This window comes from Arachis hypogaea, chromosome 11 (assembly GCF_003086295.3).
Source record: "Arachis hypogaea cultivar Tifrunner chromosome 11, arahy.Tifrunner.gnm2.J5K5, whole genome shotgun sequence".
In the NCBI taxonomy this organism is placed as follows: domain Eukaryota; kingdom Viridiplantae; phylum Streptophyta; class Magnoliopsida; order Fabales; family Fabaceae; genus Arachis; species Arachis hypogaea.
The window spans coordinates 32,317,865-32,389,953 of record NC_092046.1 but is presented as its reverse complement, the minus strand read 5'-3'; the positions used below and the strand labels follow the sequence as shown (position 1 = coordinate 32,389,953).

Genomic DNA, 72,089 nt, shown 5'->3' with positions numbered 1-72,089 from the left:
TGTGGGGAGGTCGTCTGACCAGTCGGCGCTTTTGGGTGACAAATTTTACTTGCATTTTCTTATTTTTTCATATATATACATAATAAGCTTAGTCAAAATAATGAAATTTTTGGAGAAAATTATCTATAGGGTATTGACAACCCAATTGATTTGTCAATTGATTTGAGTGAAAATCTTTCATAGAACATGCTTGAATTATATATATATATTGTGGAACATGTTTTGAGCTAAGAACACACAACCTATTGAGTTTTGAGCCTTAATGGTGTGGTTACATCTTATAACCACTTATTCTCCTTCTTGTGTGCATTATTCTCTTTCTATGATTGTAATATTTGATTTTTTTGATTCTCTATGTCTATTATTTTGTGTATTCATGCATTTATATGATTGAGGCCATCATTTCATTTAGCTCACTTACCCAAATAGTCTTACCTTTTATCTTCCTTTGTTAGCCAATTTGAGCCTACGACTAATCCACTTGTTCTTAATTTAGCACATTACAAGCCTAAAAGTGAAAAAAATACATGTCCTTAATTTGGATCTTTGATTAGCTTAGGCTAGCGTGTGTGTATCATTCAAGTGTGGAAAATCTTGGGACATTGAGTGAATAAAAGGATAGTTTTGTATTTTTGTTGAAAATATTGAGAATTAGGTGCATACTCATGTATTAATCAAATGTTAAATCTTGTGCATTGATGTTCTTGTATATAGTTTGAAAGAACGAAAAATGAGAAAAACAAAAGAAAAACAAAAGAAAAAGAAAAAAAATAGAAAAAGAAAAAAAATAGAAAAAGAAAGAAAAAGAAAAAGAAAGAAATAAAAAAAGGGACAAAATGCCCCAAAGTGAAGCTTAATAAAAATCAATGCATATGAGTTGTGACCAAGAAAAGAATGCATGAGTATGTGGAAAAGTGAGAAGAATGGGTACTTAGGTTAGCTTTGGAATTGTATAGGTTGTCATAGGTTAGGTGGGAAGTTTAAGTTGATCAAAGATTCAAATCTCAAGTCCACTTGGCCAAATATGCATCCTACCTTGACCCTAGCCCCATTACAACCGAAGAATAAGACCTCATGATACTTGTATGCATGCATAAAATATTTGTTGATTGTTAGATAAAAAATAAATCTTAGAAAGCATGATTAGGGGAGAATTGAGTGAATCGACCATAAACACTTTAGCGAATAGAGTGCAAACACTTTCGGTAAGGATTCGATTGCTCAATTACATGTTTCCACCTATGATCATCACTTTTCTTGCAAGTTTGTAAACTCTTTATTAACTCAATTCAATTGTGGTTTGGCATGGTTGTTACTACCTTTAGCCCTTGTGCATATATGCTTCTTGGGAATTGATTTGTTTTGACCAAGCAATTGCATTCATTTAGATAGTTGCATATAGGTAGATTGCATTTAGTTAGTTTACATTGAATAAATGTTGATACCCTTTATTTCCTTCTTGATTCTAGGATGAAGACATACTAGGTTTAAGTGTGGGGAGGTTGATAAACCCCATTTTGAGGGTTTATCTTGTAGTAATTTTAGGGGATTTTATCACCTTTTACCCACATTTATCCAAGGAAATAGCATGGTTTCATGATTGTCTCCTAATTTGTGCTTAAGTGTGAAAATATACTTTTTAGGCCCTTAATTGGTTTATTTTAACTCACCTTTGATTACACTAGATGTCTTGATACGTTTGTTAGTGATTCCAGGTTGAAAAGGCTAGGAATGGATCAAAGGAATGAAGAGAAAAGCATGCAAAGTGGAGAAATCATGGAAAATCAAGGATTGGGAGAAATTCAGTCCACACGCACGCGCAATAGATGCGCACGCGTGAAACGATGAGGTCACATGGTGACGCGTGCACGCACATGACGCGTACGCATGGATAGCAATTTGTCAAGCGACGCGTACGTGTGCTGTACACGTACGCGTTGATGTTCGCACGTGACCCACTTAAAGTGAATCCACTGGGGGCGAATTCTGGGCTTCCCAGGCCCAAATCCAACTCACCTCTGATGCTATTTAACCCAAGAAATGAAGAGGAATCAATCATCTAGTCTTATTTTAGTTTAGTTTTAAGTTTTGGAGGGAAAGTTAGTTTCTAGAGAGAGAAGCTCTCACTTCTCTCTAGAATTAGGATTAGGATTAGGTTTTAGTTTTCTTCTTCTATATCTAGATCTTCTTCTTCTCTTGCTTCAATTTTCCTTTAGTTTTATGAATTCTTATGTAGATCTCTATTTCTCTTTCAATGCAATTTATGATTTCCATACTTTTTTCATGTTTGCTTTGATTTTTATTATGGATCTATTACCTTTGTAGTTAGATCTCTCTTTAATTCTTGCAATTCATGTTGTTTACTTATATTGCCTTTTATGTGTTTGGTGAAATGCTTCTTTTAGCTATGAATTAGATTTTGTTCCTCTTGGCCTAGGTAGAGTAATTGGTGACTCTTGAGTTATCTAATTCCTTTGATTGATTGATAATTAGAAGTTGCTAGTTGACTTGAATGCCACTAAAGCTAGTCTTTCCTCTAGGATTTGGCTAGGACTTGTGGAATCAAGTTAATCCATCCACTTGACTTTCCTCCATGGTAAGAGGTTAACTAAGTGGGAGCAATGGATAATTATGGTCACAATTGAGGAGGATAACTAGGATAGGACTTCTAGTTCTCATACCTTGCCAAGAACTTTGTTAGTTGTTAGTTTATTTTCTTTTCCATTTACATTTCTTGTCTATTACCTCAAAAAAACCCCAAACATACTTCATAACCAATAACAAGAACACTTTATTGCAATTCCTAGGGAAAATGACCCGAGGTTTGAATACTTCAGTTATTATTTTTAGGGGTTTGTTACTTGTGCCAACCAAATTTTTGCATGAAAGGATTATTGTTTGGTTTAGAAACTATACTTGCAATGAGAATTCATTTGTGAATTCTAGACCATCAAAAATCCACTCATCAGTGCTTTTAAAAGCCATGGAAGGAGTCCTCGAAAAGCCCAAAGATCCTCCGGCCTTGCACGGCTCGGAAGGACATATACCCTTTGTTTGTTCTACCCTCCAAGGAAGGGTTTGTTAATAAGAAGAGATAGAGAAATACGTTCATGGAGACCGGGAGCTCCAGATATTTGCACACCAACTCAAAGCAGCAGATTGTGGCCCAGCTGTTAGGGTGGAGTTGCGAAGGAGCAACATCGCAGCGATTTAACAAAGACATCACGAAGGAAGAAAAGGGAAGTCAGATGCCCAGGGTAGTAAATTTTGGTTTATAAACCCACAACCAATCAACTACCCGGGGGGGTCACCATGTTCTTATGACAAACACACTTCCGATCGTTAGGAATGTAGACCTGGTAGTTCGCCTCCTTCGAACTTCCCCCACACAAGGAACTGGAATCCCGAAGTGCTTGGAGCTCCTCTTTGGTTATCCTAGACGGCGTATCCTTCACATCCGAGGTTATCCAAGCGTAAAAATCAATGACGTTCGACGCCGGTGGTTGAGCCATACCTACAGCAGGGTCACCACTCAAGTCAACCCGGGAGATCGTAAACTCGAAGGATAAACAAAAATGGAACTACAACTAACCACGCTGCTAATCCATGATACTTATGCTAATCTAAATCCTAGATTTAAGAAACAGACACCTAAATGGTACCCCCTAGAAACTATCTAACATAGGCTATGATGATTTAAGCAAACATAAACCAAAATGGAAAATGGCATGCGTTGATTGACAAAAATAACAAAAGCAACGATCACAGAACAGTAAAGTAGCAAAAGGAGCATGAAGCACCTACCAGAAAAGTGTGCAGGAAATAGGAAAGAAGCAAATGAAGAAGAGCGCGCAGAAGTCCCGCAAGGAGTAAAATCAGATAACAAAGCAGTAAACAAAAGCAAATGTGGTAATGAATGAAAATTAGGAATAAAAGGAGTTTTGTAGAGAGGCAGAATGGTAACTGTCAGAGAGGGAGCACAAAAAGACATGTAAGACCTAGAACTTTTGAAAAGTCTTATTATGATCAAGTCTCAAATCATATAGTTATTTACAGCCTTAATTTCAGAAATTATTTTAGTAATGATAATTAAAGCAAGTTTTGATTTATTAGATTTGAGATAAGTTATGATTATTATCCAATTTTACAATTATTGGATTATTTTCTATATTCAGAGTATAAAGTTGATAGTTATGAAATAATAAGGATTTTATATGATTTGGATTAGATAATTAATATTTTAAATATTAATATTGCTATTTTGGAAAATGAAGAAATTAAGTATATTATTTCTAATTATTTGGTTGGGGCATTTTATCGAAAATAATTTGTAAAAATGATGAGCAAATAGTATTTTCTATATACAATTAGTGTTGGATTTAATTTGGGTTTCAATTACTATATTATCCTTACTTTTGAGTGAAATTACAAAAATTCCCCTAACCCTAATGGAGTCCACATTTTCCCTTCCAAAAGCCAACCCTAGCTGCACATTATTGATGATAGTAGCAGCAGCAGCCACCCCCCATTTTCATGAACACACACGGTCCCCTGTGAAAGAAAAGAAGGAGATCTGGAGGGAGGGAGGCCGTAGCCACCACGCCCACCGCCGCACCACCGTGCCCTCGCCATCGAGCTAATGACGTCGCCGCCCAGTCGCGTCCAGTCCAACGCCGGTTGTTGTTGCCATCGTCAACAATGGAAGAGAGGGAAGGAGTCAGACGCGCGGAGGAGGGAGAGCAAGATCTGAGGGCGAGCTGAGGTCTAACCACTGCGTCGGAAACCTCTCGCGTCGCCGTGACCTCCAGCCGGTGTGCTCTGTCGCTGGAAAACTCGTTGCTGTTGGGGTCTCGCCGCCGCCGTCCCTGTTGTGATTGGTGTCGCGCCGGAGGACCACCATTGCAGGAGAAAGGGAGGGAACTCGCAGTGAAGAGAGAGGGGCACTGTCTTGCGCGCCACCGTCGCACCTGGATACCGCCGCTGCAACCACGAGCTCGCCGTCGCTAGAGCTGGGTAGTTGTCCTTGCCAGTAGCAAAGAAGCGAGATGAAACCCCTCCATGTTTGCTGTTTCGGTTCGCCGAGAAAGAGTTATCGCCGCCGTTCCTGCCGCCGGCAAGCCTCGGTTAGCACCGCCGAAGCTCCGACCATCACCGTTGTTGAGGAAGCTCACCGGAGTTGCTGAAGGCTGCCGCCGCTCTGCCTGCTTTTGTGTTGAGTCGCGCCACCGTGCCTGGCTGCCGGAAAACCCGCTGCCGTCGCCGGAAAACTCTGCCGGTAAGGATTTTTGAATTCGGTCTTCATTCGTTTAAGATTCTGAAAGCTTTAACGTCTCTGTATGTGGGTTCCAGGCGCCATTGCCGGAGTCCAGTCGGCATTGCCGGAGTCCAGTCGCCGCTGCTACTTGAGGTGGCTGCCGGGCTGCTGTCGAACCGGTTCAGAGATCGCCGCTGTTTCGGTTCAGCTGCTTCTTCTTCGTTCGGTAAGCATTTTCGATTTGAAAGCCCCTTAGTTACTGTTCTGTTAGCATACGCTGAGGTTTGTGGCATTAATTGCTATACGATTGAGTTTCGGTTGTTGTATGTTGCGATTAGTGTTGCTATGGTTATTGTGAGCGTGGCTGGGAGCTGAGGTTTTGGTTGCCGTCAGTTCGGGTTGAGGCGGAAATGGACTTGATGAGGCGTTTGGATTATGGAATTGCGTTTTGAGGTAGGAGCGCTTTCCGAAAACTATAGTTTATTATTGAAATTATTACATATGGGTACAGATGTGAGATATTGTGTATTTGCTGATTGGATCTGCCTTATGTATCAATTGATTGACTCAAATGACTATGGATGTTGGCTTGGCTGAATTGTTGTGTGGCTTGTGAAATGTAATGTTTGAAGTTGATTCTTTAAATATTTGAAATGAGTTTAATCCGTTGAGGATTGGTTTGAATTGAGTCAATTAATTTGATGATGTGAAAGATAGAATGCTCTTGAAATTCAGCCTGGGTTGCTTTAATTGCTCTGGTTTTGATAAATGATTTATTGCTGAACCGATTCTTTAAAGCTTTATAAATGAGTTAAATCGGTTGATATTGAGTTGATTTTTGAAATGGTTTCCTTGAGGTATGCCATTGAGGCGACTGTTGGATTTAGCTTGCTTTTGAATTGATTTCTGGTTTTGAGCTGTTGAAAAGGATTGAGAAACGGTTTAGTTGGGACCCGAACCGGGTGGCAAAAGTCCAAGTTTTAAGGGAGGTGCTGTCGAAATTTCTATAAAATCCGAGTCTTTATTGAAATGTTGTCTGGAAAATGATGAGTTAAAGACTTCTACTATTTTATTTGAATTATCGAGAAAAGGATGATTCATGCTTTCGAAATGAATTAATAAAGAGGAAATTGTGATTTAGTCTTACTTCTTAAGAAAGGCATTGTATCTCTTTCAGGAGAATGTTATTTAGATGAAACTTGTGTTTTAAAGCTGTTTGGATGTAAAAAGGGTTTATGCCTTTGAATTTGACTTGGGGGTTTCAATTAAAGAAGTTTCAATGACTTTGAAAGAACCTGAAGGTCTATTGACAAGTTTCATTTTGAAATGTTTTGAGAAAGGTTTTAAGTACTCTTTGAATTCTGAATTCTTGCAAGACTAAAACAATTTTGAACAGTTGAAACGTTCTAGAATTTATCATGGGGGTTGAAGTTGGTTTTGCCTAAGTAAAAGAAGCGGCTTTGAAAGAAGTAAATGACTACATGACTCGGTTTGGCTTAGATCCTATTTGCTTACTCAAATCAGAAAGCCAATGTTTTAGTGATTTTAAATGAATTTGGCGAAATGAGTTATGTTATTCTCCGCTAAAGACTTGGGACTCTGCCGAGAAACTTTTGTTATGAAATCCCATTGTTGTATGGGTGATTTTCAATACTTTGAAATAAATCCTTAACTTGCCATGGTTTTGGAAGTTTTGGAAAGAGAATGCCGAGAGTGGCTTTGTTTTAAAAAGGGAACTCACTTTGAGTAAATTTGGCTTATGAGCCTGAGATGATTTGAGAAACGAGATTTCTAAAGCCAAGGCTGAAAAGAGTTGAAACTTGATTTCAAAGTGAAGCGATTTGAGAAAAAGTGATTTATGGCTTAAATGCCGGTTTTATGAATTTGATGATGTTGGATGGTGGAAGTGTTGTTTTGTTATGGGCCGGAATGGCTGTGTATGATTATGAATATTGGCTGGTTTTGGATTGAACCGTGAGCCGGAATGGCTGTGTATGATATTGATTTATGGCTGATTGCCGAATGAGTTATGGGCCGTATGGCTGACTATGAATTATGAATTTAAGCCGGATGGCTAAGATGGATGTTGATCCATGGCTGGGACTGAATGAATATATGCTTGAAATACCTGGGTAGTAGCAAGGGTTGTGGTTCGTCCCACTTGCTCCAGGTTAGAGACTGTGACGCCTGGGTAGTAGCGGTAGTAGTGGTGATTCCACTCGCTCCAGGTTGAGCTTTTAAACACCCGCCTGGGTAGTAGCCGCAGTAGTGGTTATTCCACTGGCTCTGGGTTGAGCGGGTAATAGCAATGGGGTTGTAGCTCAAACCTACTTGCTCCGCGATGGGTGTTTCTGTCCATGGTTAGCTACCAGGACGTGTCGGGTTGGCTATATAACCGACAGATGATATCATCAGCCACTAGGGACAGGCATGCATCATATGCATTTATGTGACATTGTTTGGGTGTGCATATTATACTTGGTTTGCCTATGTGATTAATTGCTAACTGTTCTACTTGCAATAACTGTTTGTTTGTGCTTGCATCTTCCTATTTGTGTTTGCTATTGGGACTTTGTTGAACTGTGGTGATTGGTTGTTGTTGGATTGTTTGGGCCTAGGGCCGTAGTTGGGAATGAGATGAACTGATGGTTGATTTCGGTTTTGTGTTTCTGGTTTGGAATAAAATATGAAATGTTGTTTTGGTTCAGCATAGATAAACTGTTTTGAAAGGCTTTTGAGTTTTTGAGAATTGAACGGTTCTTCCTTCAGAAAAGATTTTTAGACTTTACTTTTATTGTAAACCGTTGTTTTTGAAAGAGGCATAAGATGGTTATTAATCACTGGTACAGTTTATCCTCACGTATCCTATTACAGTAATTCCCAAAAACCCTCTACTGAGAACCCTTTCGAGGATGATGTTCTCACCCCCCTACATTTTTCCCCTTTCAGGATATGAGCGCAGAAGTTACGAAGAGTTTATTTAGTTGTTGTTGAGAACTCTGTATTGCTTTAGTATATTTTGTACCCTTGCCTTTATCTTGATATGTTCTGTAAGAGGGATAGGAATTGTATTGGATAATGCTTGTAATATTATTTATATATGTGTATATATATACGGATGTACGCTTTATGAGTTTTTGTAAGTTGTATGGTATTTATAGATGTACGTTACCGAACGAAAGAATTCTTGGGAGCGGTATTGCGGTTTAAAGTTTTAAACGGGCTCATATTTTAGTATTAAATAGTATAAGTGTCGTCGTAATGTCCGAGTTATCAGAGTCGCGCAGCCGGAAGTGTGAGCTTTGGTAGTTATGGTGTTACATTATGGTATCAGAGCAGTTCTTCCTGTAGAGCCTGAGGAATGGACTGACTATGCTTCAATTGCATACTCTGAGTGTTTGTCATGTATTAGGTCTTGTCGAACGACGAGAATTAGAGCTTTATGCACATGACGATCTATTGATTTAACGCTGTTAGTCTTGCATTGCATAATTCTTGGTATTAAGTTTGGCCGGCTTAATACTAGTGAATTATGTATATGAAAGCACTGATGGGTTATCATAGATGATATATGAGTTTCGAGTAAAGCGAATTGCGAGTTTTGGGAACGTTGGAAACTATTTCTCGAGGCTATTCAGTTGTGTGTCTTGAATTCTGTTCGAGTCGACCTGTTCCTTCATGTCCTAATTTGAAGTTCTTGTTTGTTAATCCTCTTGAAAAGTAGCTTGCGTTTTCAACTCTATTTCTCTATTCATATGCATTCTTGTTTGATCTTAAGTGCCTATGCTTGGTTGAAATCCTTGTTGTATCTACCTTTCTCTGTTTGAGTTCTTCTTGGTTCATGTATCCTTTGATATGACTTTGAACTTGTCTTAATGTGCTGTGACTTTTAACTCCGGGTTCCGAGTTCATTCTTAGAGAACTTGTTGATTCAGTTTTCCTCTTATTTGACAGTGATTACAGCTAAGTTTGAGATTTTTATAAAGTTGCTGTTGATTAGATATGTACTTATCTATATATGAATCTTTGAAGATTTCTTATACAGTTTAATAACTATTTATCTCTAATACCTCGCATGTACTTTTACTGGTTTACAGAACTGCACTTATTTTAAAGGTAAATTGACTTTCTAGTAATTCTACTATAGCTCCAGTGCACATCTTCATTTGATTATGTATTTGGATATTTTTCAAAATTTTGAAAAGAAAGGATTTACCACTTCTGTCTCGGTTGAGTTTCGTTTGATAAACTTTACTCAATTCATTTTGATTTGAGTTTGATTTAGCATACTACATGGCTTATGCCATTGTTGTTCTTTTGAAAATGTTGGACTCATAGCTTTCTTCCTATGAACGGACTAAATTCTCTATTAAATCTTCCATCTCCATGAATGTCATGTTTGATCTTGTTTTTGACTGATCTTTTACATCTTGTGACTATTGCCATTGATCTTGGTTTTTTCTTTTTGTGAAACTCATTCGTATATGAGTCAGTTTGATTTGTTTCAAGTTAGTGCATTGTTTATTCTCCCATTATCTCTACAAGAGTTTTTAGTCAAAGAGTTATCATTGAGAAATTACAAATGATTGAGTTGTCTTTTTCTATGACTTTTGTATTCTTTTAGATCAATTTAAAACTTGTTTGATGTTTCATGTCTAGTGGCTCTTGTTTGAACTACTTTAATTTAAGATCCTTTCTAGTATGGCTTGATTCCTTTTTTAAGTACCTCCTAATTTTTTTGAATATCTTTCTGAGAAGGTGATTTCAAGAACACTTTTGGAGTCTTGCTTTGAATCTTTTAAAGAAGTATTGAATTCTCTTGTAAGAAGTTTTTAACGGAATTTATTTTCTGTTGCTTGATTGAGATTGAAACCATTGTTCAATTTTGGCGAAGTTAATTCAAAGTTGGCAAGCGCTATTTTAAATGAGGTTTTGAAAAGTTTCCTTGTTTAATGGAAACCTGTTCGTTTGTAACGCACCACTTGTCTCCTTACCAGATTGTAAGCAAAAATTTTACCTCGGAATTTCTTTTCTAAAGAGAGTTTAACTTCCTCTTTTGTCCCCGCTATAAATGTTATACACGCTTGTTTGAATATGGGCTTTGGGAATTTTTGAACAAGCATTTGATTTCTCTTCCGAGTTTTATGAATTACTTTTGGTTAAGTTGTGCACCTAATTATCTTTCTAAAATATTTGAGGAAATATTTTAGCTCTTAGCGAAACTTGTGTGCATTTTGTTTTTAAAACTCTACATGATTTACTTCAACATGAAATTGTATTGGAGTAAAGCCACGATTATGCTTTTGTTACTCTCTTGGAGGATGTTATTACTTAACCTTTCTTTTAGACTGCGAAGTGGTTTTCCGCAAGTTTTGGTTCCTTTATGAACAATGTATTCGGAAGTACCTTTAATCGTGCTCTTGAGTTCTGTGAGCTTTGTCTTGGGTCTGAAATATTCTCTTCTGTAAACCTCATACTTCTTCGACCCAATTTGAATTTGGTTCAAATTAATGTGCTGATTCTTCTTATTGGACCTATTGAATTTCTTTTATCCAAGGGTTATCTTTGAAGTTGTCAATTGATTTATTTCTAGCAAACTTCATTGCTTGAGCGTCTTTGTTTATCTGGAAATTGGATACACTCTCTCAAATCTATGAGTATTATTGTTGACATTTATCTCTCATTCCTAAATCTTGTATCCTTTTGAGTAGACTCGAGAATTGTTTTGATATCACATGCGACTTGTAGACGTAGTAACGCGATACGTTAGTTCTTTAAGACGTGATGTGTATACGGAAGTTGAAGCGGTAGGTGTGCAACGTATGAGTTGTGGGCGTTTTGTTCCTTGCGAACGGGTTGGTGGTTGTCAGGCTTGTGAACAAATTTGGGGTTTGTAAAGTGCTTGATGGAGTTGGAAAGTTGAAACTTTGAGGTTGATATGAGATTAGTATGCGGAGGTTGAGCACGTTGTTTTAACTCCATTCTGTTTGATAGCCTTTGATGCCTTGCCCTTCTATCACATGATTGACCCATGTTATCTTTTGCATTGAGCCTACCTAGTAACGTTTGCCTTGCAATCACACTCCTATCTTTGCACCCTTATGCATATGACAATCAAAGTATTTGAAAATCGTATATATGATTATATTTTGAGATATTTTTGTTTCTTCCTTAAATGTGTTCAAGGGTGAACTGTTATGGAACTTCTTTCGTTTTGTATCAATTTTCGAGGGCGAAAATTTTTATAAGGTGGGTAGGATGTAAGACCCAGAACTTTTGAAAAGTCTTATTATGATCAAGTCTCAAATCATATAGTTATTTACAGCCTTAATTTCAGAAATTATTTTAGTAATGATAATTAAGGCAAGTTTTGATTTATTGGATTTGAGATAAGTTATGATTATTATCCAATTTTATAATTATTGGATTATTTTCTATATTCAGAGTATAAATTTGATAGTTATGAAATAATAAGGATTTTATATGATTTGGATTAGATAATTAATATTTTAAATATTAATATTGCTATTTTGGAAAATGAAGAAATTAAGTATATTATTTCTAATTATTTGGTTGGGGCATTTTATCGAAAATAATTTGTAAAAATGAGGAGCAAATAGTATTTTCTATATACAATTAGTGTTGGATTTAATTTGGGTTTCAATTACTATATTATCCTTACTTTTGAGTGAAACTACAAAAATGCCCCTAACCCTAATGGAGTCCATATTTTCCCTTCCAAAAGCCAACCCTAGCTGCACATTATTGATGATAGTAGCAGCAGCAGCCACCCCCCCTTTTTCATAAACACACACGGTCCCCTGTGAAAGAAAAGAAGGAGATCCGGAGGGAGGGAGGCCGTAGCCACCATGCCCGCCGCCGCACCACCGTTCCCTCGCCATCGAGCTCATGACGTCGCCGCCCAGTCGCGTCCAGTCCATCACCGGTTGTTGTTGCCATCGTCTACAATGGAAGAGAGGGAAGGAGTCAGACGCGCGGAGGAGGGAGAGCAAGATCTGAGGGCGAGCTGAGGTCTAACCACCGCGTCGGAAACCTCTCGCGTCGCTGTGACCTCCAGCCGGTGTGCTCTGTCGCTGGGAAACTCGTTGCTGTTGGGTCTCGCCGCCGCCGTCCCTGTTGTCATTGGTGTCGTGCCGGAGGACCACCATTGCAGGAGAAAGAGAGGGAACTCGTGGTGAAGAGAGAGGGGCGCTGTCTTGCGCGCCGCCGTCGCACCTGGATACCGCCGCTGCTACCGCGAGCTCGCCGTCGCCGGAGCTAGGTAGTTGTCCTTGCCAGCAGCAAAGAAGCGAGATGAAACCCCACCATGTTTGCTGTTTCGGTTCGCCGAGAAAGAGCTATCGCCGCCGTTCCTGCCGTCGGCAAGCCTCGGTTAGCACCGCCGAAGCTCCGACCATCACCGTTGTTGAGGAAGCTCACCGGAGTTGCTGAAGGCTGCCGCCGCTCTGCCTGGTTTTGTGTTGAGTCACGCCGCCGTGCCTGGCTGCCGGAAAACCCCGCTGCTGTCGCCGAAAAACTCTGTCGGTAAGGGTTTTTGAATTCGGTCTTCATTCGTTTAAGATTTTGAAAGCTTTAACGTCTCTGTATGTGGGTTCCAGGCGCCATTGCCGGAGTCCAGTCGCCGCTGCTACTTGAGGTGGCTGCCAGGCTGCTGTCGAACCGGTTCAGAGATCGTCGCTGTTTCGGTTCAGCTGCTCCTTCTTCGTTCGGTAAGCATTTTCGATTTGAAAGCCCCTTAGTTACTGTTCTGTTAGCATACGCTGAGGTTTGTGGCATTAATTGCTATACGATTGAGTTTCGGTTATTGTATGTTGCGATTAGTGTTGCTATGGTTATTGTGAACGTGGCTGGGAGCTGAGGTTTTGGTTGCCGTCAGTTCGGGTTGAGGCGGAAATGGACTTGATGAGGCGTTTGGATTATGGAATTGCGTTTTGAGGTAGGGGCGCTTTCCGAAAACTATAGTTTATTATTGGAATTATTACATATGGGTACTGATGTGAGATATTGTGTATTTGGTGATTGGATCTGCCTTATGTATCAATTGATTGACTCAAATGACTATGGATGTTGGCTTGGCTGAATTGTTGTGTGGCTTGTGAAATGTAATGTTTGAAGTTGATTCTTTAAATATTTGAAATGAGTTTAATCCGTTGAGGATTAGTTTGAATTGAGTCAATTAATTTGATGATGTGAAAGATAGAATGCTCTTGAAATTCAGCCTGGGTTGCTTTAATTGCTCTGGTTTTGATAAATGATTTATTGCTGAACCGATTCTTTAAAGCTTTATAAATGAGTTAAATCGGTTGATATTGAGTTGATTTTTGAAATGGTTTCCTTGAGGTATGCCATTGAGGCGACTGTTGGATTTAGCTTGCTTTTGAATTGATTTCTGGTTTTGAGCTGTTGAAAAGGAATGAGAAACGGTTTAGTTGGGACTCGAACCGGGTGGCAAAAGTCCAAGTTTTAGGGGAGGTGCTGTCGAAATTTCTATAAAATCTGAGTCTTTATTGAAATGTTGTCTGGAAAATGATGAGTTAAAGACTTCTACTATTTTATTTGAATTATCGAGAAAAGGATGATTCATGCTTTCGAAATGAATTAATAAAGAGGAAATTGTGATTTAGTCTTGCTTCTTAAGAAAGGCATTGTATCTCTTTCAGGAGAAGGTTATTTACATGAAACTTGTGTTTTAAAGCTATTTGGATATAAAAAGGGTTTATGCCTTTGAATTTGACTTGGGGGTTTCAATTAAAGAAGTTTCAATGACTTTGAAAGTACCTGAATGTCTATTGACAAGTTTCATTTTGAAATGTTTTGAGAAAGGTTTTAAGTACTCTTTGAATTCTGAATTCTTGCAAGACTAAAACAATTTTGAACAGTTGAAACGTTCTAGAATTTATCATGGGGGTTGAAGTTGGTTTTGCCTAAGTAAAGGAAGAGGCTTTGAAAGAAGTAAATGATTACATGACTCAGTTTGGCTTAGATCCTATTTGCTTACTCAAATCAGAAAGCCAATGTTTTAGTGATTTTAAATGAATTTGGCGAAATGAGTTATGTTATTCTCCCCTAAAGACTTGGGACTCTGCCGAGAAACTTTTGTTATGAAATCCCATTGTTGTATGGGTGATTTTGAATACTTTGAAATAAATCCTTAACTTGCCATGGTTTTGGAAGTTTTGGAAAGAGAATGCCGAGAGTGGCTTTGTTTTAAAAAGGGAACTCACTTTGAGTAAATTTGGCTTATGAGCCTGAGATGATTTAAGAAACGAGATTTCTAAAGCCAAGGCTGAAAAGAGTTGAAACTTGATTTCAAAGTAAAGCGATTTGAGAAAAAGTGATTTATGGCTTAAATGCCGGTTTTATGAATTTGATGATGTTGGATGGTGGAAGTGTTGTTTTGTTATGGGCCGGAATGGCTGTGTATGATTATGAATATTGGCTGGTTTTGGATTGAACCGTGAGCCGGAATGGCTGTGTATGATATTGATTTATGGCTGATTGCCGAATGAGTTATGGGCCGTATGGCTGACTATGAATTATGAATTTAAGCCGGATGGCTAAGATGGATGTTGATCCATGGCTGGGACTGAATGAATATATGCTTGAAATACCTGGGTAGTAGCAAGGGTTGTGGTTCGTCCCACTTGCTCCAGGTTAGAGACTGTGACGCCTGGGTAGTAGCGGTAGTAGTGGTGATTTCACTCGCTCCAGGTTGAGCTTTTAAACACCCGCCTGGGTAGTAGCCGCAGTAGTGGTTATTCCACTGGCTCTGGGTTGAGCGGGTAGTAGCAATGGGGTTGTAGCTCAAACCTACTTGCTCCGCGATGGGTGTTTCTGTCCATGGTTAGCTACCAGGACGTGTCGGGTTGGCTATATAACCGACAGATGATATCATCAGCCACTAGGGACAGGCATGCATCATATGCATTTATGTGACATTGTTTGGGTGTGCATATTATACTTGGTTTGCCTATGTGATTAATTGCTAACTGTTCTACTTGCAATAACTGTTTGTTTGTGCTTGCATCTTCCTATTTGTGTTTGCTATTGGGACTTTGTTGAACTGTGGTGATTGGTTGTTGTTGGATTGTTTGGGCCTAGGGCCGTGGTTGGGAATGATATGAACTGATGGTTGATTTCGGTTTTGTGTTTCTGGTTTAGAATAAAATATGAAATGCTGTTTTGGTTCAGCATAGATAAACTATTTTGAAAGGCTTTTGAGTTTTTGAGAATTGAACGGTTCTTCCTTCAGAAAAGATTTTTAGACTTTACTTTTACTGTAAACCGTTGTTTTTGAAAGAGGCATAAGATGATTATTAATCACTGGTACAGTTTATCCTCACGTATCCTATTACAGTAATTCCCAAAAACCCTCTACTGAGAACCCTTTCGAGGATGATGTTTTCACCCCCCCTACATTTTTCCCCTTTCAGGATTTGGGCGCAGAAGTTACGAAGAGTTTATTTAGTTGTTGTTGAGAACTCTGTATTGCTTTAGTATATTTTGTACCCTCGCCTTTATCTTGATATGTTCTGTAAGAGGGATAGGAATTGTATTGGATAATGCTTGTAATATTATTTATATATGTGTATATATATACAGATGTACGCTTTATGAGTTTTTGTAAGTTGTATGGTATTTATGGATGTACGTTACCGAACGAAAGAATTCTTGGGAGCGGTATTGCGGCTTAAAGTTTTAAACGGACTCATATTTTAGTATTAAATAGTATAAGTGTCGTCGTAATGTCCAAGCTATCAGAGTCGCGCAGCCGGAAGTGTGAGCTTTGGTAGTTAGGGTGTTACAAGACAGGGGCACAATAGTCTTTTCCCTTGGATTTTTAAATCAATCATAATGAGCATTAAATGCTCAGCACGAAGTTCGAAGCGATGCACCAAGCTACGAATAGAGGCAATGCACGCGCAGGGGGTTGCGGTCTCCATCGACATATTCCCGACTTAAAGAGAGCTCGACCATGGAAGAAGCGAGTAGCATGAACGCGCCAACCACCGTCTTGCTTCATGATTGGCACGTTGGGCGCATTGTTCCAGCCAGACCCATTAGTGATTCGGGTTCGAACACCGAGGCACCGACCCAACGGGTCCTCCAACCCGCAAATTCCCTTTTTTCCTCTTCTGTGATCACAGCACCTGGACAGCTGAAAGGAAGCTTCTAGGAAAGAGTGTCTGCTCATGTGGGACCCACTCGAGCACAGACTATATAAAGGGAGGGCCCTACCCCTCCCCAGAGGTACATCACCTACCCTAACCCTAATGGCCACTTTTGTACGGACACTAACTTGAGCATTGGAGTCCTTGCAGGTGGCCTCCCTCCGTCTCTCACCACATCAGCCCGAAGGAATCTCATTCTTGGAATCCATCCAGGTCCAGCTACCAACAACCCACCAACCTCTGATACCCACCATATCCGACCCATTCAGGACATGAGCAACCGAACAATCACCCTCATAAAATCGTTGTTTGAGGTCCTTCCATAGTGTATTATTGCACCACAGTACACTCTATAAAATTTCTGAGCTCAATGATCCATGTAGCCATGACAGCACAAAGGTATTGTAACGGTCCCAAGCATCATACAAATCATCTGTTGGAGCTGGTTTGAGGAACGTGCCATCGATGAATCTAATTTTATTCTTCGATTTTAGACAGATCCAGATCTAGACCGGGTGTGGTAGTTCAATGTGGTCAGTGAAGTGGTTGTGGGAGCGATTCCAAATGTCTTACTTGGGTGAAAGTAGTAACAACTTGAAGGATCTTGAAGAAGGTTGGTGTTAGATCTAGAAGTGACTTGAAAAGTTTGAAACTGAGCCATCATCTTTGCAAAGTTCTATAAATCTGCTGCAGTTGGATTCATCACCTCTTCTACCTCATTCATTGCCATTGATGAATAAATCGGTTAGATCTATCTCTCACAAGCTACTCTCTCTATAAGTTCTCATATGTGGTGAAAGATTCACACTTTGTTGCAGACTCTAGACTCACCGCACCATCACAAAACTCTGTTCAAACCTGCAGAGTTGAGTGGTGAAACAGTAGAGCAAGCACCATATGAAAGGGATGCTCTGAAAAGAGAGAAAAAAATAGTTGAGGGATGAAAATTTTCATTATTTTTGTCATTACTATTATTCATATATATACAAGAGTATTAGACACCTTACCCTAATAAATATACTCTATCTAACAATCTATATATACTAGAATACTTTAGGAACACGGAATACCTAATTAACAAGATAAAATTGCTGTCCACGCGTGCGCGTCCTCTGCGCATGCGCGTGGGTAGCAAAATATCAATTCCATGCTTCAGCGCCACTCATGCATTCGCGTGCTTTCTTCCAGATTCTTCACTATATTAAAAACTTGCTTCCTAAGCCTTTAAATTGTATGTTTTTAATTTCCTTTTAAGAGTTAAATTTTTTGGTCAATATTAACTATTTCTTAAAATATTTTTTATTTTAAAATTTAAACATTTGGTTCAAATTTCTTGAAATAGCTCTGGTAGCTTTTGATGTTTGTTTCTACCAATTGGTGAAGCTTAATATTGGTCAAATTCTGCTTTGAGTGGTTGAACTGTATTAGTCTTTGGCATTTGATAATTTGTTGAGGATAAAAATGAAGTTTGGACTCTAGTGCCTTATCCGAATGGTAAGAAGGTAGCAGGTACCAAGTGGATCTTTAGAAATAAGTTAGGTGAAAATGGTATTGTTGTTAGAAATAAAGCTAGATTAGTAGCTCAAGAGTATGACCAAGAGGAGGAAATTGACTTTGATTCCGTGTCCAAAAGTCTTGCTCCGTTCGCGAGTTTTGCGTCGTGTTTGAATTTGGAGCGTTTTTTGCTTTTTGCCTCCTTTATTGTCGCGCTTTATTCCTTGTGCCATTTGTGATGATATTTTTTTTTTTGTGGGAAAATAAAAGAATTGTAATATTTTAATTACGACCCGACTTCTTGTTGTGAAGTTTTCTTTGTTTGTTGTATTGTAGGTTATTTAACATATAACCTTAATTACCGATTATCCCGTAAAAAAAATATAAAATATTATTGGAAAAGTCTAGGGGGCCAGCAATTTTATTGCATTTTGGCCAGCATGTAACCAGCAGAGAAAGGTGAGCCATTGGATGAAATCTCACACCAATCTCACACCATCAAATCATCATTAATGACTAGTTGATGGCTACCAATCACAAATGTTGCTGGCCCCTAGCATTTATTTATGTGCATTTTAAACAAGGAGATGGCCATTTTATGAGGGCTACAAAATATTCAATCAATCGGAAAAATCAACACGACTATAAAATGTTCACACGCGAATTTAGACCTTTTTCTTCATGCTTCATTCTTTATCCATTGAAGATACATAGATGTTACATGTCAGTAATTAAGTAAAAGCTCTAACTCCTAACGCTACATGAGTTGAGTGAGATCATTATACAACAATTCAAGAATGTTAGAGCTTCCAATAATCCTGCTCTAAGATTAAGACACTGAGTGCCTCCTACTTCTAGAAGGTGTAGATTTTGTTTCTTCAGCAACTGTAGAAGCAGGGCTTTCTGATGTATCATCACTAGTTATCTCACCACTTCTATCTTTGCTTGACCAAATCTTAGACAATATTTTCTTTGACATTAGACCCTTCATTTTATTAGCACCAACTCTCTCATTATTATTATTATTATTATTGGTTTTGTTACTATCATTGCTGCTCCTTCTGCTACCTTCACCTGAGAATTTCAGAGCTTCCTCCCACTCCTCTTCTGTATTGGTTGTAATAGACCTCGAGCTCTCGTGCGATCCACTTGGAAGCGAAGACCTCATAGATCCTGCACGATCCGGTGTGCTATTGCCTTCTGAGCACGATGTAGCTCTTAGCTGTTCGAAGAAGAGAACCTGCACGACAATGCGCATCGGAAGCCTCTCGTTCTGTATGGCATGCATGCAGGCTTCTGCCGATAACTTCCTGCAGTCCATTAGCCTACAGATCCTTTTCTTGTCGCTCTTGCTGATTTCAGGATGTTCCTGCATCAATTCGGTTTTAACCGTTAAATATTAGATAATGACTCTACCAAATAAGTGTAATGCTACATCTAAATTTTTAGAGTTGATTAAAACAATGCTGCGCATAATGCTGATTAAGAGCTCATTATCAATGTGTTAGGGAATAACTTAAAGAGTATATACCCAAATTAGTCCCTAAATTTTGGATAAGAGATTTTAGTCCTCGACACATTTTTATTACTTTGGAAGTCTTGAGATACACCAGTGAGACATATATTGATCCTTTTATCACTATCAATAAAATTTTTAATATGCTTATTGTACAATAAATTCCTAACAAATTTTATTATAAGACAATTAGATCTCAAGAAATACCTTTATAAAAGAAATTAATCCTCTTTACAAAAGGATCAGTCCGTCTCGAAGACCTCTAAAGTAATAAAAACTTATTGAGAATTAAAGTGTCCGACTTAAAATATGTTGGAAACCAATTTGGGTGTTTACTCTAACTCAAATGTACCCACTTTTAACATATGCATGATACCCTAGTTAATCTCTGTATAATAGAAGTTATTAATAATATAAAGTTATACTACATATATACGATTGGATCGCCTTAGTTAGCTTAGTGCATAAACCATTGAGATGTCCAATTTAGGAAAGATGTTGAAAATCTTAGTGGCAGAAAAAACAATATGAAAATTTCATAAATAGAAATCTTACTGCACTTGACATAATTCAAGAGATGACAAATCAGGAAGTTACCTTCAAATACATATCGATGGCGCGATAAATTCCGTCGTGAGTTGCTCTTGGGAAGCTTGAAACTAACTCAGCAAGATGAATGAATTTAGCGAGAGGCAAATTCAGATCGCGAGCAATCTCAGCAAGATATCCATCCACCAGTTTTGCAACCTTAATCTTTGCAGTATCTGATATAATCCGAGTGCTTTTCATATCCTGCAATTCATCTTCCAACAGAGAATCAGCCTCACCATCATGCTCGCATGCAATGATGAACTCTTCAACTAGCCTTTGCACGGTATCAACATTGAAAATTGCTTCGCCAACAGGGGTACGAATCAAAAGATCAGCCACCTTTGCCTCCTCAAGACAATGACCTACTCTCTTCATTAATTTTGATCGCTCCGACTCTTGGCATTCCAACAGAATGCCTGCTCTTAACAGCTTAAGCAAGAAACCGAATGGGATACTTCTTGTATCCGGTGGCAATAGTCCAATGATAGTTTCCAACAACAATTTATTCTTTGCCGTATCGCCATGGATCAGACCTTTGTTGAAACCAGGAAGCTTTCTTGAGGCATAAGCATTAAGCGCTTCTCCAATTACATAGCCTGAGACATTGCCTTTACTTATAATCGTCTTCACGACGCGTTCATAGAGATCGAGTTTGAGCTCACAAAGGTCTTCCACCCACCAGTCCTTTGGAACCATCTGTTGTTTCCTCACGCCATTCCAAGGCGAATCGTTACCATTGCCATTTTCGGATGGTAGCTTCTTCCTGTTATAAGTATATGACCACTCCACCTTAGATGTGTCAATCAAAGCCTTGGAAGCTATCGAGTTGAGGCAGTGACTCACTATCTTAAGTTCTTCAGACCACGGAAGAAGAGACTTGGTGGTCTGAAGAACAATGATTGAGTCTTTCCAACTCCGGAAAATGCTCGAGTTGAGAAAGACATCGACCTTATAGATAAGATTTCCCTTCTCAACAGTTTCGTACATCTCAAGATACTCTGCAGCGCAGCGAGCCGCGACGACATTGTAGGCATTCAGAGTGACTGTCATACCGTAGCAGAACTTAGCACAGATTTCGAATGCAGCAGGTCCTCCAGGAATGTCATGGATATGGACTTCATCATTGTTCTCTTCTGGGTTTGTAATAAGCTTCTGAATGCGTGCACTTTTCGATAGAAGAGGAAACTACAGATATTGAGTAACAAACATGCATTTAAGTGTATTTTCAAACTACTTTAAGAAAAATAATGACATTGCATGATCTGAAATTATCTAATAGATGAAAAACTGGTAAATGGTAATCTTCATAATACATTAACTGTGAGTAAGAATAGAATAGAAATTTTCATGTAATTTACTATTTTTTTTTTATACATAAATTCAATCCATAAATTAGAAGTTTACTTTTGCAATGTGAGCTATATATCATCATATTACTATTACTCTTACTAGTTACTATACTAGCTCAATGTCAGATTGAATCATACCTTATGGAGATAAAAATTTACATCTCCAACTTTAACCGTTAAGTCTGTTGCTAACTCGGTCGCTACATACCTGTAAAATACATGCTGGTTCATGTTAGTTTCAAATACAAGAAGAAAGATAAAATTCACAAGAAAATAATAATAACAATAATTAACTTTATGCAGTTTAAGATACTCCAGCATGCACATATTGACTATAGAAGGAAAGAACAGCGCTGCATGAAGTCTGTTTTTCTCATTGCTTAAACCTTAAAGCACCTGCTGTTATTACTTAACAAAGATAACACAGATCTACTATCCTGTTTTTAAGATCCTCACTTGGACTCTTAACTCTTTACATTACCTAACATTAATATTTTTAGATATAAAAATTGAGAAGCATAGATCAAATTACATAAAAAAAATTCTGGAGTCGGAGCCTTTTCATTCAGGGATTGATATCATTTCCATCAAAATTCATTGTTCAGAGCAAAACGAAACAAAAAGAAAAATGGACTATGAGCAGGAACCAAATACAAAACAAGAATCACAGAGAAATAAAATTAATTAGCACACAAGTAATTAATAATCTTCATACCTTATATTATCACCATCATTCTGAAAAGAATCTGGCTTAGAACCAAGCTTCATAAACTTCATCTTACTAAGCTTTTCTCTCCCTACTAAGGCTGTGAAAGCCAAAAACCACTCAACTCGATTAAAAGAAAAGATTTCCTATTGAGATCGAATCTCTTTTCCCACAAATCGAGGCACCAAAGATAGTTTATTTTAGACTCAACGAAACAAGTTAACAAAAACTAAGACATTTGCCAACCGAAACTAACCATCTCCAAAAAAAAAAAGAAAGAACAAAACTGTATCTATATATATTTATACATAAATACATGAAATGCGAGACACCCCCACTTGCCTAAAACTGACAGCACCGCCCAACCCCATGTTAAATATTTATATCTATGAATCTAGACATTTGCCTTTTTCTTCTTTTCTTGCCTTGTTGTTGTTCCCAACAAATGAGAACGGATTTGAACAACACGAGGAAAGCAGTTTTCTTTTTTCTTTGGCTTCGAATGAAATGGTAGAGAAGCAAGTAACCAATTATATGCGTGACACGTTTCAGTTGTGTTCCCCCATTGAAGCCATGCACCTGAAGCAACACAGAGACAGAGACAGTGTTATGTGAATCTGAGAGATGAAGCACCATAGAAGCAGACCAAAGGCATCAATTTTAACACCTTGGTTTCTCATCTAAGCATCATTGCGCTCACTACACTTCAAACCATTTTTCCTTATAATAATAATATATTTTTCTTCTTAAATTAATTATCATTCTTACTTTTTTATTTATTCAAAATTTAATATCAATACTATAAATAAATATAAAAATTAAATTTTATTTCATTAACATTAATTTTTTTATTATAAAATTATTCTTTTAACTTTTACATTTTAAAAAAGTTTAAGATTTTGAATTAGGATTTAAAGAATTTAAAATTTAAAATTTAAGATTTATGGTATAAGATTTAGAAGAAAAGAATAATTTTTATAAAATGCATTGATATTGACTAAAAATAATTAATTTTTAATTAAATTTTAATATTATATTTGACATAAATATATTAATGTTCTAATAAATTCTAAAAAAATAGTAATTAATTTGACAAAGAGAAATATAATATAGATCAATTGTGTTAGATATATAAAAAAATTAATTATTAATATAAAATATACGTTAAAATATAAAATATATATTAAAAATAAACTAAATATTAAATACAATTTTTTTTAGTATCTAATATAACACACAATATATATATATATATATATATATATATATATATATATATATATATTTATTATGACTGATTTAATAATTAATTTTTAATGTGTATATAATTTTTTTGATAAAAATATTTAATAATAAAAAAATTTAACTGAAAACTATTAAAATTTGTCTTATAATAATTAATAAATATTAAATAAAACAATATTAATGCTCAGCTTAATTAATAAACAAACATTAGAAAATAAACCTTACTTTAGTCCAAAAGGAATTAAACAAACTTTCTTTATTGGCAATACTAGGAAAAAAAAAATAATTCGATTTTATCTTATTTAATATTTATTATAATTAATAAATATTAAATAAAATAAAATTTAATTATTTTTTATTAATTTTTTTTATTGTCAGGCATTCTTTTTTTATATTTTTTTTCTTTTGTAGTAACAATTAAGAGACATTCTACTGTACAGATTGAAGTGATATAAAAAAAAATAAATTTTTTTATAATTATTTTTTATTATTTTATTACTATTCAAAGTGTAGAACCTACTTTTTTTTATTTTTCTTTCATCTCATATAAAAAAAAATCTTTAAACTTACGTCTTTACCGTATAATTATTCAACAACAATTAAACAAAGTTCACAAAACTTAGAAGATATGCTCAGTTTACATATTTCGAAGTGACATCTTATTTAGATGTTGTCTGAAAAACATGTCAAATAAAAGTATAAGAAAATCACTGGAACACCGACGTTCCTAGAATACTTGAAACTTTTTCAATTTCCAAAAGTATATCGTTTAGTTTAGTTTTTCTGAAACTAAATTATTAATGTTTAAATATTGAGACTAGCAGAGTTACAGTAGCACCCAATTACAACACAAATACAAAAAATCTATACCAAAAAATGGAGTCTAATTAGAGTAATGATCAAAGAAAAAAAAAAACAAAGAAAGATGAAGGGATTAAATAGACGAACCTGAAGGGGAAAAGCATTAATATCTCTATGAAGCTGGTAACGTTTCTTCTCTTTATGAGGGAACAAATATTGTTGAGGAATTAATTAATTAAGAGACCCAAAGAAGAAATTTAAGGACAAAGAGTGGAAAACAATGACAAGTAGAAGAAGATAAAGAAGATAAGGGGAGAAAAAAAAAGTTGAAAGTGGAAGGAAGCTAATCAAATCAAAGAGATCACAAAATCTGAATGCATGTCAATTTAGAAAGAAGAGACCAAACATGGAGAAACAAAATTAAAGCTAAGCACCAAAAAAACAAAAGCAAAGAGGTTCAAAGCATAAACATAAATATGAGTAGAAACTAGAAACACTCAGTATTATGAATGAAGAGAAGAGAAAGAGAAAGAAAAGAAGAAACAGAAACAAGACAAACAAAACTGAAAGGACCACCCATTTGAGAAAGAAAAAAGATGAGCTGTTAAGTCTTGTTTGACAGCCACAGAAGCAACACAAACAGAAAAAGCCAACCAACTTCAGAATGTTCTTTCTCTTTCTATGTCTCTCATCTCTCTCTTTCTCTCTCTCTCTGTTCAGAGCTTTTGAATCAGCACCCTATTAGGTATTGCCCCCCACCATTATTATTACCTCCGCAATCATATAACTTTTTCTCTTTCTCATTCTCCTCATCCCTTCTTAAAACTACAAAAACAATTGAAAGCATTGAAAATGAACAACATAATAGTCCAACTTGGCCAACTTACTTTTTAGTTTAAATAATTAAAAGAAAAAAAGTAATATCTTTCTTCTATAAAGAAATACTACTTTCTTTTGGAGTAATTATTTAATTTAGCAAAAATATTATATACATACTAAAAATTAGTTATTATATATTTATAAGTATTTATATATAAATATATATATTATTTAATTTATTATTAATGTATATTTTGTATTCTTATATATATTTTATACGGATAATTAATTTAGTGACTGATTTTTTCGTATATACCTAACATATATAATTGTTCATTTTATCCTTTCGCATGTTATATTTTGTAACTCAAGTTAATCTTTTTATAATTTTAGAATAATAGGGTAAATTGATATTATAATGTGTAACTTCATGGTTTTAAGAGAAACTCAAGATTTACCCAAATTTTTATTAGCCAATTAGTATTTTTACTCGCAATTATATTACGGGAATATAAATTTTTTTAAAATTATATTAGTTTTGTTTTGACATTATAAATTATAGCACAAAAAATTTATAAAATCAAACTACTTTTATAAAAAAGATCGTAGGGGACAAAATTTTCTGTCGGCTAAGAAGACCAGGGTCTCCGTTGAAAAAAAAATCAAATAATAAGATTTTTAGTTATTATTTTCATGTAAAAGAGTTTGATTTATTACTAATAATTAATTTTAATATTCGTTATCTAAAATTTGAAACGATTTAATTTGTATACTTTTGATTAGGTGTTAAGTCTGTTACACAAATAAAAATAATTAATTTTTATGCTTGCTATTTAAAAATAATATTTTTTCTGTCTATGTATATAAACATATAATTAGATATTAGCATAAAAAAATTATATTCATAGTTATAAAATTAACTCAAAATTAATATTTTTAAACAATTGAATCTTGATTTTAACTTTTAATTATAATATTAGTATTCTCTCCAAATTATATTTAATAAATATTTGAAAGAAAAAAATAAAAATATATATTAAAAAAATAAACAGAAAAAATTTAAAACTAAATAAAAAAAACTAAAAAAATATGTATATAATAGTAATAATATTTTTTACTTGAATTATATTATTTTGTTAATTTTATTTTTTGTAGAACAAAAAATAGAAAAAATAGAGAATGAGAGAAAAGAGAGAGAAAGATAAAGATGAAGACTGAGAGAGGGAGTTTGTTAATTTTAAAAGAAAAAATTTCATTTTAATTATAATAAAAAATATCTGATGACACATCTTGATTTGTCAAATTACTAATATAAAATATAAATTACAATTATATATAGAGTGAAAGAGTAGAGAAATAAAAAAAAGGGAGAGATAGACGAGAGAATTTAAGAATGGAGTTTATTACTTTTAGAAGAAAATATTTTTTCTCAATTTGAATAAGAGAATGTCATATGACACATTTGGTTATTAAATTAGATAATAATATAAAAATATATCAGAATTATATATAAAGTGAGAATGGTAAAGAGAAATAGAAAAAAGGGAGAGAGGTAGATGAGAAAATTTAAGAAGAGAGGTTATTAATTTTAAAGAAAAATATTTTTTCTCAAATTTAATAAGAGTGTCATGTGATACATTTTTTTATTAAATTAGATAATAATATAATATATATATATAGTTATATTTTAATTTCAATTTTAATATTTCAATTTTAATTTTAATATAATTAAAGAATGTCATGTTGTACATTTTGATTGTTAAATTTGTAATTAGTCATTGATAATGATATATAAAAGAGATAAAGTAGTTGAAAAAATGAGAAGGATAGATAAAGGGAGAGGGAAAAGGGGATAACTTTTTAATTTTGGAGGGAAAGATTTGATTTCAATTACAACGAGGGATATGTGGCACATTTTAGTTGTAGAATTAGTAGGGATGAGAAAAGAACTCTTTATTTTTGAAGGGAATGATTTGATTTTAATTGTAATGAGTGAGTGACATGTGACATATTTTAGTTGTAAAATTAGTAGGAATGAGGATAAAATTCTTTAATTTTAAAGGAAAAATTTGATTTCAATTATAATGAGAAAGTGACATGTGACACATTTTGATTGTAAAATTAGATATATATAATAAGGGTCCTTATACTGTACAGATGAAAATTTGTACAGATTTACAGAGATTCTATTTTAACCATAATTTTTTTGACATGTGTCCATCTTTTGTCTTGTAAATGAAAAGTTGGCTCATGGCTTGGCTTTGAAGCCTGAAAATAAAACAAGCCTATTTATTTCAAAATTTGTGTAGGATTCACCTACAAATACATTGATTTTTATACAAGTGTCTCAATAATTGATAGCATTGTTTATTTTATTTTGTTAATCCAAATAACCCAATAATTTTTTTCTTAGTATTTTATAATAATTTTGATCTCACATTTAAATATATATTTGACATTTTTTTACAGACATATTAGTAAATTTAAAATTTATAATGTTAGAATAAATAAAATTATGATATAACATAATATTTATTATTATAAATACTGATTTAATTACAATTTATATTATACAAAGTATTGGAATAACTTAAACTATAGATTTTATATTTATAAATCTAAACGAATATAATAAAAAAATTAAAAAATATTAGATGAATAAATTATTTTTATAATCAAATTTAAAAAGGTTTTTTTTTTTCTTACGTGCCTACTCCTTATTGTTAACTTAAGGTGGTTTATATTGTGTCACAAAATTATTAAACTAATTTGATTAAACTTAAGTATCAAACCAACTTGGTGTAATTATGTAACATCACCATATAATTATTTTTCAAAAAAATGTGATACTCATATTACTATCCACTACAAATATTTTTATTGCAGATGACCAATGCGATTTTTTTAAGGTTCTTTAAGAACAATTAAAATTAAATAAATGGTCAAATTAATCTCTATAAAAAATTACTTATTCTTTAAATTGGTCCTTGAAATTTTTTTTAATCAAATTCGTTTTCTAAAGATTTTAAATTAATCATGTTAATTTTTTTGTCACTTTATTTATTGATGGTATCAAAATTTACTAATATAACATATTAAGTGACATTCTAACATACACATATGAGTCTTAATTAACTATTAATATTATTAGTTTATGAAATTAGATTAAATCAACCCCAAATTAAGGAATTTCAATGCCTCAAGTTTTCTCCTCAATTAGATTTTGATTTAATCTAATTTTATAAACTAATAATATTAATAGTCAATTAAGACTCCTAAATATATGTTGGATGTCATTTAATGTGTTATATCAACAAACAAAATCATTTAATTTAATCTAATTAATACAGTTATTACGGAAAAAAAAATAAAACTAATATAAAAAAAATAAAACTAATATAAAAGAAAAGGCCTAGTACAGTGCTTCTTTTATTCATAGTTGACAAGTGCTTCTTCGTAATTTATAGAAGGCGTAGTGCTACATTCTATCAAGGCATGCCACCACAGGGTGTTTTGTTGGTTTACTAGTTAATGTGCTATTTATTATATATATATATATTATATATATACACAATTAAATTATTTTATATTTATTTAATTTAATTTTAGTTTTATATTCATTTTTTTAATTTATAATTCTTTAAAATTTATACAATTATTAAAATAAATATTAAATATTTTAATATTTACATTTACATATTAAAATATTAGTGAAAATATTTATTTTAAATTTTTTAGAATATTGAATTAAGTAGTAGGTCTTCGATAATTTTAACTTTGGACTAATTAGTAGGACATATAATTATCACCATTAAATTTCATATAATAAATTGACAGAGGAACATAATGTGTCCATCGTTTACTATCATGGAGGACCAAATTGATACTTTATTTTTTTTAAGGGCTAATTAATCCGAAGTTAAAAACTTCAAGAACCTAATAGTCACTTTACTCAACTTTTTACTATTTTATATTTTTTATTTATGTAGGACCGGTTCTACTAATTTATCTATTAAACCAATAAACTAATGAACTAATAAACTAATGAATCAATAACTTGATTGGTTCGATCACCAATTCGACTCTGAAAATTATGGCTTCGGCAACTCTTTCCTATCAAAGAAGTTGCGATTCAGCTGTCCTATTAGGAATACAGAAGGTTTTGGTTGAGGAAGATTGAGACAATTCTTACATTAATTTCTAATTTCTAATTTTTAATTTTTATGAGTAAAGGTACGCATTCGCACTATAATATATATTCTTAATGATTTAATATGGATGATCTTGGATTAAAAAATTTTAGAAAAATTCTAATATATATATATATATATATATATATATATATATATATATATATATTAATTAGAACAAATATAATTAAAGCGACTAATGTAATAATATAAATAATAAATAAAATATATGAATTTTGTTCGTTATTATTTTAGTTAAATATAACAATAGAATCTAATAATTTTGGTTATTTTTAAAGAACATTCTAAAAAAATTATGTTGATTATTTTCAATTATATTTTGACAAATATTTTTGTAATGAGTGGTACCATGAATATTATTTTTTTATATGTATCTAGATTTATAGATATAAAAAATATATCATGATTTTTTAATTTTAACAGTATAGATTTTGAATTTATTAATATACTTATAGAAAAAAAGGTGTAAAATGTATATTTAACTATGAGACTAAAATTATTGTAAAATATTGAAACAAAAATTTATTGAGTTATTTGAATTAACAAAATTAAATAAATACTGCAAATATTTTGAGAGACATGTATAAAAGTCAATTAATATGTATTCATATTATATGTGAACGTGAACAAGCTTCTAATATTAATAAATAGACTTGCTTCGTCTTCAGACTTGAAAGCCAAAGCTAAAAGTCAACTTTCATTCATAAAAGGATGGATACGTGTCAAAAATTGTATGAACAAAAAAAATCTCTTTAACTCTATACAAATTTACATCTGTATATTATAACTGTCCATAAAATAAATAATAGATATATTCATTGATATATGAAACTAATATAATGTGAACTTTAGAAGTGAATACTGAAACTTATTAGTTCAGGTCAAAGTTGGAAGTGAACACTAAACGATGTAAAGTGATATTAAAATGATTGTCCATGATCAAACAGGCACCTATCAACGTCTTTCGATAGATATCCCTATAAATTTAGGTGCCCTTCAATTGTAAAATGAAGGTAAATTACCTTATTAATACATTTGTTTATCAAAATTTTCAAAATTATAAAACCCAATTGGTTTCTACTTTTATTGTTAGTGTCAGAAGTTTTGAAGAAAAAATGAAATCATACACTGCTGAATTGGATTGGGTATGATAGAGACGAAACACATGGATAGTTCTTATCTTCATCAAGGATGCTACCGGAATTTTCCTTGTAGACCTAAAATCCTTGTTTGAGGAGATACTGAGGCCTTAACTAGATGGGAGTATAGAGAAATTCCAAATTGGAGATGGTATAGATAAATACATTAGGATCAACAAAGACTTCCTTTTTTTTCCTTTGATGGTTAATTATACTCCAGTAGTTTTCCAAAAGTAATAACGACCTGTTTAATTTGTATTGAAATCCTTCGATAAGTTGAGAATTGACTGAGTATTTATATCTTACCAACTTGCTATTGAATCAATTGTTAAGTCGATTGTACCGTTGTTGATGTTAAAAAACAAGTTTAAGAGTTGTTGAATGTTGGTTCATCCATGAGGTAACTTATTTATCATGGTTATCTAATATTCTGATAGTAAAAAATCTAGTGAAAAATGGCATATATGTGTATACTATAGATATTTAAACAAAAAGTGTCCAAAAGACATATTTTCATTATCTAACATTAATAATTTAATTAATTATGTAACATGTTTCAATTTTCAAATATTTTGAATGCGTACTTGAGATATAATCAAATTTTAATCATAGTTATAAGAATTATATCAAATCGAACAGTTCGATCAAAAAATCGATAAATCAGATACAAAGTCGATCTCGTTGAGGCATCTGACTGTAGAAGAAAAAGAATTGGTAAGAATCAGTTTGGATCGGCCGATTTTGATAAAAACTGGTGAACCAACACTTTAAATAACCCGGCCGGTTTCGCTATTTTTATTTAAAAAAAAAATCTAAACGAAGTCTACCCATCCCACTCTCTCAGTCTCACTCGGCCTCCCCTGAAGTCTCAAATTTCAGAGTCCAGAACTCACGATTGCCTACTCTTCTACTTCGTCTTATCAGCTCTGGTGCGTCTCCGTCACTGCATCATCACGTATATGGCTCTCCTGCACTATGTCGTCGCGTAAGTGGCTCCTGCATTGCGTCGTCGCATCTCCTTGCTCTTGTGCGTCTCTCGTCGTCATCGTTACTGCCTCCCCCTCGGCATAGTTTGCTTTGCCGTGCTCGGACAGGTTGGTTTTCTCTCTTCTCTGCATTCTTGAAACTCACTCTCTCAAGTTTTTATTTTTTAGTTTTTTTTTAGTTATTCAGTTGAATTATAATTTGATTAAGTGAGTAAGTAATTAATAAGTACCAAATATATACCCTTATTATGTACATAAAAAGGATAGAGAGATGAGAGATAGAGAGAGAGTGGAAAACACTGAGTTGGGTAGAGTTAGGAATTTTCAGATCAAGGATCCTAGGATTTGGAATCGAGAAGAATATCAATGCTTGGAAAATGATTCTTTCACCGTTTTTGTCAACAATCTGCCACAAGATATTTCGAAGAAAGAACTTTATCACTTGTTCCATTGGACAGGATGAATCAATAACATTTATCTTGCTCGAAAGGTAAAAAATGGGAAGATTTTTTTGTTTGCGTTTGTTCGCTATACAACAAAAGGGGGGTTGTGAAGGCTATATCAGAAATGTCTCAAACGTGCATAAGGGGAAAGACAATCTACGTAGGTGAGGCTAAGTATAGAAGGCCAATGGAAGAGAAGAACACTGGGCTACGCAAGGGAGATATTACAAGATCTGTTGAAGAAAGTAGGCAACCTCAAAGAGAAAAAGGTCTTATAAGAGTGGAAGAAATGAAGAAGGATACTTCTGTCAAGGACCCGCATGAGAATGGTTGGATGAAAAAGATTGAAGTCCAAATAGCAAAACAGAATTTCGATTGGCTGCTGAGGAGCTTGGTCGGAGGAACGATGATGGCTATTAATTTCAAATCGTTAGAGAGAGCAATCAGAAAGAACTTCCCTCATATTGTTGAAGTCAGAGAACTTGGAGCATATAAAGCCTTATTAGTTTTTGATTCTATGAAAAATGCAGAGGAAGCGTATACCTTCAAAATGAATAGCTTTTTGCAATTCTTTCATAGCATTTGGCGATGGGAGGAATCAGAGCGCAGTGAGACTAGAAGAGTCTGTTTAGAATGTTATGGAGTGTCCCTACATATTTGGTCAGTGGATACATTTAACACGATAGGCGGTCTATGGGAAAGTAGTAAAATGTGATGAACTAACAAAGTCCGCCTTATCTTTCAGTGTTGGCCGAGTGTTAATTGACACTTGTGTGTTTGACATAATTAAGGAATGGGTGCATATCACTGTGAGAACTAGTGGCTTTGATGTCTTTGTAAAGGAGGTGGGATATGAAATATATGAGAAAAAATTCTTGACGGAAGATGCAATCGTTAGGCAAACATGTGGAAGCTCTAGTTCACATGGTGGTGGAATGGTGGCCATGACGGCGATGTGAGATCCGACGGCTGAGCTAATCATGACACGGGCTAACGAAAGTGATGAAGATAAGGGTAGAATGGTAACATCAGATTTTTTTTTGAACGAATGCAATCAACAGAATTTAAATCTGCATCAATTACAGGGGATAATGGATTTGTCCAGAATTAAATAATTTAATGGGAAGGCTGATTATGAGAATTTTGATGATTGCGCAGAGAATGAGTCGGAAAGAACGGTTACACAGCTTTGCTTGGATGCAGGAAGTGGGTCCAAGAATTTTGAAGCCAGGATCCAAGGACGTGAAGAGAAGGGGGTGGGTTTTACAAATAACAAGGCCCAAAAGAAATGTTCTAAGTCAAGGCTCCTTCTGGGCCATCAATTAAGTGGGCCACCGTATCTTGTCCAATTTGGCCTGGACGTTCAACATGATAGAGCCAAGGAAGCTGGGCCGGTTCAAAGGATGCTCATGGGATCCAGTTCGGTCCAGGCGGGGCCCTCCATAGTGAATGATGATCAATGTGGCATGGGGGGAGCGCTCCATCTCTCATGCACTCCAGTTCACGCCGCTTCCAAGGACTGCGATTCACGCTCCTGTGCGCTGCGAGGTGGGGTGAAGCTTGGTCAAGGCTTGCACGGCTTGGAAGCGCCGGATGGAATCCAAGCATGGGGCAGTTTTAGTATAATTGAGGAGAGCTTGGTAGCGCCGAACATGATGAGAGGGTCAAATCAAGGGTTGGACGTGGAGGAGTTGGCTGAAGGAAGAATGGATCGGGCAAACCAAAGAGGCCAATTATTGCATTCGCAAGAGAGTGAGAATGTAGTGGTAGTAGTAGCAGGTGAAGACAAAGCTGTGAAACATGAAAACGTCAAAGAATAGGCTAATGAGGATGTTGGGTCTGAAAAAGGAGCAGAAGTCACAAATCAAATTGCTGACCAGAGGTTTACGGAGGAAGGACAGTTGGCCGAAAATAAAGAAATATGGAAGTTAGCCGTGGAATCTGGTGCCATTTTTTATGATGAAGAAGAGGACATCATGGCGATTTTACAAAGCCAAAATGAAGACCTTGCGGCAAAGAAAAGGGTGGCAAACCAGAAAGAGAAAGCTAGGAGGAGCAGGCCCAAACATCATAACAAGGTGTGTAAAAATTCGTTTAAATGATTTATAATTGCTGGAATGTTAGAGGCCTAAGAGGGGATGGGAAGTTAAGTATGGTGAAAGAGTTGAAGAGAACGTATAGATTAAATATGCTAGGTTTGATTGAAACTAAGAGGGAGGTAATGACTAAGTTTGATGTAGTACATTTGTGGGGTTGTGACACAGTGGATTGGGATTATGTAGAATCAGTAGGTGCGTTTGGCGGCTTATTGTTAATGTGGGATGATTTGTTGTTTAAACAGTTGAACTGCTATAAAGGGGATGGTTGGCTATGCGTTGAAGGTTTATTAACAAAAAATAACTTGAACTGTGCATTCTGCTTGGTGTATAGAGCACATACACGGAAGGAGAAACTGATGATGTGGGAGGAGTTAAGCTACATTGTGGGCTTATGTCAAGTTCCGTTTTGCTTCTTGGGAGACTTTAATGAGATACTAAGGTTGGAGGAAAGAAAGGGCGCTGTTAGTTTGCCGGCTACGGCGGAAGATTTTAAGGAATGGGTGCAAGATTTACAGTTAGTGGATTTGGCGTTAACTGATCGACAGTTCACATGGTTTCGAGGTCGTTCTTGTAGCCACATTGATCGGATTCTTGTTAGTATGGAGTGGCTTGAGGAGTTTCCAGATACTCGATTGAAAGGGGGACCAAGAGGTCTATCAGATCATTGCCCGCTGATTCTAGAAGATACAAGACTGAGTTCAGGTCCAAGACCTTTCCGAAGCTTGGATTCCTAGTTTACACATGACGGGTTTTTGAGGATGGTGAAGGATGAGTGGTGGAATATGGGTGAGGCTCAGTTCACTAATAAGCTACAGGCCTTGACGATACCACTGAGGAGATGGCATAAGGACAATTTTTGAGGCATGGATGACAGTATAAAGAAGTTTGAGGAGGAGATTAAGAAGATTGATGATATGGTTAGTGCTGGTAGCTATGATGGAACAGTGGAGGCCAGACGGAAGGCTCTTGTGACTTGTTGTGTGAAGTGGTATGCTAGAAAGGAGATCCATTGGAAGCAGATGTCTCGCTTTCAACATGCTAGAGATATGGACAAGAACACTAGATACTTCCATAACCTGGCGTCGGCTAGAAGGAGAAACAACAGAATCGATTCTCTAGTAATTAATGGAAGATCAGTGAGGAACCAGGCCAGAATAAAGCTTGCTATTACAGGATTTTATAAAGATCTGTATCGGCAGGAATTTGCTCCTAGGATTGGGATCCGAGATGGGTTGGTAAAACAGATTGATGATGAAGATGCAACATTGTTAAAAGTGATGCCATCACCGGAGGAGATACGAGAGGCAGTTTGGGATTGTGAGTCTAGCAAAGCGCCGGGTAGTGACGGATACAATATGAACTTCATAAAGAAATATTGGGATGAGATTGGTGGAGAATTTATTACAGCTGTGTTGGGATTCTTCCAAAGTGCAAAGCTACCAACGGACGCTAATGTAACATGGGTAGCGTTAGCTCCAAAATTTGTGGGCGCTAAGAAAATCAAAGACCTAAGGCCGATTAGCATGGTTGGGTGTGTCTATAAGGTGATATCCAAAGTACTGGTGAGACGGATGCGTCCTGTGATGCCAAATTTAGTGGGAGAGACTCAGTCTGTGTTTGTAAAAAGTCGCAAAATACACAATGGTGCTCTCATTGCTTGTGAGACGGTCCATTGGCTGAAATTGCGCAAGAAGTAGGCGACAATTGTCAAATTGGACTTTCAGAAAACATACGACAGGGTGAGGTGGAGCTTTGTGGATATTGTGCTACAGAAGATGGGTTTTGGTATTAGATGGAGGACGTGGGTGAAGGAATGTGTGACTACAGCGTCTATGTCAGTGTTGATTAATGGGTCACCATCCAAGCCGTTCAAGATGGAGAGAGGTCTGAGACAAGGAGATTCTCTTTCTCCTTTTCTGTTCGTTCTTGTCGCTGACGTCTTGCACAGGATGGTGGATGAGGCAGTCAGGAATGGGTGCATTTCTCCATTGTTGTTGGGGAGTGACAACATAGAGTTGTCGCATCTCCAATTTACAGATGACACCATATTATTTTGCCCACAGGAAACGGAGACACTAGTGAACTATAAAAGACTTCTGCGTTGTTTCGAGCTGATGTCTGGCCTGAGCATTAACTTTGATAAGTCAAGCTTGATTTCGGTTAACTGTGAGAAGGAATGGATGACAAATATGTGTGGTTTGTTGGGATGTGCTGAAGCTACTTTACCTATCAGATACTTGGGAATTCCTCTAGGTGCAAATCCTCGGTTGGTGAAAACCTGGAAACCAATCATTGACAAGGTGGAAGATAAGCTGAGCCTAAGGAAAGCGAAGTCTCTCAATAAAGCTGGTAAGCTGGTTCTCATAAAATCTGTTCTTAATAGCATGTCAGTATACTACTTAAGCTTGTATAAAATGCCAAAGGTGGTTGCAGAAAGGATTATAGGATTACAAAGAAGGTTTTTATGGAGTAAAGAAGATGGGAATAATGGTATACCTCTTGTGAAATAGGAATTGGTGCAAGCTCCAAAAAAGTTGGGCGGTTTAGGGCTGGGGGATGCTTTGATTAGAAATGTGTCGCTTCTGTTCAAGTGGTGGTAGCGCTTTTCGAAGGAAGATTGCCCGTTGTGGAAGAAGGTTGTCTATTCTTGTAATCAGCTGAACCCATCTGTAAAGTTGTCAAAACAGCTTTTACCATCAAGAGGTGGCCCGTGAAAAGATATTTGCCAACTTAATATTAGAGAACAAGAAGTACGAGATATGATGATCAGTGGTTTGTCTATGGAGTTGGGAAATGGCAGATGTATTAGATTCTGGCAGGATGATTGGTTACAAAGTGGCTCTTTGAAAGATAATTTTTCGAGACTTTTTTCTGTTTCAAATCAACAAGGATCTGTCATAGGGGACTTTGGGTTCTGGGATGGGTTAGAGTAGATATGGAACTTTCAGTGGAGGAGAGAATTATTCCAATGGGAGCTAGAGTTAGTCAATCAACTTCATGACAGATTACGGCTAGTCAGACTAGCATCTGATAGAGAAGATACAATTATATGGAAATTTAGCAGGACAGGTGTTTTTTCTACTAATTCCTTTATGCAGGTATTGCAAAAAGAGACTCTTTCGGAGGACATCACAAGCTACAGCTTCACTAGTACCATATGGAGAGGATTAGTTCCTCCAAGAGTCGAACTGTTTGCATGGTTCGTCTTGGTAGGCAGAGTCAACACTAAAGAAAGACTGAGTAGACTAGGAATTATACATCATAATGATAACATTTGTGTTTTGTGTAAAAAAGAAATAGAATTTGTACATCATCTGTTTCTTGGCTGTGAGTTTACATGGCAGGTGTGGTGCGCGTGGTTGACAAGTGCTGATAAAGCTTAGACAGTTCCAAGGACAGTCAAAGAGCTGTTTGAAAGTTGGACCGAAGTGCCTGGTGGTAACTCTGAACTAAAGAAGTGGTTTGTAGGATTCTTTGCAGTTATCTGAAACATTTGGCTGGAAAGGAATCGCAGAATTTTTCAGAACTCTGTGGCAGGAGTTGATGTTATTAAGAATATGTCATTTTTGAGTTATAGGGAATGGTGTGGGGTTGATCCGTTTGGTTGTTGATGGCAATGCCGGAGATGACAACGGAGTAGATTCTTTGTACTGTGTTTATGTTCTTGTTTTTGTTATTGTCTTTATTTCCTACTTGCTCCACTTTAGTGTGTTGAGCTCCTTTTGTTAAAAAAAAGTAATTAATGATGTTGATTATGAATTTATTTATTTTTTATTATTAATTATAACTTCTTGATAATTATAACTTTTTGAATATAATCTGTTGATTCTTGACACTATGACTGAGATGTGAGTGAGTCCTTCTTACACAGCTAAGCTGAAAAACTTTTGGACTTGTTGATTCTGGTTTTGACTCTTTTGGATTTTTTTGTATGCTGACAGGGAAGGTGGTGTTTGAAATCTGAGAAAAAAAGGGGGTTGATTTCTGGGATTTTCATAGATAGGTTGTTTGGCATAGCATTGATAGCAGCATGGGAACGCATGATGAGGTACCGAAGTGCCAAGCGAATTGGAAAGGTATGGTGATTGGCACTATTCTAATGGTGTTGATTTTGGTTTTTATTGATGAACAATGTTAGAACTATATGGATTTTTTGTTCTGAGCAATGTTGGGGAAAATGGTTGTGAATTAGTGAGGTGTAATTAGAGTTTGACTTAGTCAAATTTGGAATGAAAAATAAAATTAGTCAGATGAAAATACAGATTATGCTTGTTTGGTCATTTAAGAATCTTAGTTAGATTCTTCATCTACAGATCTACTCAATCCTTAAGTTATGTTTGGGAGTTTTTAGATGATTGAATATTTTTTGATATTCTTATTCTGTCAAATTAAGATATTATCGTAGTAATACTGACTAAGAGCTTATTTAGGTGAGCTTCTAAGAAAAAAAATTTTGAATTATCTTTTTTTTAAAGATCTTATAGAAAAGTAAAAGTAATTTTATGTTTGAATATCTCATGCAAAAAAACTTTTTATCTATCAATTATGTTTGGGTATAACAATATAAAAGTACTTTTTATTTATTTATTACGTGAAAAACATCTTATTTTTTTAGAAAAAAATCGTTTAAAAAAATGTAAATTATAACTTCTCAAAAAATTAAAGATGCTTTTTATTTTTCTAGTTCTTTTACTTTACTATTAGAAATTTACCAAACACGCTAAAAAATAAAAAAAAGGATATCTTTCATTGAAAAAGATCTTTTTTATTAACTTAATGACACCCAAACAAGCACTAATGTTATGTCTATCTTTGTATTAGTTATTTTTAAAATTTGAGACTTCGTTCTTCATAAGTGAAGATTTGTATTTCAAATTTTAATTTTAAATTTTTTATTATTTTATATTTTTATTTACGTGAGACCGATTTTATCGGTTCAACCAATAACTCAATGATTGAATCAATGAACCAGTAAACTAGTAGTTTGGTTGGTTCAATCACTGATTCGATTCTGACAACTATGATTCTAATGCACTGCCTTGATGAAGAAGAACTGTGTTTATCACACTAAAGTTATATATATTTTGCTATAAAGTAATGCTTTTTAGTTTAAAAATACATGAGTTACTTATTAAGTTCATGGGCATAATTTTAAAGGTAACGATATATAATGAAGTGATTCACAGGTTGTAACACCTTAACAGAACTGAGACTAGCAAGCCCAAAGATCTCCCTTTTTCAGTTATACCTTCAAAAGTAATAATGGAAGTTGCATGAGTTCTAGTCTAATGATTTGTGTGACAAATACCACACCATCATGGATGGACTCAATCAATTGAGTTTCTTAAAAAGGACATTCTGCCATTGAATCTAAAAGAAGCCAAAAAGATAAGAATCACGTAGCTGCCCCCCATTAACCATCATAAATGGGCAGTTATACAAAAATAGAGTCTTCCAACCATTATCAAAATGCTTTGGCTACCATAAGTTACATATGTGCATCAAGGGATTCATGATGGTTGTTGTGGCCATCATATTAGGGAAAGGGCATTAGCACAGAAGATAATTCGAGCTAGCTACTTCTGGCATATGGACTATGTTAAAAAGTGTACGAAATGCCAATATCACTTGGATTTACATCAAGTACCCCCTACATGTGTTGGTGTCTATTGTTCCAACAAGGCCATCATTTGCCAAATGGGAAGTAGACTTGCCCAGACCATTTTTCTAAGTTTTAGGGCAAATAAGGTTTTTGATAGTGGTAGTATACTACCTTATGAAGTGGATCGAAGCAGAGCCAATATCGAATATCACTTTTGCGAAGTGTCGCAAGTTTTTTGAAAACAAGTGATTACAAAATTCGATATTCTCGAGGTACTTGTATCTGATAATGGGACACAATTCTCAAATACAAGGTATTGATATTTCATGTAGGGTTTGGAAATTAGAAACAGATTTGCTTCAGTATAATATCTGCAGGCAAACAAATAAGTTGAGGCTGCTAACAACATTATCCTAAAGGGGTTGAAAAAATTATTAGAGGAAGCTAAAGGTTTATGGGCTAATGAGTTAGGTGTTGTTTTTGTTAAAAGATTGAATCAAATCAGCGAGATATTTTAGGATCACGAGAAATATTAGAAAAAATCAATGTTATCAATTTAGAATATTTCCATAAATAGATCCCTAGCTATCTATAAATTAAAAGAATTGTTGTAAATAAAAAATGAATCAGAAAGAAAATAACATTTCTCAATCTCCTCTTATTCTTTCTACCTTCTAATTATTCTTTCTTTTTCCCTTAAACCCTCGACAGCATCGTAAGATGGTATCAGAGCGGTGTTAGGTCTTGGGAACTCATAATTGGATCATCGTTTCTATACTCTCTCAGCCAAATTAGCCAAAACAAAATGACAACATCTGACGAAGATACCAGTGTTAATACTGGCAATAATTCAAACAAACCCGATGAGCTGACACTGCAGATCACAAAGCTGCTGCGGAGCAGCCTTGGAATGCAATCTTCACAAACCAACTCTGACAGTCTATCAATTGGTTTCCAATTGAATGGGGATAATTATCCTCTGTGGGCAACCCTAATGAGAAAAGCAATCGGTGGGAGAGGAAAAAAGGCTCACCTGACAGGGATACCCCCAGCACCAGCAGAAACAGAACCGACATATGAACAATGGGAGCAAGGAGACCAGACCGTTTTTACTTGGATCATCCAGAACATCGAAGCAAGCCTAATGAATAATGTCTCTCAATTTCCAACAGTAAAAGCTTTGTGAGATGGCTTGGCAACCATATACGGAAGCAGGATGGATCCGATATAAATCTACGACCTGCATCGACAAGCAAACACGTGAAAACAAGGACAAGGTACCTTAGAGGATTTCTGGAATAAACTACAAGCCATTTGGATGGCAATAGATAGAAAACAACCAAATCCCATGAAATGCCCAGAAGATATTACGACTTTCAATTGGTTAAAACAGGAAAAGAGACTATACCAATTTCTAACTGGTATAGATAACAAATTTGACACTGTTAGAAGAGATCTATTAAAACAAGAACCTGCTCCTTCAGTAGAATCTGCCTACGCCACTATTCGGAGGGAGGCGGCCCGACTTCAGATTCTGAAGCATACCACCGATGGCGTAAGAGAGGCATCACAAGGAGAGATCAGGACAGGCCTCGCTGCGAAAAACAGAACCGATCAAGGCGGTCAAGGGCATGGTCGCTCAGACACTGTTGGACGGTGGTCATCATCGCGGGGGAAAGAGAGAGAAGACAAAAGCCATCTTTACTGTACCCACTGCGGAATGAACAAACACACCAAAGAAACATGCTTCAGAATCGTAGGATATCTAGAATGGTGGGAGGATAATCACAAGAAATCAAAGAACAAATCTAGTCAAGGGAGAGGCGCCACCGCCGTGGGCATCCCGGAGGTTACCAGCAGCAGTGGCACCGGAGAGGAAGAAGGAGAAAACCGCAGGACACAGCACGGTAAGGCTTCGGTAGCCGTAACGCAACAAGGTAAGATAGAAAAAGAGGGCGGTAACGGGCTCTACCAAGATGGGTCATATAATGGCCTTGATTTAATTGCTGGGAATGGGGCCTATAACCAAGGTCCTATAAAAAAATCAAAAGAGTGGATCTTCGATTGTGGGGCCACTGACACCATGACCTATGAACTCGAGGATTTTGACAGCTTGACCAAGCCCTCAAAGGCTCACATTGAGACTGCTAGTGGCGATTTAATTGAAGTTAATGGGGAGGCTCTATTGTTTTTTTAAAAAAGTTAAAATTGGAAAAATGTCTCTATGTTTCTGATTTGTCTTCTAAACTGTTATCTGTTAGCCAAGTAACTAAGGAGTTAAATTGTGTGGTACTCATGTATTCCAACTTCTGCCTTTTGCAGGACATTCTTACGAAGGAGATCATTGGGCATGGTACTGAGCGAGATGGGCTTTACTACGTTGATGAGGTAGCACACCAGGGACATGCCATGCTTGCTCATGGAACAGTTACCAGGCAACTTTGGTTATGGCACAAACGTTTGGGACACCCTTCATTTGGGTACCTTAAGATTTTATTTCCTAGTCTTTTTTTGAAAAACACTGAAACTATTAAATGTGAGACTTGTATTCGTGCAAAAAATTATAGAATTACTTTTTCTCCAAGCAATACAAGAGTCAATTCTATTTTTTTTTCTTATCCATTCTGATGTGTGGGGTCCCGCACCGAAGTCCCAAAATAATCCCTTTCAATATTTTGTGTTATTTGTGGATGATTTTTCTCGTATGACTTGGATATATTTTTTGAAACATAAACCTGAAGTTCCTGATCGGTTTTTTTATTTTTACCAAATGATTCATACCCAATTCAATAAAAAATTTAAATACTCCGGTCAGATAATGGTGGAGAATTCATAAATCAATCAATGAAAGACTTCTTCCAAAAGAATGGGCTTATCCACCAAACATCCTGTCCAAACACCCCCAACAAAATGGTGTCGCCAAGAGAAAAAATCGTAAAATTCTTGAGATGACTCGAGCCATACTTTTTGATGCACAAATGTCAAGTTCTTTTTAGCCTGAAGCTGTTGCAACCTCAAGCTACCTTCTCAATCGCCTACCCACTCAGGCCCTCGGCAACAAAACACCCCTCCAAATCTTGGCCACTCAGACTGAGATTCCCCCCATTCTTACCTTGCCACCTCGAGTTTTTGGGTGCTCTGTGTTCGTCCATATCCCAAAAATAAATAGAAATAAACTTGAGCCTTGTGCAGAAAAGTATCTTTGTTGGGTATGCTACACACCAAAAGGGGTATCGATGCTACAATCCTGTCACTCGTCGCATTCATGTAACAATAGATTGTGATTTCTTAGAGTCTGAATTTTACTACTGTCGCCAACTTGGCGTTCAGGGAGAAAAATTTAGTGGATCGCTAAGTTGGCTAGATAACCTTTGTTGCCTTGAAACTGTTCAAACAGAGCGAGTAGATGGAGCCACCGAGCATACCTTACTCAACGAAGAAAACCACTCAATACACACAACCAGTGAAACTCTTTCTGAGAATGTTATACAAGAGGTAAGTGAATCCCACTCTGATAATTTACTCCATATTTTTAATGAAGCTGCTAACAATGACAGTATAGCTCTAGAACTTGAAGAATCAGAATGAGAACCCTTTACACATCCTCCAAGAAGAAACAGAGGTGTTCCACCCAACCGATACTCTCCAAAACATGTCTTCTGCAACTCAAAGTACCCGATAAAGACAACCAGAGAAGGAGTGACAGAGGTTGCAAAGGCCTTTTCTAGCATCCTCCTAACTGAAGACATCCCCAGAATGGTCCAAGAAGCAAGTAAAAGGACTAAATGGCAAGAAGCTATGAAGACAGAAATGGAAGCCCTGGAGAAAAACAAAACCTGGGAAAAATGTATTCTACCGGCCGGAAAAAAATCAGTTGGGTGTCTATGGGTATTCACCATTAAATACAAGACAGATGGCACTATAGAACGTTATAAGGCAAGGCTGGTCACCAAAGGGTACACACAAACTTATGGCATTGATTATTCAGAAACCTTCTCACCAGTAGCAAAAATTGATACCATCAGAGTCCTCTTCTCCGTAGCCACAAATGAAGATTGGCCTCTCCACCAATTTGATGTAAAAAATGCTTTCCTTCTTGGAGAGTTGAAAGAAGAGGTATATATGGAAGCTCCACCAGGATTCTCTGAAGGATTTGAGAAGAATGAAGTGTGTAAATTGAAGAAGGCTCTCTATGGCTTGAAACAATCACCGCGGGCTTGGTTTGGAAGGTTCACGGTTGCCATGAAGAAATACGGGTACAAGCAGAGTAACTCAGATCACACCTTATTCTTGAAAAAGAGAGGGGATTTAATAACATGCCTAATAATTTATGTGGATGATATGATCATAACAGGGAGTGACAATGAAGAAATTGCAAGGCTAAGAAGGAATCTCTTCACAGAATTTGAAATGAAGGACTTGGGTGGATTAAAGTACTTCTTGGGAATAGAGGTTCTAGGCTCCAATAAGGAAATCTTTATCTCTCAGAGGAAATATATCCTAGACCTCCTTACAGAGACAAGAATGGTTGACTGTAAACCTGAAGACACTCCTATTCAAGTTAATCATGGCTTGATACTGGAGGAAGACTCTAAACTGGCAGATAAGGAGCGGTACCAACGCTTGGTTGGCAAACTAATCTACTTGTCACACACCCGACCAGATATAGCCAGTAGGGGTAGTTAGCCAATTTATGCACCAACCACAGGAGAATCATACGGAAGTTGTCATGAGAATAATCAGGTACTTGAAAGGAACTCCAGGAAGTAGGATCTGGTTCAAAAGAAATGGGCACCTTAACATTGAAGCATACACAGATGCTAATTGGGCCGGTAACCCAAATGATAGAAGATCTACATCAGGCTACTTTACATTGGTGGGAGGTAACTTAGTCACCTGGAGAAGTAAGAAACAGAAGGTTGTTGCCCTCTCAAGTGCTGAAGCAGAATTCCGAGGAATTGCTAAGGGCATAACTGAAATCTTTTGGATTAAGAAACTCATATCTGAAATTGGGTTTCCACCTCAATTGCCAAGAAAATTAAAATGTGACAATAAAGCAGCAATAAGCATCTCAGAGAATCCTGTACAACATGACAGAACTAAACATGTTGAGGTAGACCGGTACTTTATCAAAGAAAAAATTGAAGAAGGTACTGTGGAACTCCCTTTTGTTAGATCAGAAGACCAATTGGTAGATGTCCTTACGAAAGCAGTCTCAGGCAGAATTTTGGCCGAAGTTCTCAGCAAGTTGAGCATTGGTGACCCCACTACTCATCTTGAGGGGGTGTTAGAAGATTGAATCAAATCAGGGAGATATTTTAGGATCACGAGAAATATTAGCAAAAATTAATGTTATCAATTTAGAATATTTCTATAAATAGACCCCTAGCTATCTATAAATTAGAAGAATTGTTGTAAAAAAAAATGAATCAGAAAGAAAATAACATTTTCCAATCTCCTCTTATTCTTTCTACCTCCTAATTATTCTTTCTTTTTCCCTTAAACTCTCGATACCATCGTAAGAGTTTTATGGCCTTATATTGGGGATCTCCATTTCGTGTAATTTATGGTGAAAAAGTATTCGTGCCTACATAAGTTGGAGAATCAAGCCATATAATGCTACTTGAAAACCCAAAAGATGGGGTCAACTTGCTAAAAAAGGTTTGCTCAATTGCCAAACTCATAGAACAAGCCCTTAAGCAAATAATCTTATAGTAAAATCATCTTATGTCGGCATCTCAATAACCATGAGATGAGAAAATGACTCCAAATTAAAAGGGGCCCTTATGAATTAAGGAAGTACTGAAAAAAAGACTTGCAAGCTAGAGATTATCCAAGGTACCAAAGTCCCGTGCTGCTAGAATACAGTTCAATTTAGGAGTATTATTCTTATGGTTAATGTAAAGGCACTCTTTTTCTTGAAACAGATTTTTGATGAGGCTTATTAATAATTTATTCTACAATAAAGTTATTTATTTTGTTTGATTTCTTCCAAGATAATGAAGTAAATAATTTATCAAAGAACACTGATGTACATTAAAATTCTATCATTGATTAGTGTTTGTTAAAATGTAGAATACTTTGTGAAACAAATAAGTTAAGCTAAACAGATTAATGTAAACTACTTTGGTTCTGAGGGTTCACACTTCTTGTTTTTTGATTTGATGACTTTTCAAAATTACGTGAGATCAGACGGTTCCTTCTCAAAGTCACGGTAAAAAAGCTGCCAATTAGAGAAACATCCATTGAACTTAGAAAAGACAATCTTTTGAAATAGTTTCCTCTGAACCCCTCTTGGTCCATGCATTAATAGGAAGGCATTAATAAACTCTCCAAACTTAAAATCTTTCTTCAAAATGCAACCGAAGGACTCTGAGAGGTCGTCAATCCTCTAGGTACTCTCTTTACCCTTCTTTCTCTTTTTCTAATGAGGGAAAGGTAGTGTAAAAATAAAAAATACAACATGAGTCTGTACAATCATTATATCTATGTTAACCTCAGGATTGGGAGGAGCCATTTCCTAAGTAGCATATTAGGAAACTTGGGCCTTAACACCTGATAGGAGATGAAAGGTATCAGAATATAGCAAAGAGAAATTGAAAGAAGGAAAGAACCAAGAAGAAAGAGAATAACAGAAAGGGAAAGTTGGAAGGTAGAGAGAGAAAGGGAAGCTTCTAGAGAAGATTTGTGTAACTGAATTAGTTACTCAAACTTAGTTAGTTCAGCTCATTACATAGTGTGTAATATATAGCAAGATGTAAGGACAGTTGGCAGTGTATTAGAGTAACAGAATTCAGTTGAGTGCTATGCTAACTAACTCAACTAGTGCAAACTAACTCAACTAGATCTCATAACCTCTATCATGACCCCTGCTTTCTGACGTTCTCCCTTTCTTTGCTTTCTGGCTCTTTACATACACTTTCATACTCTATACTTTCCAAATCTCCTATCTTCCTCTCAGTGCCTGCCCTGTTGAATATGTCATCACTCTTGCTAAGAAACAGCTTTGCATCAGCTATGTTTAGCTTGCTTCGAAACTCCAAGAAGCTCCTGCTGGGCAGAGTCTTAGTTAGGACATCAGCGACCTGTATTGATCCTGGAACATGGCTCACCTAAATTGTTTTGTTAGTGACATAATCCCTAACAAAGTGCAAGTTTGTCTCAAAGTGCTTGGACTTTGAGTGTAAAATTAGGTTAGCTCCCAGAAGAACAGCATTGAAGTTGTCACAGTACATCATCGGAGCTGCTGCCAGTGGAATTTTTAGCTCATACAACCAGTTCTTAATCCAGATTAGTTCCGCTACCAAGTCTGTTATTGCTCGATACTCTGCTTCAGTGCTTGACCTTGCAACCACTAATTGTTTCTTAGAGCACCAAGAGATCAAGTTTTTACCCAAGAACACACAGAAGGCTCCAGTTGACTTGTGATTAATAAACCACTATTTTATCATATATTTTGGACTGCATTGAGTGTGTTTTGTCAACTATTCTCATACTTATTCATGTAAATTGCATGTTTTTAAGTTTCCTTCCTAATTTTGTGCTATAATTGAAAGCATGCTTCCTAGGCCTTTAAATCACTAATTTTTAATCCTCTGTTATTATCATTCGATACCGTGATATGTGCGTTAAGTGATTACAGGATTTATAGAGCAGGAATGGTATAGAGGATGAAGAGGAAGCATGCTAAAGTGTAAGGAACACAAGAATTTGAAGATTTGAGAGCTGGGAGCGACGCGCACGCATGGCCGAAGCGTACGCGTGATCAAGCTAGTTTCCCTGTGATGCGTACGTGTGACTGATGCATACGCATGACCAGGAGCATTGACCACTAACACGTACGCGTGACTGATGCATACGCGTGGCCTTGTGCATAGCGCACCGACGCGTACGCGTAGCTGACGCGTACGTGCGACGAGCGTCACATGCTGCAATTAACAGAACTCGCTGGGGCGATTTCTGGGCTAATTTGGACCCAGTTTCAAGCCCGAAAATACAGACTAGAGGTTGGGATAGAGCTGAGACTGAACACACACTTTCACTTGAGCTTAGTTTTTGAGTTTTGAATTCTAGTGAGAGAAACTCCCATTTCTTTCTAGGGTTTTTGGTTTTTCTTAGTTTACTGGCAATTAGATCTTGAGAGAAGATGTGTTCACCTTCAATTGGAGTCATTTTCCTTATAGTTTTCTTCTCTATTTCCTCTATTACTCTTTTCCATTTGATTACTTTGAATTCATGTTTGGATCTTGTTACTTTTAGATTTTGTTAATGCATTAAGAATTTTTTATAGCCATTGTTATTACTGTTTTGCTCTCGTTGGTTATTCTGTGTGTAATTTGAATTGAGTTATTTTATCATTTGTTATTATGTCTTTTATTTTCACCTACAAAGTGTTTGAGAAAATGTCATCCAATATCATAGAGTAGATTTTCTTGCTTGGTTGGGGGGTTGATAGTTGGAGCCACTTGAATTGTTATACTCAAGTATTAATCTGTAATTGAAAATTGTTAATTAGCCTGAAACTCACCAACTCTAGTTCTTCTTTACAAAGTAACTAGGACTTGTGGGCTAAGGTTAATTATTTCACTTGACTTTTCTTCACTTGTTAGAGGATAACTAAGTGAGAGCAATGAGCTTTACCATCACTATTGAGAAAGACAATAAGGATAGAATTTCCAATTCTCACCCCTAACCAAGGCTTTTTATATTGATTATTTTTACAAATCTTGCTAATTATTCATTGCTTTAATTTCTAGTTATTAATTTCCTTGTTCTCAAGCTCGAAAAATCTCCAGGAAAATCCTAACCAATAAATTGCATCTTGTGCCAACTCCTAGGGGAAACGACCCGGAATTTTACTCCCGGTTATTTATTTCATTTGTGACACATTTTAAATTTGATAGCGAAAATCTCGTCGGTCAAGACTGTACTTGCAATGTTAAATTTAGAAAAATACTTTTGGTAATTCTTGACCGGCATTTATCCGCCTATCAGCGATCATCTAGATTCCCTCCCCAGTTTAAGTCGTTGTAGGTTGTGACTGCCATGTCCTTGGTTTTATGCAGCTACAGGCCATAAGTGAGTGTTCCACTAACACATCTTAACACACGTTTTACTAATCTCCAATGTTCTTCCAAAGGATGCTGCAAAAACTGAGAAACCTTGCTGGCACAGTATGATAGCTCAGGTCTTGTGACAGTGAGATATTGTAAACTTCCAACTACGGATCTGTAAAGCCGTGGATTAGTGAAGACAGGCCCACCAAATGTAGATAGCTTGACAGAGGAGGGTAGTGGTGTGGTGCAAGGTTTGCACCCAGTCATGCCAGTTTTAGCAAGAAGGTCTCCAACGTATTTTTCTTGTGACAGAATCAAGCCTCCTTCCTTAGTTTTTGTGACTTGAATGCCTAGAAAGTAGTGAAGTTCTCCCATGTCTTTCAAGGCAAATTGGTATTTAGCTGTTGAATAATTGAGCTATGGCTAAGCTGGAGTTTCCTGTGATAATTATGTCATCTACATACACCAAGACAAAAATGCAGCCTTCTTTGGAGAACCTGGTGAACATAGACACATTTGACTTGGTTGCTATAAAACCAAGGCGTCCCAGAGCAGTGGATGGTTTATAATACCAAGCATGAGGAGCCTGCTTTAATCCATATAAGACCTTCGTTCGCTTGCAAAACAAGCTGCCATCACCCACAAAATATTCCTAAGGTTGCTTCATGTATACCTCTTTACCCAAATCTCCATGGAGAAAGGCATTATTGATATCCAACTGTCTAATGCTCCAACTACATGCTAGTGCTGCTGTCAAAACTATCTGAATGGATGCAGGCTTCACAATTTGGACTGTATGTTTCAGTGAAATCAAAGCCTGGTCTTTGGGAGAATCTCTGAGCCACTAATCTCACCTTATACTTCTGCAATGTCCCATCAGCATTGTACTTCACTCGATATACCTACTTACTTTGAATTGCTTCCCTGCCTTTGGGAAGTGGTACAAGCTTCCAGGTTTGATTCTTTATAAGTGCATTGTACTCCAAATTTATTGCTTCTTTTCATTTTGGGTGAGCTATTGCATCTTTTATTGTTCTATGTTCTACCGAGGCATGAAAAACCCTTGGTTTTAGACAACCAGACTTGCTTCTTGTAATCATTGAGTGTGTGTTGACAGAGGAGGACACAACAGGTAGAATAGGTGCTGCTAGGAAGACAATTTCTAGATCAAAAATTAGAATTAGTGTTGCAATACTTGAGAGAGCCACTGACTGGGAGGAAGAATTGGGTTGAGAAGGGGGTGCTGGGTTGGTCGTTGGTGGGACTAGAGATTGGATGCCTAAAGTTGGCTGAGAGGCAGAGGGTATTGCAGCAAAATTGGGAGGTGTAGGAAACGGGGGAGGGTTTTGTCTAGAGAGAGCTAGTGAAGGCCCATGAAGAGGAACAATTAGAATTGTTGGAAACTGCTGCAGGGTGGGTGGTGGAGGACTTAAGTCTTCATGAAGAAACTTGCCATCTTTGAAAGGAAATTTTTCTTCATCGAACACAACATTTCTTGTAATTATAGTCTTACCGCTAGAGGTTAAGCACTATAACCTTTGTGGAGTAGACTGTATCCAGTGAAGACACAAGGGGAGGATCTAAATTCCAACTTGTGCTTTGTTGTAGGGCCTTAGGTAAGGAAAGCACAAGCAGCCAAAGACTCGAAGTCTAGTGTAATCAGGCCTTTTTTTAAAGAGCTTTTCAACTGGTGACTGATCTTCTAGAGTTGGTGTTGATAACTGGTTGATGAGATTAGCAGCTGAGGCAAATGTTTCTCCCCAAAAACGTATTGGCATTCTAGCTCTAGCCAGCATAGATAGTTCTTTTTCTACAACATGTCTATGTTTTCTCTCTGCATTGTCATTCTGCTGATGCACATGGGGATAGAAGAATCTGTGAATTAAGCCTCGACCCTGCAATTTTCTAGACAAGCTTACATACTCAACAACAATATCCGTTTGTAGCATCTTAATCTTCTTATTTAATTGCAATTCAACTATTTTTGGAAAGCTTTAAAAATTTATTTAAGTTGGGACCTTGTTTTAAGCAGATGGAGCCAAGTAAACTTAGAGTAGGCATTAATAAAGTTGACAAAGTAAAAATTTTTTATTAGAGTCAAGCATAGGGACAGGATCCCATATGTCAGAGTACACACGTTGAAGTGGTTCAGCATACACAGTATGAGAAATTGAAAAAGATAGCTGATGAGACTTGCCAATGCAGCAAGCTGGACACACTGACTTATTGACATTAACAGGAATATTACAAGACTTTAAAATTGCTGAAACAACATTATTTGAGGGGTGTCCTAGTCTATTGTACCATAAAAAGAAGTTATTTATATTTGACATTGTGGAGACATAACAGGTAGCTTTGGGAAGTGAGAGAGTGAAGTTGAAAAACTTATACATTCCTTTGTCAACTCTGCCATGAATGACAATCTCCTTAGTTTCTTGGGTTTTAACCTAGCAGCCATCAGCATGAAATTCAAAAAATACTCTATTATCACAACAAAACTGGTATACACTAAGTAAGTTTTTGGTAATATTAAGGGCATGAAGAAGTTTTTATAACAGAAGTTCTCTACTGCTTAAATCAAATTTAAAGCTAGATTTTCCAATTAGGTTGATGTGCAAACCTGAACCGTTTTCTATTATCACTTGATTTGTTCCTTCAAAGGTTTTTCCTTCTGTAAGATTCTGCTCATCTGAGGTTGTGTGGTGTAATGCTTCTGAGTTCATATACCAGTTTTGATCATCAATTGTTGAGGGAGTGGCTAGTAGTACTTGAGGTGTTGAATTGTTGTTAGAGTTCTAAGCTGCATATTGGGAGCTTGAGTTGCTGTCTTTTTCATACATGTACCAGCAAATTTTGGCTATGTGTCCAATTTTGTCGCACACTTGGCAGATTGGCCTTTCACTTGATCTTGCATTGTTATTCATGAATCTTGAGTTATCACCTGAATTGCTGCCTTATTTGCTGTCAGAATTGTTGTTCTGAAACTGACCACCCCTAAATCTTGTATTATTCCTGTAGTTCTCATCTCTATTGTCATTGTAAGAGTATCTACCACCTCTTGATCTTCCACCCCTGTTTCGGTAATCTCCTCCTCTAGAGCCTCCTCTCATGTTATATCCTTGTGTGTGCTGGGCTAAATTTGTTTGAACAAAAGACTCCAATTTTCTGAATCTTTCTAGCATGCTCTCATGAGTTAGAAGTAATGCTTCTAGTTCACCTACTGATATGATTACTGGTTTTGCAACTACAGACGTGATGACCATTGTATACTCTTCTGCCAAATCATTCAGTATAGCATTTACATAATCACTTTCACGCATTGGTTCACCAACAGAGGCCATTGCATCTATGGTGCTTTTTAGGGCCAACACATATTCATTCCCCGAATTTCCTATCTTGATGTTACTCAATTTGTGTTTCAATTACATTATTTTTGCTCTAATCTGAGACAAAAAATTATCATCGAGTCTTTTCCATACCTCATATGCATACATGCACCCAACCATTCGAGTTGTGAATGTTTGGTCATTGAAGCCAGCAGCCATGACTTCAGCAATGAATCTTGTCTTCTTCACACTACATATTCGATATTTGTTTCTCCTGAGGGCAAGAATTGTACTGGAATTCCTTTTCCAGTGATGTGGTGCAGCAAATCGTGGCCTTCAATGGTTGATTTAGCTTGGTCCTTCCATTGCAAGAAATTATCCTCATTTAATTTCATTGAAATCGGGGATGACGTGAAATTTGGAGGCATCAGTGCCTGGGAGACTGAGACGTTACTGTTCTGAGATTCAACAGCCATGACAGTAGAGGGATTGTGGACTCTGATACCATGAAAGGTATCAGAATGTAGTAGAGAGGAATTGAAATAAGGAAAGAACCAAGAAGAAAGAGAAGAACAAAAAGGAAAAGTTGGAAGATAGAGAGAGAAAGGGAAGCTTCTAGAGAAGATTTGTGTAACTGAATTAGTTGCTCAAACTTAGTTAGTTCAGCTCATTACATAGTGTGTAATAGAATTCAACTGAGTGCTATGCTAACTAACTCAACTAGTGCTAACTAACTCAACTAGATCTCATAACCTCTATCATGACCCCTGCTTTCTGACATTCTCCCTTTCTTTGCTTTCTGGCCCTTTACACACACTTTCATGCTCTATACTTTCCAAATCTCCTATCTTCCTCTCAATGCCTGTCTTGTTGAATCTGTCAGCAGCAAAGTTAAGTAATAGTTTCCAACGAATCGAAGTTGGTTAATTGTTGTTAACCCATTGTTGTGTTTATCAAAAAATTTATACAAGGAAAGCAAAGTGAATTAATAATATAGCAAAAGAAGAAGAGTACAATTTTCAAGGATAATAAAAGCAATATACCTATAGTAGCTAAGGATGTCATTTCATTGGCAAAAATAATTTTTGGGTTCAGAATCTTCACTACATCTTTTTCATCATCATTCAATGATTCCTACTCTATTTTAGGGGAAGAAGAATTAAAATGACAATAAAGGTTGAATCTTTTTTTATTTTCTAAATTCATGAAAAAATGTTGGAATTTGACAACCTATTCAATTTTACAATACATTGCTTTAAAATCATGATAAGAATCTTCAAAAATTGAAAAACCTTTACGACTAGAATGAGAATGATATACAAATTTCTAAAACCCGTGGCGACATTTGGTATGGTTAACTTGAAAAAACAAAATAAGAAAACACAAGTTGAAAGAGAAAGGCCAAGGAAACTACAAACTAACTCGAAGGTGTAAAGAATCGTTAGCTATTAAGATGAAGTCACATAGACAGACAAAAATGATATTGTACATTCACAGCCAATTTAAAACATTTTCAACTCTATGGTTAAAATAGCAAATTCGTTTTTGGGAACGGGAAATAGAAAGTTTATAGCACTTCACGAGATTTTGTGAAATATAACACATTCCTTAAATTTTTTAGATATTTTAGAGTTACTCTTGATAGGCTACCTAAAATAGCGTGATCCACCCATTGGTGGCATGAAGAAACTCAGTTTGGCAAAATAAATTCCTATGCAAGAGTAGCTCATCTAGTCGGAGATGTGGCTTCTTTAGTTGGGATAACTCTGCTATGCACCATGATAAGAAAAAACCTACAAAGGTGCTACTATTGTCTTTAGAATAAGGAAAAAGAACCTAAAATGTAAAAAGAGAAGTAGTGAAACTGCAAACAGATTCATCAAAATAAAATTAAAATAAGATACAAAAAAATATGCACATTCGAAGCAAAAAAAAATAAAACAAGGAAGAAGCAGAAAAAATAATAAAAACTAGCATTCTGAGAAAAGGCACAATGAACATAAATGGAGTATTTAAAAAATCGTAAGTAAATGCATTCAACTAACATGAAATTTGGAATGAGAAATAATTTTTTTATCTGAAAATGAGGTAGATAATACTGGAAGTAAGGAAGTGCCACTCAATAAATCCCAATAACAAAAAGAAATTTCTGGAAGAAAAAAGAGTTCCCTAGAAATGAGGGAGTATTATTAGAAAAAGTTATTTTTGAAAAGTATAAAAAAGAGTAAATAAAGTGAAAAGTGGGCTTTTAGATGCAAGTAGTTAAATCAAAGTTGAAAGTTGTTTGAGGATAATAGAAGGTTCTAAGTAGGGACAGTAAACGGGCCGAAACTTGTCGGGTTTGCTCGTATAACTTGCCAAAAAAGGCAGGCCATGCTAAAAATTTGAGATTGCTATGATTAAAAAAACCCGTCTAACCCGCACCGCCTAATCCATGGGTTTTGGTGGGGCGGGGTGGGCTTGGCCGGCGAACTTTTGCCTTTAAGATGATAATTGAATTTGGAACGTTTCTTTTATACTTGTATTTAGAATGTTTGTTCGTTTTACTTTAAGTTATAATTTGGACTATGTTTGATTGATTAGAGATTTGGACAATGTTTAATTATATATTTTGGGTAATATTTATTTTGCTTTGGACAATGTTGGTTTTATTATTTTGTTTTAAAAAATTTTATTGATGATTATATTTATGAGATATTTAGAATTATAAAGATTTTAGTGTTTGTGAATTTAAAAATGATAATTTTTTATGTCTTTAGAAATTATAAATTTTTTAAAATATTTGTGAAATTATATTTTTTAATATTTAATAGTTTAATAATTAAAAAAACAGAGAATTGGCAGACTTATCCAACCAATCCACCATTAAGCGGGACGGTGTAGAAATTTCGGACTGCCTTAATAGACGGGGCGAAAATTTTGGCGGGGTGGAGTGGGGCGTGTCAGGCTAACCCGCATGCTACCCCTAATCCTGAGGGCAGTTTCTTAAAAAAATAAACGTGTCAAAAATCTTAAAAGAAAAAATTTGTGATGTTTGAGTCGAGATCAGAAATCCGAAAAATCCTCTTTGAAAAAGAAAGACATACCGAGTTTGAGACATTGATTGAAAAAGAAAGACATACCGAGTTTGAGACATTGATTTGGACTGATCGTAAGAGTATTGGATAATGATATTGAGAAGTCCAAAACGGTTTGAAAGAAACCATTAGAAGTAGATACTCAATGAGTGGTCAACTCACTCGTCTTCTTAAGCAAGTATTGGGGGTTCGAATTCCACCTTGTGTATGCAGTAAACCATTTGCCAGCAGTAGACCCTTAAATAGAGTTCAGATCCACGACAAATTAGTCCTGAACCTGTCGAGTTAGAAAATACCGTAAAATATCAAAAAAAAAATTCTCGGATCCTTGCAAGAGAAAGAAGATTGGATGCCTCAAAATTGGCACTTGAAAATAAATGTGAGCTGTCAAACCGTTATTCGGTATTACGATGATGCTAACAATGGATATGAATATAATCATGATACCTCTTAAAGGAAGGAAACTATTTGCAAGAAAAGAAGGGGGAGAACGCTATAATGAAGGAAAAAACAACCGAAAAGGATAAATCTGATATATATAATTACAAAGAATACATACTTAAATAGCAGAATATCCATGTAAATATCCTCCGAGCATAATCTTACATCAATACGAGTTAATGAGTTTCTAAATTTTATTAAAGTCTGAAGATCAAAATACTCCGAATAGCTCCATTTTAATACTTCCAATGCCTACCAACAAAGTTGAAATAGAAATAGAATATAATCGTTTGGTTTTATTATCCTATTCTATTCCCAAACAAATCCCTATACAATGAATGCTTATGATTACTTTTTATTTTTCTCGCCTAATAGAAAAATGTTATTCATCCAATAATTATTCAACCTTTAAACATCTTTTAAATTCAACTACTATATTATATTATTTTTAAATTAATTACGTTTCCTATTTTTAAGGAATCATTTTAAATTTTATTTAATTTAAATTAAAGTAAATATAATAGTTAATCAATAATCTAACTATTGTCAATAATTTACAAGATTGCTCTGGGTTTATTGATCCTTTGGTGTTAAAAATCCGAGATATCATGTCTTGGAAATGGCGTGCTGATCTTCGGTTGATCTTAAGAGATGCAAATACAGTAGCAGACATCATGGCAAAGACTGCAATGAGGACTATTTCTCCCATGGAGCTTCCATTGCCTTGGAAGGAGTTTGAGAGTAGTATTCAGCGGAACTGCCTTTCTTAAGCAGTTTCTTGTTTTTTTTTCTTTCTTAGTTTTTGTTTATTTTCTTTTAAGTCACCAAAAAAAATAATCTAACTACCTCCCCTACTCTCAATCATTCTATTCAGAATCATGATCAGCATAAGAAAAATCTACATACTGATGAAAGTTACTACCTAAGGAGCACATGTTCAGGAACTCACTCCAATGCAAAGCACTGACGGATGATAAACACTTGTAAGATATGAAAGAGACACGGCTCTCATGATAAACACTTGTAGCTGCGGGTTTTTCACGGAGGATACAAAACAATTTCTCCTTTTTGCTTATTGTCATCACAAAGGGTATTTCACCTTCATTCTTCTACTCCACATCCACCACAGTTGAATTCAGGAAGAAGGTTCAACGAAATTAGGAAAACACTTCCTAAACTAGCCAGTTTACAAATTAATTAATTCTCTTATATTAGGCATCACAGCATTATTTAGTAAATCTTTTTTAATAATTTTACTAATCATTTGTCATGAACATTATTTTGTTGGTATTTTTTATTATTTTATATATGTTCATAACACATCTAAAATAATAAGATAACATACCATATTTTTTATATACATCCAAAATTCGTTTTAATTTGTGTTTATATATTTTTAACATAAATATTTTTTTAACAAATCTAAATAATAACATAACACATAAAATGCTTTTAGTACATATCCAAATTTTTTTAAATTCGTACTTATATTTTTTTAACACATCTAAAATAATATGACAACACACAAAATACTTTTGGTATAAATCCAAAATTCGTTAAATTTCATGCTCATATGTTTTAATGATTGTTTAACACATCTAAAATTATAAATTACTCACTAAATAATTTTTTAACACATTCGAAATTTATCCTAAAAAAATTGTATTTTTTTTTCAAAGATAAATGTTATTTTATTAATATAAAATAAAAGTGTTTTCATAAGGAAGTACAAAAGAATTGGGTATTCCCATTTATCATCAACTGTGACTGAAAGAATAAGAGTTTAGAAAAGAGTAAAGTAAGAGTAAAGAAAATTAGCAGCATCTATCAGGTATAGCTCACGAGTTCACGCACTAAATTGCTGGCTTCTTTCACTATCTCTGGTGCCGGGTTTATTACCTTCTCAAAAACACACCGATTCTTCACTTTTCAAGTGCTCCAACACAGCGCCGCTATGAGGAGTGTCTTTTGTCTACCGTCAAATTGAGCTGCTGCCCAGGATAAGACTCGTTGCCATCAATTGAAAAAGGTCTCTTCTTCTCTCATCCATAGGTCAGGGGTTATTAAGTTTAGGCTCCATATTATTGAAGACAGGGGGCATTGGAACAAAGCATGAGAAATTGATTCAGCCTTCAACATGCATCTTGGACAAGTGGCAGGAGTAGATGCGAACCGGCTGTGAACTTGTTACAACACCGGAAGCTTTTCATGAAGACTTTTCTATAGAAAAACCTTAATTTTATGAGGTAATTTCAATTCTCAAATGCTATTCCAGACTCTGTTGTTCTGTATGTTCTGGGGCCTCAATGAAGTAGGAGAATGAAAGAATCCATAAGCAATTTTGTATCCTGACCCAACTTCATATATACCAGATTTTGTCTAGCACCAATTAACTTCATCCTCCTCCTCTGTTGGTTTGATTGAAAAAATTTTATTCCATATATCAACTGAAAAAATTGACTCAATCAGATTTCTATTCCAGCTTCTATCAGGATTTAGTAACGCACTAACGTAATACACTTGTAGATTTGGCGGGATTGTGAGTGCATTTTGAGGTACATTAAGGGACACTGGTGGTGGGAGCCAGGGGTCATGGAAGATGCGAACATTAGTACCAGAGCCTATTTTCCATAACAAGCCTTTCTCGATCACCTTGCGCCCTTCAAGAACACTTCTCCAGCCCCACGATGGTACGCTTCCTATCTCTGCATGTAGGAAATCTGTATATCTAAAATATTTAGCTTTGAGTATTCTTGATAGAGTAGAATTAGGGTATTTCATTAGACTCCAATATTGCTTGCCCAATAACGCCAAATTTTGCGCCCTTAGGTCCTTGATCCCCAGCCCTCCATCTTTCTTCGATCTCGTCATTGTGTCCCATTTAATCCAAACCATTTTTCGTTCTGCGCCTTTTTGACCCCACCAAAATTGCGAGAGCATGCTATGAATCTCAGTCAACAGCGTGTCCGGGAGCTTGAAACAAGAGAGTGTATAAATAGGAATCGCCTCCCCACCGCTCTCAATAGCGTGTGCCTGCCACCTGATGACAATAGACTTATTTTCCAACCCATAATCCTCTTCTGAACTTTATCTTTGATAGCTCCAAAGGTTGCTTTCTTTGATTTTTGAACTATAGAGGGCAGTCCCAGGTATTTGTCTTGTACTCCAATATGTTCAATATTTAGTGTTTTGAGCAACTGCTAGTCTTGTGTTCTGAGGTGTGTTGTGACTGAAAAAGATAGCCGACTTATTCAAATTGACTTTTTGCCCACTGAAACCCTCATAGATCTCTAGCAATTCTAGAATACTTTGGCTTGTATTAGGTGCGCTCTTGCAAAAAAGGATTGAATCATCAGCAAACAAAAGGTGATTAACTGTTTGGCATCTCCGATTAACTTGAACTCCTTGAATTAATCTGTTTTGCTCTGCCTTGTGTAGCAAGAAGGAAAGCCCTTCTGCACAAAAAAGAAAGAGATATGGAGATAGGGGGTCACCCTGTCGGATGCCCCTATTTAGCCTAAAATAGCCAAAAGGTTGACCTTCCACAACAACAAAGTAAGAAACAGTCGTTACCAATTCCTTAGTCCAGTTAATCCATTTAGCATCAAAGCCCAGCTTATCCATAATATACCATAAGAAATGCCATTCAACCCTATCATAAGCCTTGCTCATGTCTAGTTTAATAGCCATCTCATGCTCTGCTCCACTTCTCTTATTTTTCAAATAGTGCATACATTCGTAGGCAATTAGAATATTATCTGAAATGAGTCTACCTTTGAGAAACGCACTCTGATTTGGACTTATAATTTTATTCATAATACCTTGTAATCGGTGCACCATAACTTTAGAAATAATTTTATACATAACTGAAGACAAACTGATCGGTCGTACCTGAGTCATGTCACTGGCATCTGGCACCTTTGGAATCAAACAAATTTGAGTATGATTGAAGCTTTTTAGAATTCTGCCACTGTGAAAGAAACTTCTCACTGCCTTAAAAACGTCACCTCCAACTATATCCCAGAAAAAGTGAAAAAACTTAGTTGTAAACCCGTCATCACCAGGAGCACTCTGAGCATGAACACTAAATGTAGCTCTTTTGACCTCACCCTAGTTACTGGCCTTTGGAGCCTACGGTTCATGGAAGCTGTAACCTTAGGCTCCAAATCCTCTAAGTATGGATTCGGATCAGCCGAAGAAGAAGAAGTAAAAATATCGCAAAATTAATCTTCAGCTACCTTTGCAATATCCTCCGGTTTCGATGCAATCTCATTGTCCATCCCCACTAATCTCCAAATTCTATTCCTTCGCATCCTTGATTGAAATTTCTGGTGAAAGAATCTAGTGTTCTGATCTCCTTCTTTTAGCCACTTGAATCTAGATTTTTCTCGCCAATAGCTCTCTTCTTTTAAACATGCCAGCTCCAACTTCTCCTCCAAACTGGTAACCTCCTCTCCCCATTGATTCCAGCCACCCGCAACTCCTCTAGTTTAGCTTGAAGGTCCTCAATTTCTTTCTGGGAGTTTGCTTTGTGATTTTTCTGTCATTGAACTAGTCTATGTCTACAAACTTTCAACTTTTGGGCCAAGGAGGACATAGTCGAGCCTACAACTTCCATTCTCCACACTTCACTGAAAATTCTCTTGACATCCTCTTCTCCATACCAACGTTTCTGGTATTTAAACCGCCTTTTACTATGCCAAAATTGAGGTTCGGTTTCCATCAAAATTGGAGCATGATCCGAGCCTGACTCTGTGAGCCTGTGCACCACTGCATTCGGAAACTTCAACTTCCATTCCATCCCAACTAAATAGCGGTCAAGCCTCTCCTTCACCAAATCCTCTCCTTGTTTTCAATTTGTCCATGTGAAAGGGCACCCCACCATTCCAATATCCACTAATTCGTTACTGTCAATAAAATTAGTGAATGTTGCAATGGTGGTTGCTTATTTTTAGCCTCCACCCTCCTTTTTCGCTTGGCTTGTTATAGCATTAAAATCACCTGCTATTACCACTTTTTCTTCCAGGTGTTGGCTCATTGTTGTAAGCTCCTCAAACTGTAAGGATTGAATTTGTTCCGAACAACTCAAATGGACACCAACGAACGTCCATACCCCCATTATTTCCGAACTGATAGGTGTTCTAGCTTAAAACATGATACAAATTAAACCTAATTTTTATAAGGTTATTATCTTTGTTGATTTATTAAAATTTCCAATACCTTTTCTACTTTCTATAATTTTTTCAAATTATTATGTGCAGAGTGTTACACAATAATAATAATAATAATAATAATAATAATAATAATAATAATAATAATAATAATAATAATAATAATATGTCATTAATTGATAAATTTTTTTTTCGGTCTTCATAGGGTTAGAATTTAGAGTTTTTTAAAATTAATATATATACATATATATAATAGATAGAATTGTAGAGGATGAGAAGAGAGACGCGTGACCGTAAATGGCTCGTCAATCGAAGTTCCTGAGAGAAAGTTATGGTGATTTGAAGTTTGATGAAGTTAGGATTTTCTCTCTTCTTCATCTCTTCTCTATTTCAGCACCCCGCACCCTTTTTTTAGGGTTAATGAGCTGAAATGCTCATAACTAATATTTATATATGTTGGGTCTTAGGCCCACTTGGACTCGGTTCACTTGGTTTAGTCTGTTGGCCCATTTTTAGGCCAAAACCTTTAAGATTAAAGTTTTAAATCGTATTTTAAATATTTCTATCTTCCCAAATTATAAATTCTTATTTCTTAAAATTATTCACTTCTAATTAATTTTCTCAACCAAAGTACTGGACAGATCGCAGTCGGTACTGCCGGTCAAATTTTCAGTGCGCATTTTTACGCAGAAAACTATATTTTCTAACTAAAAAAATTCACTGAGTCCAAATATCATATTTAAATTATCAAATTCCGATTGATAAATTTTCTAACTATATTCGCTCCTATTAATTTATTATTTAATTAATTACGGTTTGACCGGATTTTTACATCATGCATATATACATATATATAATTATGACATGTACATCTCCTAACTAATAATACTTAATTATAATCACTATTAACTATCTTTATTTAATCTTCATTTATTACCAATTATCCATGCATGTTTCATTCTTTTTGAAGAAAGAAAGGAAAAGAAAGCACCAAGAGAGAAAGAAAACAGTGAGAAAGAATGAGAGAAACCATAGCACCGTAAAACTTCCGATTTCGATTTCTTAAGATCCGTAACTCCAATTAAAAATCTAATCTGGTAAAAGTGTTCGTATCCTCCTCCTCTACATGTTGGCGTTACTTTTGTCCGGTAGAAGTTGACGGTGACGTAGCTCCTCTTCCCCTTGAGTTCGGCCAATTGGAGTTCTAGGAGGTACAGACAACTTCTGACGTTTTCTTTTTCAGCAGCTCGGTCAGAAAACTTCTCCAAAATTTTTGTTGATTTTGATTCGGTACGAAGGTAGGGAATTTCATGTTAAAATTAATTGTTTTAATTTATAAATGCCATGGAAGTCTAGTGGATATTTACAAATAATTTATGATTGTTTGGAATTACTGAATGATAATTTTGAATTGCATTTATGACTGAATGTGATGAATATGTATTTGATTTCTTGATTGTTTAGGAATGCTAAGAATTCTGATGTTGAGTTGAAAAATCGGTTTGATTTGTTGGTATTGAACTAAGATTTGAAAATGATTTCTGATTTTGGAAATGTTTGAAAAGAGGTTGAGAATGGTTCGGTTGGGACCCAAAAAAGGTGGCAAAGTCCGAGTTTTAGGGGAGATGCTGTCAAAATTTTATTATAAAACTTAAGACTTTGTTTGAAATATTTAGAAAAAAGTTGGACTTGAGAAATTGTATTATTTGGCTTTTGATTTATTAAGAAAAGATTTACGTTTGGATTTGATTTATTGAGAAAGACTTTATGTTTTGAGTTCGATTGTCGTCCTCCCTAAAGTCTCGAGACCCTGTCGTGAGATTTATTTAATAAATGATTCTTTTATAGAGGTTTAAATCTGAAATGGTTTTGATGTTGGGTTGGAAAAATCATGGTTAAGAAAGAATTGATTTTTGTATGAAAGAAGAACTTGCTGTAAGTAAAGTGATTTCGGAGGTTTGGAAAGGTTATAAAGAGAGGTGTTGGTTTTAAATAAAAATGACTTGAATCCGGTTTATTAAGTAAGGGGACCTCTGCCATAAAAGAGCAGAGAGCAGTGACTGAAAAGATATTGAGTGTTGTTGGGCCTTAGTGCCAAGTGTCTAGTGAGGACGACGATACGTAACGCTCACTTGACACAATAGAGACGGCTTAGTGAGGACGGCGATACGTAACGCTCACTAGAGGCCGTGGGTTTTATGTGTAAATGATTGTGCAGGAATGCCCGTGTGTATGGAATGGATTCTAGGAGAAAGTGGCACATGATTCAACTGAAGAATCAGCACCTGCAAGTACTTGCAGAGGTCATATTCGACATACTTCACCTAAAGAATCAGTGCCTGCAAGAAGTAGAAACTTGCAGAGGTTATGCCGCTGGAATGCCTTATTTTACTTGCGAGTCAGATTGCGTCGAATGCGGGTCGAAACCGACAAATGAGCTCATTACCTGTGATAGCACTATACATGCATCATCATTGTTTGAACATTTGCATTTGATTGTGTTTGCTTATCTTGTCTCTCTGTGATTATGTTGTTCGTCTTATTGCTATTTATTTGTGTGTTTATCTGTTTCTTGTGCTATTAGTTTGTGTATTGAGGTGACTGAGAACTGAGGTTGTGATTGAGATTTGTCTTAAGTTCGGAAATTTAAATATGGTAATTAATTATATAAAATAATAGTAAAAAGTATTTTCAAAAGGTTTGATAAAAATATAGTTTTATTGAGTAAAGTTAATTATTTTCATTTTATTTCATTACTTTTACGGCATTCCCATTCCCTACTAAGAACGCGTAGTTTGTTCTCACCCCAAAATCTTCCACCCTTTCAGTGACACAGGTTCGAAGACTCAGTTTGAAGCTGCGGGCGATTATTAGTCTTATTTGAGTTAAGTTATGTGTTGAGTCGTTTTCCTAGAATTCCCTCGCCTTTGTTAGTTAAGATTTTATTTTATGCAGAGGGATAGGAGTTGTATCTAAGTTTCATTTGAATTCTTTTTTATGATATTTATTATTCTTACTAACTATGTGACTAGTATTGCTTGGAGATCTTTGATATATGATTTTAATTAATAGAAACAAAACTTTTCAGCTTTTTCTTAAAAATTGAAACGGGAAATCAAATTAAAGGCTTAGTATTAAATAGTAAATATGGAAAATAGGTCAGTAACGCCTCACTTTTGGTACAATCATGACGTGTTGAAAATTAGGGTGTTACAAGGTTCAAGTTGGCAATAGTCCAGGTATCTCTATTTCTCGTATTGATAGTTCTTTTTTGTATTTTTTGGATTCTAAACGTTGGTTTTCATTGTAACAATTAATTCACACACCTCACATTACTAAGAATCTAATTAGTGTATCTAAGTTTGATGAAGATAATTTTATTTACTTTGAATTTCATGTAACTTACTGTGTTGTTCGTTATCAGTTCACCCAAAAAATTTTACTACAAGGTTTTAAAAGAGGAGGCCTTTATCAGTTTGTGAATGGGAATGTGCCTCAAAGTACATCAGTTTCTAATCCTCCTCATGTCTTTACTATTTCTTATTCTATTTTTAATTTGTGACACAAACGTTTAGAATATTCAGCCACTAAAACAGTTTAATTAATTCTCAATTAATGTAATATAGCTCACAATACTTTTAATTCTGATTTGGTTTCTAAGACTTGTAATAATTGTGCTGAAACAAAAATGCATAAACTTCCTTTTTCAGATTTCACTACATCTTATACTTCTTCTTTATAATTAGTTTAAATCTTTATCTTTGTTCTTCTTTATAATAATCAACTGCAGTTAACTAGCAATTTTTTTTATTTTTTAGAGAGAATGTGAACTCAAAACCTAATAAAAATTCAAATCTAAAATATCTAACAAAAAATAATAACAAATATTTAAAATGATTTTAAAACTTTCAAAAATTATTTTGAAAATTCATTTTAAAACTTTCAAAATTATTTTAAAAATTTTTAATAAAAAAAATTCAAAACATAACAAAAAAAACATCCAAATCCCAAAAAACATCTAACACCAAATAATAACAAACATCCAAAATAATTATAAAATTATTTTAAAGATTTCAAAATTCATTTTAAAATTTGGAAAATCATTTTATTAAAAATTCCTAATAAAAAAACATCTGAAACGTAATAAAAAAATATCCAAAACCTAATAAAAATGAGATATCCATTTTTTTAATTCTAAAACCTAACAATGAGACATTCAACAAAGTATTAGAAAAAACATCTAAAAACTAAAAAAAGAAACATTTAAAATTATTAAATAAATCATCTAAAATTCAAAAATAATAAACATCCAAAACATAAAAAAAATATCTGAAACTTAAGAGAAAGAAACACCCAAAACTAATAAAAAGAATCCTCTAAAACAAAGAAGAAGAAGAAGAAGATGGTTCTGAGGTACTTGAGCTTGTCCCCGCGAATTGTATCGAGCATGTTCATCAGAAAGTGCTTTTCCAAAGAGCTAAAAATCGAAGGGCTAAAATTTAACTCTAATTCAACGTATGATTCCGATACGTGGTATCTGATGGGATTCATCTTTAATCTCTAACTTGAAACGACGCCACCGTTTGCACATCTGGGGACTCGTTGTGATCACCGGGTGACTGGCAGGCATGGTGGAGGTGCAGTTCCTAGATGATGTCACTGCGATCATGGGGCGTCAGGGACGGACCTACATTGAAGGAGGAGGGGGCATCTGCCCCACAAAGTTTTACAAAAAAAAAAACTAATATATATATATATATATATATATATATATATATATATATAATTTTTTTGTATTTTATGTTAAAAAAATATTTTGTTAAACTTAACATTTAATAATAATTATATTGTTAAATTTGATTTAGTATAAAAATAAAAAATAAATAAATTCAAAAAATAATGATAATTAATTTTATTATATTAGTTAATTAGTTGATAACTAAATTAAAACTTAGTTTTCTAATTAAATACAACTTAAATTATTAGTAATTTTTTAAAAAATATTTAACATAAAAAAACATATTATTTATATATTAATATACTCTATTAATATTTATTATTAAAATGGTCTTGATTATAGTAATTATTTTAGATAAAAGATTTATTTATACCATAAAAACTATAATAAGTAGATTTTATAATTAAATATGAGATAATAAAAAATAAAATAATTGTTTAAAAATGTAACATATATAAAAAAATAATATTTAGTCATATTAAAAATAAAAAAATTATTATAAATTATTTTTTTATTATTTTGAATATTATACTGAGTGAAATCACCGTTTTATTATTTTAAATATTATAATAAGTAATTGTGTGTATGTTTCTAATTCTTATCAATATATATAAATAGTTCTAATTTAAAATTTTAAATATGTCTAAACAAATTTGGGTTGGTCGAGTAATTAGCTTAATTGTCCGCTTAAACAAGTGTTAGGAGTTTGAATTTCATTTCGTATGTGTAGCAACTCATTGAGGATAAGGCATCTTGGCTTTGTATTCCTCAACCTTGGTTACTGCAGGTTTATTTCCTACAGAAGTGGTTGGAGAAGCCTTTTTAGAGGGGTTGTTATCAGCACTTGTGTGTGTATGATCCCTCACTGGCGTTTGAATGCCAGGGTTGGAAGCTTGATTGGCGTTGGACGCCAACTTCCTACCTGTTTCTGGCGTCTGAACGCCAGAAATGAGCTTCCATTGGGCGTTTGACGCCAGCTCCTTTTCTGTTCCTGGCGTTTGAATGCCAGAACTGCGTGTGGGTTCGGCGTTTAACGCCAACCGTGCATCCTTTTCTGGCGTTTGAACGCCAGAGTTGTTCCTCTCTGGGCCCTTACTATCCTCAGAGAGATTTTGGATAATATTTTGCTCATCCTCTGTCAGTTGTTCTTTTCTTGGCTTTCTGCTGCTCTGAAGTGAGGTATTTAATGTTTTCTCACTTCTTAATTGAATTGCCTGACACTCTTCTGTTATCTGCTTTGATAACTGCTGTTTTGTCTGATTCAATTGTGCCTCCATATTTTTATTAGCATTTTTAGTGTCTTGTAACATCTACTTGAATTCTGCTAGCTGTTTTGTTAGAAAGCATAATTGTTGATTGAGTTCAGCAACTTGTTCTGGAGGACCAAGTTCAATAGACACTGCTTTGGCTTCTTCTTTTATGGAGGACCCACTACTTATGTACAGATACTGATTTCTAGCAACTATATCAATAAGCTCTTGAGCCTCTTCAATAGTTTTTCTCATGTGTATAGATCCACCAGCTGAGTGGTCTAGAGATATCTGAGCTCTTTCTATAAGCCCATAGTAGAAGATGTCTAATTGCACCCACTCTGAAAATATTTCAGAGGGGCATTTCCTTAACATCCCTCTGTACCTCTCCCAGGCATTATAAAAGGATTCATCATCCTCTTGTTTAAAGCCTTGGATGTCCAACCTTAGCTGTGTCATCCTTTTTGGAAGAAAATGTTGATTCAGGAATTTGTCTGATAACTGTTTCCATGTTCTTATGCTTGCTGTGGGTTGGTTATTTAACCACCTTTTAGCTTGATCTTTTACAGCAAACGAAAACAGTAACAGCCTGTATACATCCTGATCTACCTCCTTGTCACGCACTGTGTCAGCAATTTGCAAGAACTGCACCAGAAACTTAGTAGGTTCTTCCTGTGGAAGACCGGAATACTGACAATTTTGTTGCACCATGACAATGAGCTGAGGATTTAGCTCAAAACTGCTTGCTTTGATGGGAGGTATACAGATGCTACTCCCATATGCAGCAGTAATGGGGTTAGTATACGACCCCAGAGTCCTTCTGGACTGTTCATTTCTACTTAGGTCCATGATGGAGAAAGGGAGATGATGCGGATTGCAAATATTTTTTTTTTTTTGAAAACCGAAATTAAAATTAAATATAAATAAAATAAAATAAATAAAAAATTAACTATATTTTCGAAAATTAGAAGAAAAAGAAATAAAAGAAAATTGAAAACTAAATTAATTAATTAAAAAGATTTGAAAAAGATGTGTGTGAGGATTTTCGAAAAAAATGAAGGGAGAGAAATTGGTTAGGAAGTTTTAAAAAAGATATGTTTTAAAATTAAAGAAACTTGTAAGAAAATAAAATAAAATAAAATAAAATAAAAGATCTGAAAAAGATTTGATTTTAAGATTTGAGATTAGAAAAGATAAGATAAACTAGGTAAGAGAAGATAAGGAATTTAAATTAAAAAGTTTTGAAATTTAAATTTTAAATTTGAAAATTAAATTTTGAAATTTGAAATTTGAAATTTGAAATTTGAAATTTTGAAAATTGAAATTTGAAAATTGAAATTTGAAAGTTGAAATTTGAAAGTTGAATTTTGAATTTTCGAAAAAGTCAACAATATAAGATAAGGATTTGAAAAAGATTTAAATTTTGAAAAGATTTGATTTTTAAATTTGAAAATTAGATTTTGAATTTTAAATTTTGAAAGTTGAAATTTGAAATTTGAAATAAGATAGGATAAAATTTTGAAAACGATATGATTTTTTTGAAAAAAATTTGAATTTTAAAATTTTTAAAACTAAGATAAGATAAAATAGAAATTATAAAATAAAAATCTGAATTTTTTTGAAAACATTTCGAAATATTTGCTCAAAAATAGTTAGAGAAGATATTTTTTTTTTATTTTTGAATTTTATGATGAAAAAGAAAAACACACAAAAGACACACAACTTAAAATTTTTAGATCTAATGCTCCTTGTTTTCGAAAATTTTGGAGGGAAAACACCAAGGAACACCAAACTTAAAAATTTTAAGATCAAAACACAAGGAAGACTCAAGAACACTTTGAAGACTCACAAGAACAACAAGAACATGAAGAAAGAACACCAACTTAAAATTTTTAGAAAACCAAAATAAAATTTTTGAAACCTAAAGAAAAGTTAACAGGAGAACACCAAACTTAAAGTTTGGCACAAGATTTATTCAAAGAAAAATTATTTTTGAAAAGATTTTAGAAAGAAAGACTCAAAAGAGCAACTATTCACAAGAACATAGATACAACGCTCTAGCCAATTGATTTATAAATTTAAAGTGTTTTAATAAAGGTATTTAATGTATAAAATATCTTATTTATATTTTTTTTATACTAATAATTCAAAAATGCACAAGAAAAACAAGAAAAATCACAAAACAAGAAAAGCTAAAGATCAAACAAGGAAAATAAACAAGAACAACTTGAAGATTAAGAAAGAACAATGAACACAAATTCAAAAATTTAAAAGAAAATAAAAAACATGCAATTGACACCAAACTTAAAATATGAAACTAAACTCAAACAGAAAAACTCAATTATCAGTTTATAAAATTTTTAAAAAATTTAAAAAGACAAAATAAGGATTTAAAAAAAAATTTCAACCAAAAACAATAATAGAAGACTCTAAACCAAAAAGAAAAATTTTTCCTAATCTAAGCAACAAAGAAAATCGTCAGTTGTCCAAACTCGAACAATCCCCGGCAACGGCGCCAAAAACTTGGTGCACGAATTGTGAATCACACTTTTCACAACTCGTACCACTAACCAGCAAGTGCACTGGGTCGTCCAAGTAATACCTTACGTGAGTAAGGGTCGATCCCACGGAGATTGTCAGCTTGAAGCAAGCTATGGTTATTTTGTATTTCTTAGTCAGGAAATCAATTATAATTATTAGTTTGGATTGTGAAAAAAAAAGAGCATGAATTAAATACTTGTTATGCAATAATGGAGAATATGTTGGAGTTTTGGAGATGCTTTATCTTCTAAATCTCTGTTTTTCCCCTGTCTTCTTCTTCATGCACGCAAGGTTTCTCCTATGGCAAGCTGTGTGTTGGTGGATCACCGTTGTCAATGGCTACCATCCGTTCTCTCAGTGAAAATGGTCCAGGTGCGCTGTCATCGCACGACTAATCATCTGTCGGTTCTCATTCATGCTGGAATAGGATCCATTGATCCTTTTGCGTCTGTCACTACGCCCAACCCTTGTGAGTTTGAAGCTCGTCATAGTTATCCAATCCCTGAATCCTACTCGGAATATCACAGATAAGGTTTAGACTTTCCAGATTCTCAAGAATGCTGCCAATGGATTCTAGCTTATACCACGAAGATTCTGATTAAGGAATCCAAGAGATACTCATTCAATCGAAGGTAGAATGGAGGTGGTTGTCAGTCACGCGTTCATAGGTTGAGAATGGTGATGAATTTCACGGATCATCACATCCATCAAATTGAAGTGCGAATGAACATCTTAGATAGAAACAAGCGTGTTTGAATAGAAAACAGAAATAATTGCATTAATTCATCGAGACACAGCAGAGCTCCTCACCCCCAACAATGGAGTTTAGAGACTCATGCCGTCAAAGAGTACAAAGTTCAGATCTAAAAATGTCATGAGGTACAAAATAAATCTCTAAAAGTTGTTTAAATAATAAACTAGTAACCTAGGTTTACAGAAAATGAATAAGCTATGATAGATAGTGTAGAAATCCACTTCTAGGGCCCACTTGGTGTGTGCTGGGGCTAAGACTTGAGTTTTACACGTGCCTAGGCTGTTTCTGGAGTTAAACGCCAGGTTGTAACCTGTTTTGGGCGTTTAACTCCAACTTGTAACCTGTTTCTGGCGTTTTACGCCAGAATGCAACATGGAACTGGCGTTGAACGCCACTTTACGTCATTTATCCTTGAGCAAAGTATGGACTATTATATGTTAATGGAAAGCCCTGGACGTCTACTTTCCAACGCAATTAAGAGCGCGTCATTTGGACTTCTGTAGCTCCAAAAAATCCACTTTGAATGCAGAGAGGTCAGAATCCAACAGCATCTGCAGTCCTTTTTCAGCCTCTGAATCAAAATTTTCTCAGGTCCCTCAATTTCAGCCAGAAAATACCTGAAATCACAGAAAAATACAAAAACTCATAGTAAAGTCTAGAAATGTGATTTTTATTTAAAAACTAATAAAAAATATAATAAAAAGTGACTAAAACATATTAAAAACTACCTAAAAACCATGCCAAAAAGCGTATAAATTATCCGCTCATCACAACACCAAAATTAAATTGTTGCTTGTCCCCAAGCAACTAAAAACAAAGTAGGATAAAAAGAAGAGAATATACAATGAATTCCAAAAACATCTATGAAGATCAGTCTTAATTAAATGAGCGGGGCTATTAGCTTTTTGCTTCTAAACAGTTTTGGCATCTCACTTTATCCTTTGAAGTTCAGAATGATTGGCATCTATAGAAACTCAGAATTCAGATAGTGTTATTGATTCTCTTAGTTCAGTATGTTGATTCTTGAACACAGCTACTTTATGAGTCTTGGCCGTGGCCCTAAGCACTCTGCTTTCCAGTATTACCACCGGATACATACATGCCACAGACACATAACTGGGTGAACCTTTTCAGATTGTGACTCAGCTTTGCTAAAGTCCCCAATTAGAGGTGTCCAGGGTTCTTAAGCACACTCTGTTTTTGCTTTGGACCTCGACTTTAACCGCTCAGTCTTAAGTTTTCACTTGACACCTTCACGCCACAAGCACATGGTTAGGAACAGCTTGGTTTAGCCGCTTAGGCCAGGATTTTATTCCTTTAGGCCCTCCTATCCACTGATGCTCAAAGCCTTAGATTCTTTTGATTACCTTTGCCTTTTGGTTTTAAGGACTATTGGCTTTTTGCTCTTGCCTTTTGGTTTAAAGAGCTTTTGGCTTTTTCTGCTTGCTTTTTCTTTTTCTTGCTCTCTTTTTTTTTCTTTTTTTTTTTTGCATTTTTTTTTTGCAAGCTTTGTTCTTCACTGCTTTTTCTTGCTTCAAGAATCATTTTTATGATTTTTCAGATTATCAAATAACATTTCTCCTTTTTCATCATTCTTTCAAGAGCCAACAATTTTAACATTCATAAACAATAAATTCAAAAGACATATGCACTGTTCAAGCATTCATTCAGAAAACAAAAAGTATTGCCACCACATCAAAATAATTAAACTATTTTAAAATTCAAAATTCATGTACTTCTTTTTCTTTTTCAGAAAACATTTTTCATTTAAGAAAGGTGATGGATTCATAGGACATCCATATCTTTAAGACATAGACACTTAGATACTAGTGATCATGTAATAAGACCCAAACATAAATAAACATAAAGCATAGTAAACGAAAACAGAGAAATAAGAACAAGGAGATTAAGGAACGGGTCCACCTTATAGTGAGGGTGGCGTCTTCCTCTTCTTGAAGAACCAATGGTGCTCTTGAGCTCCTCTGTGTCTCTTCCTTGTCTTTGTTGCTCCTCCCTCATAGCTCTTTGATCTACAGTCAAATGATCTACCACTGAACTATGGACCCTTGAGATGAATCTCTCCATCTCTCATGACTCAGAGGTGGAAGCTTTTGCCTTCCCTTTCCTCCTTCTAGAGGTTTCTCCGGCCTTAGGTGCCATAAATGGTTATGGAAAAACAAAAATCAATGCTTTTACCACACCAAACTTAAAAGGTTTGCTCGTCCTCGAGCAAAAGAAGAAAGAAGTGGAGAAGATGGAGGAGATGGAGGTGTGTGAATGGGTGGGTT

At 35.2% G+C, this 72,089-nt stretch overlaps 2 protein-coding genes across 3 annotated transcripts; both read right to left on the bottom strand.

Moving 5' to 3' along the window:
• Window positions 1–18,590: 18,590 nt before the first annotated feature.
• Window positions 18,591–25,052, bottom strand: LOC112720634 (phototropic-responsive NPH3 family protein NPY4). Of its 2 annotated transcripts, XM_025771645.3 has the most exons (5): window positions 24,296–25,052; window positions 22,112–22,681; window positions 21,535–21,604; window positions 20,054–21,232; window positions 18,591–19,309 (listed from the first exon to the last, which is right to left on the bottom strand). In XM_025771645.3, exons 2-5 carry the CDS (start codon window positions 22,171–22,173, stop codon window positions 18,770–18,772), a joined length of 1,851 nt encoding a protein of 616 aa, XP_025627430.1. In that variant the 5' UTR covers window positions 22,174–22,681; window positions 24,296–25,052; the 3' UTR covers window positions 18,591–18,769. The 2 variants fall into 2 exon arrangements, with proteins under 2 accessions (XP_025627430.1, XP_072062797.1); XM_072206696.1 differs by lacking the exon at window positions 21,535–21,604 and having other exon boundaries at window positions 20,054–21,277; window positions 22,088–22,681; window positions 24,296–25,019.
• Window positions 25,053–48,512: 23,460 nt separating this feature from the next.
• On the bottom strand, window positions 48,513–48,878 carry LOC140176082 (uncharacterized mitochondrial protein AtMg00810-like). The gene has a single exon (XM_072205944.1). The coding sequence runs from the start codon at window positions 48,876–48,878 to the stop codon at window positions 48,513–48,515; it is 366 nt and encodes a 121-aa protein (XP_072062045.1).
• Between the last annotated feature and the right edge of the window lie 23,211 nt (window positions 48,879–72,089).

Excerpts from the sequence above, each read along its gene's own strand:
- LOC140176082 (XM_072205944.1), bottom strand. The coding sequence starts at position 48,878 with ATGGGAGAACTTCACTACTTTCTAGGCATTCAAGTCACAAAAACTAAG.
- LOC112720634 (XM_025771645.3), bottom strand. The coding sequence starts at position 22,173 with ATGAAGTTTATGAAGCTTGGTTCTAAGCCAGATTCTTTTCAGAATGAT. Across the intron at positions 21,233-21,534 it reads TAAATTTTTATCTCCATAAG|TTTCCTCTTCTATCGAAAAG; the intron begins GTATGATTCAAT and ends CAATATCTGTAG. Across the intron at positions 19,310-20,053 it reads CCATCGATATGTATTTGAAG|GAACATCCTGAAATCAGCAA; the intron begins GTAACTTCCTGA and ends GAATTGATGCAG.